Below are 72089 nucleotides of genomic sequence, written 5' to 3' on the forward strand. Positions count from 1 at the left end.
CGGGCACATTCACACATTCATCGACAGGGGGCACATCACATACTCTGTAAAATTGTAGATAATCCTTGGTTAGTGAGCACAGTCGTTCACTGATTCAACTGCTGCCGATGTGATGATCCTTGGGCGACAACGAGCCTTCTGCCCTGTCTGCCCGCAGCTCCTCATCGTACTCGCCGTTCCATTAACAAATCATCTGCGAACAACTGTGTTTTTTTTTCCGTTATTCATAGAACGATAATAACAACAGAAACAACACAAGTACGAGAAACTGTTGTAGCTTCCTCAGTCCGAAGTGGGTGCATCTCACAGAGTTTCCTTTGTTTTGAATCTGCTGCTATCGACGTTGTTCCCATTAATAATTCCGTACGGCCTGACACCCTCGGTGCGTGCTATACTCCAATATCAACTGATATCCTCATTAACTACCTGTGTACTGATCGTAAGCATAGTCTCATTCCATCCGGACGAAGATCTCTACATTTGTCACACCCCAATGCACGTATACGTCTGCGCGTTTCCAGGGAGTTCTGTATTCTCCGTGATTGCCGTTGTGTTGACAGTTGTTTCCAGTAATCCAGAAAGGGTACACTTAGAAACCAGGGATGATCCAACTAGTAGCTGCAACTGTAGCAAAATACAACGCAGTACACAGATAGACTCGTATTGCTACACAACAAACGACTAATGACAACTTGTGCGAACGACGACGACGACGACGACGACGACAAAAACAACAACGTTGCTGAAGAACTTCAGGAAGAGAATGAATCGATGAGAGAATACAACTACATTCTGTTTGTTTGTTTGTTCTTCAGTATTTCCTTGCGCCTCATTACGGTCTTCTTATCGATTGGTATTCCTTCACAGGCATTCACTAATATCCTTGTGCAGGGAACAACATAGCACTTCGTTAATAGAGACAACCACAGTCAAATAGCCAATAATAGCGGTAGTAGATGCAGGTACAATTTTCGCTATTGACGTCTTCGCCTCGCTCCTCTGCCACCCACTGCTGCTATGGGTAACAAGACAGTAGTGATAATACGAAAACGAGTAGCGACGTGCAGTGGCCTCCTCGTTCGGCGACGCTTCCATCTAAACTGAACGAAACCAACACGCTGCACACTGAGTCGGCGACAACCACAGCCAGGCAGCAGGCGCCCACCGCACAGCGGGTCCAGTCAGCAGCGGAGGCTACGCCAGCGGCAGCGGCAGCGGCAGCAGCAGCAGCAGCAGCAGCAGCACCAGCACCGGCCACGGCAGAGCCGAACGGCTGTACGAACCAACAAAGCGAGCTGGAGGCGCGGCAGCGCTTAGCCCTTTGCTGTGTTCGCAAAGTCTTCTCTAGTAGTAGCAGCAGCAGCAGCAGCAGCAGAGGCAAGCGATGGCCACCAAACCAGCAGCAGCGCGCCAGCGAGAGCCCTTTCCATTTCTCCATTGCTACGATGCGCTACTGCCACGCCGTGGAGAGGGTCGAAATGGTGACGTAGCCATCGTATCGCGAATAGGGACCCTCTCCGCTGCAAGCCCCCTTTCCCGTTGTTCGTAGCAAGCTCGTACTATCGCTACCGGCCGGAGTAGATGGTCGGAGTAGAGAGTCATGGGACGATATTGTTCGATCGACGAACGAGTCGTTTCTCTGGATCGACTTACTGCGTTGCCAGTATTGTGTCAACCACTGGACAGGAGGGACGCATCGTGCGTGCACGAGACGGGAACAGAGTTCGGAACGCGAATAAAGCCAAGGTTGCTCTAAGCTGGCGCAGGTCAGGAAAAAGCTTGACGGCCGGTTTTTCAGCAGTGTTTCCGTTAAAAGCATATCGCTATAGGCTTTTTTAGCAAGCGGAAACGATGGCCAGATTTGAAGGGGAGCTTCAATTTGCTTCGCTACAAATCGACTCTTTCAGTTGCTCCCCTTAATACAGTTGTCGTCTAAAACATGAACCTACTTTCCGTTTAAACGGCATACATCACTGGGAGGTGATGAAGCTGAAATGAGCTGAACTTTAGCTCAACTGCCTCGACTGCGACACCATCAGGCGATGCTGTATTGTTGCACTATCGGCACTACTCACAAAAGCTACCACCGCGAACTTACTTAGGAGCAGAAGTGGTACCCAGTTATACGAGGCCTGTTCGCTTGCTCCTTAGCTAGCATATGAATACGTAATTTTGTAACTGTATGCTATTGTTATTGACATTTTCGTTTAACAAAGTACCAGATTGGATTTCTGGTCGGCTCAGAGCGTAGCCCCTCGACTTCTGAGCCCCCCCCCCCCCTCGCTCTGTGTCTGTGTCTGTCGAACAACGGCGTTCGAGACTATGACACCCTGAACGAAAGAAGAGAGGAGCGCGCACGGTTGTGGGGAACTCTGCTAGAATGTGGGACCTGGGAGCGTCTGACTGTGACGCTATCTGTACCTATTTGTCTGTCTGTGTGTTAGAATTCATATAGACTATTCCTTGTCCGAACCTTAAGCTGGTCAGAGGCTGCTGCCGAGGCGATTGCACGTTTGCTTGATTATTCCCAGTCTCCGTCTATGTTCTTATACAGCATTGGCCCTTAGTGAGCATGGGCCTAACATCGTTCTTAAGGCGGGACGATGCGCACTCTTCGGCTGCGAGAGGAAGACAGAGAGTGAACATATCTTTGTGTCGTAGATGTCATAGAGTGGCATGCTCACTCCCAGACGAGGGAGGCTGGTCTGATGTTGTACCCAACCACCTCGAAGGGTACTGCTTCGCTCTTTCTGGAGGCTTTCGACCCGACCGAAGCAGAAATCCAGAACAGGATTGGCTTGCTCCTCTGAATTGAATTCGTTTAGTAAGCTAATCAGTGTCTACTCAGATGCGAACAGAGCAGCGGGACACAATAGAACGAAGCGACAAAACAGTAGAGGCTCGTGCAGTTTCACCGATTGAAAACTTACACTCCCCTAGCCAATAGCCCTATGTTACCCGTACCGACTAACCGAGTTCTTAGACGATTGCAGTTGCAGAGAATCACCAGCGACTCGTTGCTTGTCGGTGAGGACACTCTCCTCGTCGTTACTCCTTCTGGCGTTAGCTTGTTTCTGCTCCTTCTCTAGTTCGGATTGCTATACATGAAGAGAACAACGACAACGACGACTACAATACGCCAACCAATACAATGACAACATCAGTAACCCAAAAATAGCGCGGAAGAGAATGATCGCAAAAGAGTGCACAGAAGACGCATACGTCATTGTATGTATACCATGCTTTCTAGTTCCCCTACTAAGACCACGACAACTACATACATACATACATACCATCGGTGAGAAGCACAAACCATAATATAATAATAAAGCCAATAACTAACTCGTTTAACACAGAGCTAGCCTGGTTGTCTGTCTACCTGACAACCATCCTCGTGGAAGCTAAACTGTACGGCAGACGCTGTCGTTCTGTCTTGTAGCTAATTGTTATCATTTTCAGGAAGCAGAGGAACTCGTGTAGAAAAAAAGCCGAGGAGACAGCTGAGGGTGAGCTTGCGTTTGGAACGAGAGTGGAGCGAAGTATAGAGCGCCAAATAAGAAACTGACTGCCATTCGAGAAGTCTATTGACAACGTACGAGGATGAGTAGGAGAGAAGAACGCAACGAAGCTAGCAAACTAAAAATTAACTGCACTTGCGAGTTCCTGCCCACCACGTTCGTTGCGGTACGACGGCAGACGGCGTGCTCTAGCCGCTGTTGCCAGCGATGCTGAGGCTGTTAACACTTCGCGCAGAAGAGCAACGCTTGTGGGGTTTGTAGCGAACTACATTTTTTTGTTATAGTGTTCCGGTACTGCAATGGTCGTTGGTTAGGAAACCTTGAAGAGTCAACAAGATAACTTGTTATGTTCTTGGATAGGTAGCAGGAGCCGCTGCTATCTTTGTTGGCGTCTAAAGGGGGTGGTAGCACATCGGTAGAATCGGGTCGTCGGTTCGTCCCCGTGACTGACTGCCTGTGTTTGTATGTGTGCGTGTACAACGACGATTGGTTATGAGATATAACGTCTGGAGAGAGTTCACGCAATCTTTGATGGTTACAAACAGATAAGAAGATTTAGGCATCACGAGGCGTACCATCACAGAAAAGATGGTGAGGTAGTACGATGTTATCTAGCAGCAATGATACCGATACAAGGGGGAAGATCAGAGAGCCGCCGCGCAAACAGGCCACACAATGGACTTGATAGGAAAAAAGTCGCTGTACGACCAGGGTGGTTCCTGCGACAGCGTTCGTTGCAGCGGAGACATTCCTCATGTTGTTGTTGTTGTTGTTGGCGGTGCGATAGATTCTCGATGGGATGCGGACCTCTGTGGCGTTTTAGCGACAAATTAAAACTCTCTAGTAAACTAAATGCCAACATGTACTGCTTGTACAATTTTGGACGATGGCTCGTAAGAAGCCGATGTTTCACATGATACACAATAATATGAGTGAGTGTAGTAAATCGGCGCCATAGAACTGTGTGTATATATATATATACAATCATACATGAACTTGATTTGTAAGAACCCAGTAAGCTAATTGCCGGCCATTTATTTGTTGATTACATGTTAACTTTTTTGTTTTGAAATCTATTGCGAAATGTATTTTGCAACATTCGCTGCAGTCAGGGTCTATGATCGTTCCTTGGCTTTGGGGGACAGGTGGCGTCATTGCTTGTGCTAGTTGTCCCCTTCCATTGTCGTAGGGAAGTAGCACCATACTCGAAGCCTAAGAGCACCCGTGAAACTCCTTGCAAGGGACCAGCTCCATCGGTTTGAGCTCCGAAGCGTTACTGTTGGAGAATTATGTATACAGGAATCTATAAAGTACACAGCCTATAATTTACAGCCAGTTTCTATTTATCAGATACGTTACGTAAATACGATGAGAGACATTTACCGGATTGCTATGTTTCACTACTAATCACAGCAATGACACTACGTAATTTGTGCAGAAGGTCGCCGATACGCAAAACCGACGCAAGCTTCGCTTGGCAGCGGTCATCCAGTTCCTCTCGTTTGTGAATAGCATGTCTAGCCAAGCATGACGGGAACACGTCTGGATCACGTGTTCCATGCTAGTCGTGGTGGCCTTGTGCTACGCCGAAACCACGACACTGGTATTAAGTAGCGTGCACATGTACCACAAAGGGTCCGCGTTCTAGATTCTGTCGACACGCTGCCGTAAGGAAGGCAACCTGTGCGTAGTAATGTGTGTATGGTCTAAGTATGGGACGAGCTGTCGTTGCCTACTGTGTGTTGGCAGGCACAAAGGGGATGGACTATGGTTCTTTCAGTATCCAGCTGGATTCTGCGAGGTATACGCGTAGAGCACTATATGTACACATATTCTGTATGACAGTCTTGTTCTCGTTCCTATGGGGGCCAGACGAGTCAGGCGAACATGGACCTCAGCGGATTTATATACAGGCTGTAACCGACCAAGTCATTTGTGGATGAACTTAAAATGCATTTAACCGCGTAACTACTAGTGTATGCATGTTCTGTTTTGGTTCACTCAGTTGGAGAGAGAGAGACATCGGAAAGTAACTACTGACAAAAAAAATTACGTACAAATTATGAACGATGGTATCCAGAATTCACATGCGCTTTTGTTGTACGAGATGTAGCCAAAACCCAATACCTTATAAGGTTAACTAGATTTAATAGTCTCTGTTTTGTACGCCTTGATTACTCGTTCTTGCCTTTGTAGACCCTCCATAGGTAGGATGCACTTGGAAGATACTTTCGGGTGTACCTAGTTGGCTTACGTACTAACGAGCGGGCATTATGTTTGTAAACTATCTGTCGGCAAGGGTGGCGGAGGCGTCGTCTGCTAGCTCTGTTCTCTGATCCGATAATAGTTTCAGGTTTGTTTGCGCACGTCCCACCAGCTAAAATTGTGTCAGTACAAGTGGCCTTGCAAAAGAAGCGGGACGAGAAGGCGATATAGGCATGCGATATTCCCCCTATGCTTGCATCCTTTTAGCCGACTAACGACAGAATATATATTTGGCCTAAGCCATTAAAGAATTACTAATTTGGGTGTACATATATTTTGAGAGAAGAGCAGTTGGAAAAACGAGCTGGGGCCAGATCAGAGATATTAACGAGAACGCTTGCACAGTTTGCTGAAAAGCTACACCGATAACCCGTTCGGCCGAACACGTATCTATGATATGTCTTTGTTTACATAATTATATCCGTGGCAGCGAGCATATAACATCGACGACTCTACACTTTCTCATGCGTTACGATTCATGATCATGACTATGCGATTGAAAACAATGGACGTTGTAGGAAAATGTTACGTCGTTCTCGCTAATCATTATGGTACTGATTTGAATGTTAAGTAGCTATCGACAAAGGCGGCTTATATAGGCTATTTTGATCGTCGCTGACTGTTTACCGCCCAGTTCCCATGAGCTGACACCGTCTATCATTCATGAAATGACGGTTTTTGATAGGTGCGTCGGTGAGCTTGTCTGCTAAAGAGCGCCGACGCATCGAAAAACGCAAACACGGTCGCAACCTGAACGAGAAGTTCTGCTATTGCTACTGCCGCCCTATCCAGCAACTGGAAACCGCATCGTTTGCAATTTGCCGAAGTCACACATGTTCGGGGGAAACCGCAATATTTGCACACGACATTGATGGCTCGTTTGGACCAACTGGAAAATCGAAAACCGCACGATATGAGTGAGGCCAACCATACGCTAAATGGACGAAACCATCTATCAGCGATAAAGATTAAATGACCATAGTACTTTTGCCTGGACCGTCTGCTTTCTATCGGACGGCTTTCAATCGATGAAGACCTGCCGGCCGCAAAGATGCAGCTCGAGATACCAGCATGTAAGATTTGAAGATTTCATGCAAGATTTGAAGATTTCATGCAAGATTTGAAGATTTCATGCAAGATTCAATTAGATGTGAGATCTAGGGACGAATGAATAGACGCAACCTATTGGAGTTCGTTATCTGTTTGAGGTGCGCTCCTTGTGTGACCTACGCTATCGGGTTCCCAGAACCCACTGCGAACCAGTTATACGCTCAGTAAATCCTACTAGTAAGGCCAATTATGCGGTTTTCCGAAGGTGCTCCCTAAAAGGAACCCCACTGATCTGAGAAACTGCATGAACAGTAGCATGCTCTTGTATTGTTGCAGTGATTGTCGCCGAGCAAGCTCTCTGCGCCGTTGAGTAAGCTGCCAAAGCTAAAGAAAAGTGGCCTGAAGCACGACTGAATATCGGCTCGTTGAAGGCGCTGGATATCAGCCAGTTGACGATGTCTACTCGTTCTATCGTCATTGTGCGAGGCTGTGTTTGCTAAATCGTCATATTGAATGCTTCTATGTCAAGTGGCTAATTGCAAAAAAAATTGCTTTGACTACCCACTGTCACTTAGCTATAAGTAGTTACAATGATGTTATGTCATCTTGAAGGGATGCCTAAGCGAGTCGGCAAGGAACGTTTTTAAGCTGTGCAATAACACAAACACTACTAGTAGACCCCAAAATGGGTTGGAGTGGTAGTGAGCCACTTTCGAAGCGTGTTTTGTTGCACTAGTCAAGTGCATGCCTCCATGCTGCTGTCGAAAACTGTATACTGTGTAGAACATGAACACGTACGTCTTCGAAGAAAGCAAAAATAAGTGACAAAGACTCATAGTATGTTAAACATTCATGGCTGAAATAGGGTAAAAAAAGAAGTGAAACGCCAATACGAGATGGGGACAGGAAAGCGACAAGATATATGTCTTCACCCTCCTTGATATCGGAGGGTAAATATTACAATTTTACTTCTGCGGAGGGAAATTAAGATCAGGCTAATCAGACCTCCATGTTTTGTTTCTGGTGTGTGCTCATCTTAGTTTGAATTAATTGAACATCTCGCCCTTTCGGATGCCGCACACGGTACGGTGCCTACGACAAAACAGTGAACATCGACCACGTTCGTATCTTCTATTATAGGTTATATCGTGAGAACGGAGTTTAACGGCACTGTGAATCTTTGTCATTTCCTTATTCCTCGATTCGGGCTTGCTGCGACAGAGGTGTAATGGACGGGTATCGCTGCCGTACCGCTGTCTGAACACCCCCTCTGAGGTAGCGAAACAACAGTGAGTCTTCGTATACAGGCATTTAGGGCAAAGGAATGACAGGAGGGGTTAACGATAGTCACCAGATGCGAAACTGCAACAGCAGCTCGCTTTCTGCGACTGAGGTCGTTACACGCCTCTGCTGTCTCTAGATTAGTTGCCGCTTTCTGGGTTTCCGAATTGAAGCCTGCTTCAAGCCCTTCAAAACCTCTCGAAGGTTGTGCGATCACTTCGGCATCAAGTAAGCACAACCGTGTTAGTAACCTTCTGTATCGTTTTTCTGCTGAGTATTGTTCGTTGAAACAGATCAACGAAGCCCGCCGTCATAAAACGACAACACTGATTTCAGCCTATGTGCATCAGCGGGTCACGGAAGCGCCGGCCTCAACCGGTTACGCCAATGAGCACGCACGGTTCGGTTTGCAAACAAGAGTAGTGGACCTACTAATATATCGACCACGAGTAGATGCGTCGACCTCTTTAGTGCTGCATCGATCTATTGACTCTCAATCTCGATGGCGGATATTGTACAACCATAACGTGCTACCTTGACCGGCATCCATGTTGCGGCCACTTGATGTTGGCACATGCGCCTTCAGATACTGGCAAGATGTGCTACGCCAGCGTCGGTCTTACAGGTGTCTAATGTGCAGCAAAAATGCCTTCATCTTTGTCCGAGCACTCTTAGTCTCTTACATCAGTCTAAGGCAATAAGTGTTCAACGGCACGCCTCCGAAACACAAAAAGAGACGAACTTCTTTCTTTCTTTCAAAGAGCTTATAGTCAACGATTTGGCCACGTGTTGGAGCGACGCCAGGTGAATGTGATTCCAACATCTACCCATTTATTATACCACCCATTCAAACATGGTCGACTCAGAAAATTGTTCGGTGCCGCATTATAGCAATAACATAGAAACGGTAACTTTGTTTAACAGAAGATAATCACGTGACGTCGTCCTCGCTCAGCGCTACGTATTCAGTCAATCGAATTATTATGTGGTAGGAAGTCATTTATTCTTCATTGTTGTTCATCATTATTACCCCACTGATAGTGACTTTCGGGTCAATAATTCCGATTCGGTTCCAAAGGTCGATATCATTAGGTGGGTAAGCTCTGTGCTGGACAATGGTGTCTCTCGCAGTCGCGTTTTTCCATGGGCGCGACCGTTCAAACTATAGTAAACTGTTATCCCCATGCTACTAAAATACGCTGCTAGTGAGAATATAATATCGTTCATATAACCAGGAGCAGCGCGGCAGCTGAATTGGACTCCCGCTAACTAAAATACCTAACCCAGCTAACTAACTAACTAACGACTCTGTTTGTTATATAATGCAATGTTGTTTATGGACAATTCACTAGGCCTATGAACTAGCGGAGGATACGTAGATAGACTTTTTACGAGTCTTCAAATAATAATCTTTAAATAACATGGATAAGACGTTCATATTAGAAATACGATAAGCGAAATACAACCTGGTCTGGGTGGCATATATGTCAAACAAAAAGGAAAGAACCAAACAGACTGCTGTATTTGTAGATAAACTAATCTCACACGTCGTTGATTCTTATGCACGCACGACGTGTGTATGTGCTACCTTTTACTGCTCACTAACCATAGTATCTCCAAGTATAACAAACAGTCGACAAGCTCTTAATTTCTGTAACGCTGTTCTGCGACACGATAGTAGCTGACACACATCACACGCGTGCATGTACATGCAGTTGAATTTCACATTTTACAAAAAAAAAAAACACGTTCATCACATGTAAGCCTGATCTCCTTCGCTTTCTTCGAAAATTAACGCCACAAAAATAATCCAAATGACACTTATTAACTTAAACGTGTGATTTCGTCATACAGCAGTAGATTTCTCTGTTACGTACACACGTTTTCGTACACAAATATCTCACTCAATAGTGCAGTGTCGCTATCCTGCTAATAGTAAAAGGTTGGCTAGCATTTTCGCCTTATCGCCTTCCCTTCGCAAACTGTAAGGCAAGCGAAGTCGTTGGTCGACCAAGAAACCAGCCTACAATGTATTACGACATCAGGCGAGGTTAGATCGTCATGGAGCTTTCTCTCGCATCATCACAGAGTCACCGCTATGAAAAAGTGATACATTTGTGAACGTGTATGTCTGTGTGTGAAGATGTAGTATTTAATTACATACTAGAATGTAATTGTACGGATGCTGCTGATAGGGGCGGTGGGAAAAACAAGCGATTAGCCGTGTCGCTGTGGGCTAGCTATAGCCTATGGGATTATTCTTTCTTTGATTGTTCGTCGGTCCGTCATTTCATGTAGAAGTCCATTTCTGCTCTCGCCGTGTTATAAATGTATTTGGCAAATGGCTAACAGTAGGAGCAAATAGATCCTGGTTTTTAATTACGGCCTGATCAACTGACATAGTGGCAGGCTACACTGCAAGACCGAAAGCTGAAAAAAAGGACAGGGGGTGGCCAAATGGAGAAATGAGCGGTACAGCCTGTTTTACTGGTACACTGCCTGATTGACTAGTATAATAACAGATCACCGAACTAGTGGCAGCCACTTTGTGGATTCGGTCACACCGATCTAGTACGCCTACGAGTCGCCATATGTCGATGGATATTTTCGCGCAGAACAATTCGAATTTTGCTAACATGCTCTCCCTGTTAGTTCGTATGGGTGCATTTACTGATCTAGGCGTCGAAATGCTTAAATACATATAAAGTCCAACCCAACAATTTCCGATAACTTGATGATGGAATGGTTCTCGAATATACTATCTGCTGGACTGGCTTGTCGTCGTCGAAATAGGAAAGACCTGCACCGCTATTACGGAACTCGGAAGTCTGTATATAGCAGGGCCCTGCAATAGTTATTGTTGTCATATGGTCCCATCAATAGGACGCCACTCATCATCGTTCGCACTCGCTACGAAAGACACAGTTAAATGAGTAGATTGAGTCGAGGTGGTATATTCAACAACTTCCAGCCAGCGCCTCAGCAGTCTAGAAGCTCCTTTCGATATTATAAAAGCAGTAGATGTTTGTATCCACGCAGAATCCGTTTTTCGGAAAACAGCACTGCAAGACCATCTCTGGCCTTTCCTAAGTAACGTTTAGTGGTAGGATTTTATCATAAAAATCGGCGTTGTCTAGGGTCAGCTTGAAAAGATACACTTTAGCGTAAGTGTTCTTGGACGGATTGCAATGACAACGAAGAACGCACACGAGTGCCAGAGCGATTCTCTCGCTTTCTCAGAAAGTCGCCTTCATCAGGCATAAGTTTGAACGTCCACCTAGTGTAGCAGCCCTCTCAGGCACGGCCAACACTGGGCCGTTCAACTCCTGAGACAGCGAAATTTGCATGCCGGCGGCCTTGTCCGCGTAGGGCGAAAGTGCAAAACGTTAGAGCCTTTATTTTACCTTGCTAACGCAGGGTCGACAAATGGATGGCGACATTGTTTCGGCCTGATCCTTAGTAAAACTCTGCTGTTAAGGAATTTTAGGAGGGTCAACGCGGACGGCATATGTAATATAATAAATAGGTGGAAGCCTATATCAACATGGTCTATTATTTATATCGTGTTTGTACTTTTGATAATAGTTTTTATTGATTTAGATTTCAACTCCATTGATATATGATTTCTCAACTAGGGCCGAGAAGCTGGCACTCATTAGTAGTGTTTACTTATCTTTCTATTTTTACTTATATATTGCTGAAATCTAAGTTATGCGTTAGTAAGGAATGTCATAGGATCGTTTACTACAGTCGAAGACATTTAGATTAAATGTAATCTATTACATAATAAACAAAAATTCCTACATCAAAAGTAATCCTTCATTTGTACGCAGAGGAACCAGCATGACACAAATCGAACGGCTAAACTTAGCCGTTTCGACATAGTTATTCTTGATGCTAACATGGTTTTAGTTAGGCAGCTTTGTGCGTCAGCGACTACCCAATTAATGGCCTTCTTTCTTAGATATCGATATTAGCTGATAACAACAGACTTACAGACCCGCTATGTTCCAACGGTTTCAAGGGCGCTTTAGTAGTTTAGCTCACGTGAGATCTTCATCAACAGCAAGCAGCAAGATTAAAACTGAATTCGTGTGGTATACTCACTCATACCGATGATCTATTTGCGGGCTCGACACCCAACTAAGAATAGACGGCTGACACAACTGTTGGTTTCGAACTATCTATTGGCAAGGCAGAAAACTAACTCCTTTTTTGAGCCTTCTTTACTAGCCAATTGATCTAGACTGCTTCCTGAAGTGCGGGGCTCTGGTAATTCTCTACAATGGCGGGGAACCTTCAAACTTCGTCCGGAATAAATCCGAGGCATGCTCAGCTCAAACGGCTAAAATTTGTCTTTGATCTGCTCGGAGAATTATTCAACCTTTCTCATATAACCGAGTTGTCTGTTGAGGTCAGCTCAGTCTTCTGCTGCTGCCGGCCAGAGATTAGTCAGTCGTGTCGTGTCGTTGAAGATTTACCCGCTCGTGTTCTCGATCCGTTAGGCCACGTTACCCTACGCAGCCGTCGATTACTCGGCCGACTTCTCCATGGCCGACAACGGCGTTGTGACTGACGCTTATCTTCTGTCTTCCTTTTGCTTTCTCTTTTCTCGTCTCTCTGCCATTCTGTCAGTCTTTGAGATGCTGGTGGAAAAATACTTGCGTTTCTACTAGACCAAACTCCCAACTCCATTTGGAGATTCTTTGCTCCTTTTGTTACGACCGTTCTGACGCCGTTACTGAAATGGCTTGATGATGATAGACAGTGGGCACTGACAAACTGCTCTCGCTCCAATGGCTAGCTGTCGAGGTTCATTTTTCGCCTTCGCGGCAAGTTGTTCCTGTGTGGCCATGTTTGTATCGCGCACTTGAAACGCACGAAAGTGTACGGCCCGAGTGGTCGACTAGGACTTGAGAAAATGTATGTGGGAACAACCTATATATATATATATATATATATATGTATGTGTGAGAATCACATTTGGAGCTTCTAGCGGAAATAGCATCCGCGAGACTAAAAGGCATCAGTTCTTCTCGCATACCTTATCAGTGGTCAACCTTCATCATTTTTTCGTTAAGAAAGTGACTAGCCTAGTCGCGGGTGATATACAGTAACCCTTTGATACCCAGCCGTTATAGTGCATTGGGGTTGGGATATAATTCCTATGTAAGTTATAATATAGCAAAACACGTAAAGGTGCGTAGGACATATCACGGTGCCCTTTGAAAATGATGAGCAGAGACAGCCGGCGTCCTAGATACACACTCGCGTCACTATAGCAAAGGCCTTTGTAAGACGTAGGCTGCCGGATCAAGCGAAAGTAGGCTCCCGTTGCCCAATTTCATTCGCTCTTCCTTTACGAAAAAGAGGAAAGGCTGGTTGGCCTGCACGCGATAGTGGTAGCCAGCAATGACACGCACGGGAAGCCCAGAATGGTGCCAGCAGCAGCGGCTGATAGATGCAAGCGCAGTACTCGTAGGCATGACGCTGGCACCGATGTGCGCGGAAGGGAGCCACGTGCAGGTTGTCAGCGGTTGAACAGACGCCTGCTTTGCCACGTGTCTTTTGGATGATGGCCTTGTTCGTTCAGTGCGTTCAGTACACCTTAATTGGTCGGATTAAGTTGCTTGCAGTTGAGACTTGATCTGGTTCGTTGACGGAGATAACGAAAACGGGCTATATCGCAGCCAAAGCTTTGCCGTCCTCTATATCCTACCAGGGTATAGCAACGATCCTAGTTGGACTGACACTACTCGAGACATATATAGGCTAACCTGGAGAGGATGGTGCCGATCCGCGAAAGCGAATATTCGGCAGGCGGCAGAAAGTTCTTTGAACTTTGTAGAGAAGGACAATTAATTTGGCGACTTCAATCATGCGCGAATGGCAAACGGAAGGCCTGGATTTAGAGGACACCCTGCGCTGGGGACCAAGCTCATCTCTTCATTCACTGCACGTCCGTGAGTTCACGAAGTCCACAGGATAAACACAGCAGCACTGAGTGAGCCAGTGCCTAAAACCATCTAGCTCTCTTAGGCGTCCCGGACTCGAAAGCTCCAAAGTCGTCTCTTCCCACCTACCGGCACACTTCGCACATATATACTATAACACACAACATACACGCGTACTTATTAGAGTGTGTCGTTCTATTGTGTTGCGCTCTTTCCTTCGTTGTAATAGTACTCCAGTCCGATAGTACTTTGTGCCCCCTACGTCTCATCAGAGGATTCTCAGCGGCCTCTCCAAGCCATTCGCCGCCCGGGGCCATTGCCGTCTCAGTCTTCCTAGGTCTTCCGTCGCCGCTTCCGTGCTCCAGTGCGCAGGGGCTATCATATCCTGACGACGCAACGGAATAATTTAGAGTGCCGTCATCTTCCTTGACTCTGGCAGCTTTTTCTTAACGACCCACCAACCAACCAAGCGGCATCAGCACTGCGTGAACCCTCTTCCCTGTCTTGTTGACAGGCTGGATGGAAAGCTCGAGAAGTGTATCTTCCCTCCTCGTCTAATATTAGATGCTATACGGCGCCGACTCGGTGCCGTTGTTTTGAGATTTCGGAGTCCTCTACGCGGATTATGGTGGCGCGGCACAACTGCATACCTCTGCAACTCTCCCAACAGTTGTCGAACCTCGCGGGAGCGACCGCCTGCTGTCCAGAAGACTTTCTTTCGCTCTCTCTACAGCGACTCGACTGGAGCCTCCTTCTGAGACTCACAACCGTTTTATGGCGTTGGATTGTGCGCGGTTGTTCATAGAGATGCCGAAAGGTTCGAAAGCTCGCCGGCTGTGGATGTCGCTAGACGGAGTGAGCCCCTCTTACAAAAGCTGCTTCTGCTCTCGTCGCCATTCCGCTCTCGGCGCGTCGCTGTGGCAGTCGCAATGTTTGCTGAGATGCGAGAAAACGTCGCACTGCAGTGTGGGGTCCAAACACCACAAGCACATGCGATAGAAGCCAACAAACCTACAATTCCGGCATTGAAAGCATCATGCACCATTGTGTTAGCACACCAGTGGTAATCTCCAACCCTTGAGCATTAGCTAGAGCCAACCGTTCAGCCAAAACCACCAATCGCATCGTTAACAAGCCACCTCGACCCGTAAAGGCCATATTTTTCTAAAAGATGAAACCAAAGGGACATGATAAGAGAGGAGTGAGAACATGATAGTGGAGGGACGGGCAGACGTGGTCGTAGTAGAGTGCTTGACAAGCGCATAAGTCCGTTCATGAGCTTCGCTATGGTTCGCGCACAGGCTGCAGTAGCCGGCTGAAAGAGCGAGGGGGTGCAATGTTGGTTCAGTGCGAGGGTGGCGTTAAGCACGACGGTCTGTTGGTGGCTTGCATAGCTCTTGGCCTGCGTCGGTCATATTTCAAGGGCCATTGTTCCCAGCTGTTTAAACCTTTTGTTTGTCGTCGAGAGTTCCATTTCACGACTTCATCAGCAGCAACCAGCCCAGCCGCAAATGCAAACATACAGCAACCAATATCACTGAAATACTATATGGGCTCTCTAGTAGCAGACTACCCGCGGCCTCAATTGTGTCGACGCCATTTGGCGAAGCGCGGCTTCTTCGTCTTACCGGGCAGAAACCAAGGCGAACGGAGGTGATTGAAAAAAGGGGATGCAAACGTGAACGGGGGGCAGGTTGCCGCAGAGGCCACAGAGGAAATGCTAATTTTCAGGTTGGACTAATAAATCATTATCGCCCGCCTACGTTCCGTGTTACAGTAATAGGGGGTGAGTGACTGTTACGACATTGGTGTTCACAGATTAATTTGATTAATCATATATCGTGCTCAGCATCTGTAGTACAAGCACTACAATAGGTTTATATATATACATATCACCTTTATTTTTTGTTTTTACCGCGTTCGGAGTCCAGTCTCTTCATCGTCATGATGTCTCGTTCGACTCTTTTCCTCGGCGCGATAATTTTCCGCAGTTATAATGGCTTATCTCGCAACGCTACTCGTGCGTCTTACCGCTAGAGTTTGATGCTGTGGCCAGGGTTCATAGATAGTAGTCCTAATCCGAAAGCCGTACCATGGCTGGTACAATGATGAAAGGACGCGTGGGATTTTTGTCGGCGAGAGCCAATGGGAAGCTCAGTTGAATGGAGCACCCGACGCTTTGATCGCTGCTCAATTGATCGATATTAGCGCCACGTCGTGCGAAATTTCTTCGTCGTTTGTCTGCTTGAATTACAACGGAACGGGCAAAGGCAACCGCAGCCGGTGCAGCTAACATTCATATGAAAGACAGCGGGTGGCGATGTGTTCGTCAGACTTTTTCTACTATTTTCTACCGGCGCTCCATTGGCGTAAATGAGTTGTTGGTTTGTCAGTAGCCCATGGTTATTACTTTTGGGGCTCGCTGATGTTTTTTCTTTTATGTCTTGACTGAACAACTTACCACTACCGCTACCACTGTCACTACGACGAGTACTTTCATTTTCCTGCGTTTCGCCTTTGCAATAGCAGTATCGACAATTATCACAATCGCTACATGACCCATTACCGTTGACGAAGCTGCTAGCTGTTCTTGTTTCTATTCTCAACTTTTTCCTGATTGTCCTTGTTATTCGCGAACAAACGTAGACAGATCGAACAAGAGTTCCGGCAATAGTCTGCGGCACGGGGCAAAGCAGCGCGTAACAAATAGCCACTTGGATTCTGCTTCTATTTGCTTCAAACGGCCTAATCGGACCAGAAGTAACATAGGCAAAAACAAAAGTGGAATAATTTGGCCGGGAAGCAGCTTTAGGAACAGCCGAATTTAATTTTAGTTGTGACGGCCTGTATTGGCTGTATTGATCAGTATTGGCTGTAGGCTTTACTTCTCGCACGATAGGACTGTGTGATGCTTGCACGACACACGATCAACGTGCCACCACAGGCCAGCAATACCGCTAGAGGACGCCATATTTGGAAGAGTGCGTTCCCTATATGGACGTCTTGTGGCCTTCGACCGCCCTGCGACACAGCTTTCGGACGGTGCCCTTGAATTTGGTGAGCGAAACGAATGAGCTTATTAGAGCTAACACTGGTTACGTGCCGACAGGAAATATACCGCAGGTTTGCCTGCATGTCGAAGCCATATCTAAATTATGTGACGCGATTGTAGAAATCATAAGATGCATAATAATTTCCTTGTTATCTACATTGTCACTGATTCCGTGCATTCAGAGCGTGCGACCGCAGTGTTGCAGTCGAACGAGTGTTCAGCAATGGCGCTAAATGATAGACAACATCTAGTGAAACTATATTCATACAGGTTTTTCGACGCTCGACAGGTTGGTAAAAGGACCCAAGTTTATTCTCGTTAACAGAATGCCTGCTACGGTTATACAGTACGTATAACTATTACCGTTGAATCGACCTCGACTAATACTTCATGCACGCGTTCGCGCGTGTCGTTACGTTTCGTTAACGACAATAATATTCGTGATTTTTCCCTATGGGAGAGCTTGACATTCACTAATATGCGTACATTCGTCCTTGCAGACCTATTCAATTGTTGGGTATTTCTGTTTGTCTGAAGTGATACCAGCAATGAACTCGAACATAGCACCCCCATTCACTCCAAAACGGAAGCGCTATGTCTGCTGTCGGCACATAAGCATAAATCAGCTCTTTTATATGTCTAGCATATTAGGCACATAAAAGCAGTGCAGATAGCTCAAGCATTACATTAGTTACCGAGCCAGGAACAAATTGAGCGATATGTACACACGGAAAAATGCCAACGAATCACAGGGGCACCCTTGCCGAATATTCGTAAATAGTGAAGTATTGAGTATATCGTTGGCTGCGCGTGGGACCTTCTTTCAAGCTAAGTTTTCGAGCGGAAGGTACGAATTGAGATCCTTCTTTGTGAGGTAATGAGGGCCAAAAGTATTTTGGGACCAATTACAGCGAATGCTCTGACGATAAGAAATTGACAAATTTTTATAAAATCCCGAAAAGAAGTCAATTATACAAGGTCTCGACATGAACAATGTGAGGTACCGTGCATCAATGTCTAGTTGGTTTGTGTTCTTGGAGAAGAAGCGCCGTTGCCTTTCATTGGAAACACATTGAATTTTATTATAGCTAATGATCTTGCACGCTTAGCAACTGTTTTTCTATGAGGTTCCACTCATCTTTGGTCGGTAAAATTGATCGCTTTATTTAGAGCGGATAGTTTTGGTGTCTTTGCAACGTAATTTTCTCGTAGGCGACTTCCACAACCAGGTCGCGCTCACTCGGTGCAACGCTAGCATGTCGTCGTTTGCTGGACCTCTTCGCTATACAGACATTCCCGTAAACGCCCTCACGTGTCTTATTGGTAACAGGCCTTAATCAGCATAATAAATAAACAGTAAGAGTCGTTTGTATGTTTGCAGCATACCCATCTCGTACGGACGTGCTTCTGTATTCGTCCTTAGTCCATTGTTACTATGGTGACATGTGAGCCTGTCTGACAAGTATATGCTCGATATGTGAGTTCCTCGAGTCGGCCGGTTACAATCTGCCTGTTGTTGCCGCTGCTGTACCAATCGTGCTTGTCGGTCCGTCTGTGTTTCACGGACTCTTGCTTGCCCATGCGCTAGTCACGTCGCCGGTCACCGGTGCAGTGCCTCTGAGGCTAGCACTGTTAGTACAGTAGATAGCAGTCCTGCGGAGCAAAGAAGGCACCTAGCAGGTCATCATAGGCGTGTGTCGCTGTGTCTGCGTACTCGGATGTCGATATCGCTATCCTTGTCGACTGATGTGAGCGACTGAGTCGGGGGGAGTGACGGGAAACCGAACCAAAGAACGAAAGAAAGAAGACTGATGAACTCTGGACACGCCCTCTGAGTCCACTTAAACTTGTTCTTTTCAGCTCACTTTGAGCTACCCGTTACAGGCCACAGCTATGCACCCCACAGGAATTAGCAAAGTCGAATAGAGTATGGAAAAGCTGGGAGACGGGAAAGAAGAGGCTTGGATATGTGCATAGACTGGCGTTGTTCATAAGGCGCCTTTGAAAAACTAACTGCCCAGATGGAAAAATGGATGATAACGTACATGTGCATAAACATATAGAGAAAATAAATATGTATAGAAAATGCATACTATGTATTCGTTCCGAAAACCTTATCGTCAACTCACTTGAATGAAGCTTTTTATACGCTGCTCATAACGCTTACAAACACGTCATCATACCACACCACCGCTCTTTTGTTCATACTATTTGGCGCGCCTTCTGGATGCCACCAGTTTCTCTGGTTGTCTTCGATGTTTGGGTTCTCTGACTTACGAGTCTACCGGCATTGTGTTGTTTCAAGTATTGGCGGCTTTTGTACGTGTGGATCTAGTGTGTGTAAATGGTTTTCGTGTCACTGTTCATATTGAGTGAGGTTCACAGGGATATTGCTTGACAGCGCTTCATGGATGGTCCCAAATTGGTCACCACTTTCTATAGTCAGCCTGGACAAATTATTCTTTGGACGGGCTTCAGTGCAATCCTATGGGAGGAGAGAGCGGGGCCTAAGCAGCCCTTTATTTATGGCATCGTTCTGTTGCAACTCCACTAGCGAAGCCAGTACGCCACTACTGCCACCAAGAATGAAGCCCTAGTCAGGGTATCCACTACGCCACACTCTGTGCACGACGTCGGACGAGTGTTCCTTGGAGTGAGGTTAGTTGGGCCATCTTACCGTGGCGGATCGCAGTGATGTTGGTGCGAGGGGAGTCTGAGGGAGAAAGGCCGCAAAACTGAAGCCTGTTAAAGGTGCTGGCCGCGCTGGCAGCGGCTGTTGTCTTGTCCCGGACTTTCTCTCGCTTTCTGCAATTTTGCAGACCTACTACGTGGCCAGCAAATCTGGGATGGAGTTCACGTAAGTTACTGTGGAGCCCTAGCGGTGCTACTGCTGCGTCGAATTTTGTCATCTATACGAGCTGCCGGGACGGACACGAAGCCTTAGCGTTGCTAGTTCTATGGAAGACTGAGCCCACAGCGTGCTTCCTCTCTAATTTTGTCGACTTTACTCCCCCCTCCCCCCATGCCCTTTTCATCTCGTGTTTTTACAGCCCATCTCAAATCACTAACTCTCGGTGACCTGCGAGCCTCCTTGTGTGCCTGCTTTTCTGCTGTCAGCCAATACGGCTACTGGCTGTTGTCGTGACCTTAATCATCTGTAGCAGTCAAAGGGGGCCAAAGTGAGTGGACTGGTAGCCCCCATGCAGTGAAACAGAGAAAGAAAGAAAAAAAAACTAGGGCTAGAGTTTGTCTCAGTTTCTGACACTTCGTATATGCCGTTTCAGCTACGGAAGAGAAGTTTAGCTCGACTGGACGACGATAATATAGCATCATGGTAATAATAAGGGTAATAACGTTAATACTAGCCCTGGCGACGCCAACATTTAATAGTAATGTGAAGCCACCGTAATTTCACTTTCCTATGAAGCGCGATTCGCGACTTCGAAATGGGCTCCTAGGCTTTCATATAATGACGGCAGTCGTTAAAAATCAATAACAGAAATCACTTCGTGAGTCCAATCAATCCAAATCCAAGACTCCTTCATGCGTAGAGAAACTAGTTGTAATAGTAAGCGTGAACTAACTTCCCGTTACTTACAACGCGCTGCCTTTTAAGTTGATGGATCCATTGATGGAGATTTCTGCGTGTCAGCTAAGTTATCGCTAATTTGATTTCCACAACTACAAAACAGTAGATCAACTTTAATATGAAAGGCAGCTATTTTTATACTCGATATGCATATGCACAGCGTTTATACTGTGTATGCTCCGCTGCAGCGGAGTACATACAACCGTATATACAAGCTATAATTAGCTTATTGGAGAGACCTTAATGGTAGACTTTTTAAACGTCCGCGAAGGCTGAAACGATCTCGTAGACCGTAAATTAGGTTTTTAGGGGGTCTCGTAAGACCTCGTTCCTGCCGCAGCCAGAATTTGCACGTGCATACGCCGTTAACAACAGTTAGCCACTTAGTCCTTTCGTACATGCAATATCTTTTCTACCACAGCTTTGATTGCTTTTGACCTTTTGATATTATCGTCGCTTTCAAGTAAATGATAGCTGCTTTCGTGTAGATCAATTGGGATACTATATGCTTGTTGACGCTAACAAGACAGCCCGTCATATGTGAATACCCTTGCATTTTCCGACGCCAAAACTTGATGCTAACAGGCTTTGGATGCCGGTAATGCAGGCAGCAGTTAGATAGTTTGAGAGGTGCCTGTGTGTGTATAAGAGGCACAGTTTAATGCCTTGGAAATGGACACACATTAGCATAGAATGGTGATTCACAAAACTTCCAAAGTGGTATCGTAATCGTTGTCCGTGGCCGTCAGCGAGTTCGACGCTCGTTAGTTGCTTGGTGATGGCGGTGGGCTTTTCGTCCGACTGCTATAGTTTGTCTGTCCTGGAGACGCAGGCAATGTTTGTGAGCGACGTCTGTCCCTAAGCACCTCCGTGCCCCCAGCGAGAACGCGTTGCGTTTATGACCTTCTTCTCTGTCTCACCCGTTTTCGTACAGTTGTCTCCGTGCCATTGGCTGATACCTGACTGGCTGCTATAGCCCGCCTGCCTCAAGGCCCGTTTCTGGTCCTTCGTTCTAGACCAGCCACCGTCCCTGCATTGGTGTCTTGCTCCCTGTCAGGCGCCGACCACCTCCTGTCTCTTCCAGACCCTCGTGCAGGTTCTATCACGGCCATCGCGACGAATATAGCCACCGACGCCGCTAACATAACGGCGTCCTTCACATGGTGTGCGATCCAGAGTGTATGTAACATTTCCTTTGCTTTACTCAGTCACCATTCACAAGCACAAGGTGACCGAAAAAGGTGGGATGTTTGTGGGACTACGTAATGGTGGACGAACGATTGAACGACGCGACCTCAGTGGCAATAATGCAAGCACGAGCATTTTCTATGTGCGGTTGACAGCAGCAAACAAACTCAGAGAAAATGTGCGGCGTTGTGAACACAGCTGTAGTTGCATATTTGTTCGTCTTGTGCGCGGCCTTAGCAAATGCTGAAGTTGGCCTTTACAAAGCGCTTTGTCAGCTTGCTTGACACATGAACAAATCAAACAAACCTCCAACCCCTTTTCCCTTTACTCCCCTTTCCCATAACCTTTAAAAAAGATAGTGGTGTGATGTCGAGAGGCATGCGAGGGTGCATTCCTGTGTACGTAGAAACTGAGCTCGCCTTCTGGGAAAATTCTGCGAGAAAGACGGGACAAACGGAAGCAGGAGAGGAGGGCAACTGAGGGGCAAATGTAACGGGCGCTGTGGGGCATAGAGGTCCAAGGTCCAAGCGAGTGCTCAGACAGGCGAATAAGTAGCAGCAAGAGCGTGCTCTACACGTCACTGCTTCGTATGATTACAATGGCAAGGCGAGTCTCCAACAGCCCCGGCGGCAACCGATAAAACCAACAAAGCTTCCTCCCACCATCGCCAGCATTGCTGGCGTCGAACCTACCACCACTGCTTCTTTTACGGCCGCATTTTTCCACTCTTTTAGTGTCGTGCCCGTGTGTGATTCACTATCGGCGCCATTTCAGCGTTTTCAAATAGCTGTCCACGTTTGCTGCAACTAACACTGCTCAGACCGTGCTACTCACTACCCCGTACAAAGTGTTATTATCATGTTAATTCCCATGAGATCTGTTCTTAAGCTGTAATACATTTTTATGTGTTCGTGTTCGTTGTTTGTGCTTGCGTGATGTGCCCTGCTTTGCCGTGTTCCCCGTATGTTCCATATTTCCCCTCGTTCTTCTATGGCCTCTGGCAAATAGCAGTACCAACACAGGCTTTCCCGTTCAGTTGTGTAAAACATCTGAGGAATCGAGCGAGCGGAAAGAAAAAAGTGAGTTCTAGACAGTGAGAAAGAAAGGCGAAACATACGCAACTAGCACGTTGCTATTTACGGAGCAACAGCTCATGTGATTCTCATTCTGGCGTCCTGTATTAGGTCAACTTTACGGTACTACATACGAATATACATAAGGAGCACGCACATTTCACGTGCGAAGTTGGCGCCACTCACTTCACTATGTAAGCCTGGTAAGCACAGAAAAGGTCCACTGATATGGGGTGATAAGCATGACCCGTTATAATAGCCGTTTGCAATTCCACAGTAAACCATTTGTGTCATGACTTATTCACTCTGTTCTTTCGTGCGTGGCAAGCACGATACAGAAAATGGGAAGCCCCATACGACACCAGGGAAGTGGCACCGGCCGACAGACAAATACAACGTCCTTACCTTTCCTACGCAAAAGTAACAAAAGCTTATAACGAAAGTCCCTTTTTCGTCCTACCATTACCTTCTTCTATTATTCAATTGTTTTGTCAAGCGAGAGGATTCGAAGCCATGAACCGAACTCATAACGAGGCGAGAGGTTTCCTCATTGGAATTTTGCTACTCATTGGGTGTGTTTACACCGTAATAAACAGTCCCGCTGAAGCCGAGCCGTGGTTCTTATCGCAAATGCTTTAAAAGTATTATTTTCGCGGTTTTCCATTCCCAAATAAACGTACGTTACAAACGTTTCTTGTCTGAAGGCTGCTTTGCAGAAGCGAACCACGTTAGATTTTATAGGAATAGTAAGCTATATATAGACAGACTCGCAGCAATCGAGGCTACTGGCCAACATATATACACACGGCAGTCTTACAAATAGCAGTCTATGATTATAAGAGAGAATTTTAAAGACGCAGTAGTTTTTCATATCGGTTCCGTCTGCTTTTATCGGTTGAAGTTGAACCAGGTTGGTATACTTTCTTTCCTCCAACGTATTGTATATTGCTTTCGTCATATTGACGTTTTCTGTACTAGACCACTATGTAGCGCGCATTGTTTTCCGTCTGTCAATTAAAAACGAGGGCATAGATAGTACATTTGATTTCCTCTCAACTATCCGCTCTGGTATTTACATCTGGCGTCGGCCTTGTTTCCGTAACACGTCTATATTGTCACAACTTCCATCATGGCTCTATTTCTGATCTAACACAGTACATTTATACTGTGTATGTTCAGCGGTCTAACACAGAACAGCAAAGTTAGCCAAAGGCTGAACTCTGTTAGTGCTACCGGCGACTGTTCATGCCAAATGCGGTGTAATACCTCGGATCGCGATCCTGAGCCGACACGGCACCGACTGGAGGTCGAAAGTAGGGGGCTGCGGTGAGGAAGTCATGGATGTGAGCTTGCAGCACTCCTCCCGCGGTGACGCCGGTGAGTCAGTTGCGTTACACTATATTGTAGGGATGATCGGGTGTGATGCTAAGAGTAGCTCAGCTTGGGGTCACGTCGTCACTGGATTGGGCTATTGTAGCAGGCAGGCAGACAGGCAGTGAACGGGTTGCAAATGCGAGCATGAAGGTCCCTCGGGGCCTTACTCGTTTAATCAACGCGGCCTCCGGCCGATGAGCAACGGTCGTTCTTTTCGTCTGTATTACCCTTGCGTGTGTCCCCTACGGCAATCCCAACAATACGGCTGCGTCACATCCTAAGTGACATGGTCGCGTACGCATAGAAGTTCCTGAATTTCAACAGCTGGAACTGTCACCGTATCTAGATAGGTATCTTTTATATGAGAAATACACACTTTCGATATAGGAACATTCAAGGACATGATAGCGTAACGGATCTCGACAGTGATCCGCATCGTTTGATATTTGGAGATTCATGTTGAGCTATGAAACATCACTACTTATTTTCAGCTGTTATTTTCCACAGAGCATAATCATAATGGTGATTCGATGAAATATTGATGAAGATTTAAAAACGAAAAACCCTATAGACACGGAAGGGTTTCGTGAACCTTTACAACGAAGATGCTATCAACACAATTTCGAGGTGAACTATTTTAGTCCTGTGCCAGACTGCCTGTCGCATATTAGTATTTTGTCGCAAGGTGTCCATAAACGTAGGACGTTCTGGTATAGCATTACGTATTCGTCGTGGCAGTGACGTATTGCAGTTTATACCGATTTTTTAAACATCTATTTGAACTTCATGTTTGTATGCTGTTTGTTCATACGGCGTCAACAGATTAGAGAAGAACAACTAATCAGTTGTTATAATACACCATCGATATTCAAACACCTTCATTTATGGAACCGGCAATTAATTTACGAAGGATATTGCACGTAAGAACGCTTACGTGCAATAGTTACGTGTAAAGGGCAATGCAAGTGCGTAAATTCTATTAAAGATAGCAGAAGCAGCTGCAAGTTTGACATGTTTATCTACAAAGCTAGATTTTATACTCTCTGCTAATATCAAAGAGCTATAGGTATATTCGTCCGGGGTATATATATATATATATAAATACAGACGTTTGCCAAGTTGTTTTTGCGATTTAAATTCTTAAGGCCGGTTGAAAGGGTTGTTGTGCACGAAATGTTGCATATCCCTTAACAAGAGACGCAATCATAATATTGGTTGTTCGTTGGTTAAGGTGGGTGACTGGGAGACCGGGTGTGAGATCAAAGTGGGAGGTGAGATCGGCGGATTTTCTGCCCTCTCGGTGTTCACGTATCTCACCTACTACTGAGAACGTTGCTGCCTGCGGCACTGAGGTTGAAAGCAACGAAGTTAGGTATGGCTTTATCCACGGCCACAGGGAGGCCGGGGCAGCGGACCTCAAAATAACCTTTATAAATAAAACGTTAGGGAAGTGCTGGGAGCAACGTGTCAACCGATATCAAATGGATGTTTACGTGAGATAGAATATTGCATGAACGCTGGAGCTTTCAAAAAGAAAAGGAGACCAGCTGGGGAAAACCTGTTACTGATTCGTCACAAAGGTGGGAAGACTTCAATGAAAACAGAAAATAGCGCTCTTTGTACTTTGGACTTTGCAAGAGGCTCCAGCCGCCCTGTTCTCCCTTCTTGCTTAAACGGGATGGATCGTGTTGAACCTGCCGGATCATCATTGATTTCTTTGTACTTATTGCATAACAAATACATTAAGCTTTGGCTGATGTCATTATAAAAGAATAGGAGAGATAGTTATTAGCAACTAATTGAGCTCATTAGCAAATTACAAAAAAAAGAACGATATGATTACAAGGTATTGTATCCCAAACACGTTCTTTGTGTTTTATTGTTGTACAGTATTGTTTCAAGCCTACGACTGTCAAATTTTCGCTTTTTCGCCGAACAAGATTTTCAAATAATGACTACTCACAATATTGAAGGTTCTATGGGTCTTCACTGCGAAGGAGTTAGCCTGCAGACGGCCAGTTGAACTAACTGCGGTATGCAGCAGCCCGCCGCCATTATACAATGTCGACAGGCGGTATTCCTTGATGGATAAGCCGTGCCATGCAAATGGTTCGATTGTTGAGGTCCTGGGGTTCATGTCGTGGAAATGGACTGATTCCGTGAAGAGCATCTCTCCTATCGCCACTTGCCGCCCGGCTGAAGCTGGCTTGAAGGTGAATGCCAGCCAACTGTTATGAGGGCAAGCATGAGAAAAAGGCGAGCATCTATGAGTGGGCTTCGTTATGTAATTGGTTCCGTTCGCCTTCACTCTCCATTTTCGCAGCTCGCAACGGATGCATGCAGGTCCTTGGCACGCGAGCCACACGCGGCATGAGGAACGACAGACCCGTTCTTTAGCAGCTCCAGCAAGGTGGCCTATCCGTGTTGCCAAGTTCGTGCTAGTGGTTACAGGTAGCTGATAGTACATGTCCGACAAACCCGACAAGTGCCACTATGATTATTACTAAATGCGGACCCGTGTTAGCTATGGTCCCCTATCGGCCACCCGTGGTTGGACGCCAATGGAATATATATATGCACACGTAGCTTTTATATATGGATACGTGTACATATACGATGTCTGGCGAGCGTTTGTTCACAAGTACCACCTACTACAACTACAGGTACTGCACTAGGTCTATTCCCCTATTGTCATGTGTATTTCTCGTTGCCGTAGTCGTGCTGAACCAGGGCAGACTTCCCCTTCAGCCATTGCAACATACCACTAGTAGGGAAGTTGAAATAGCCCTTACCTACCGTTCAGCACATAGTCAGTACTATGACACTAATAACACGAAGTGACTACATTACCCTCGTATACCAAGCGTGTGACCATGCACATATATAATGCATGTATGTACATACACGAATGGACAATTGTGGACAAAGCAGACACCTTTATAAATCGGATACGACGCGCACGAATGCATTTCCATATTTGCGCGAATCAGCTTTTCGCGCGCTCAAAAGAACATTCGATGATGTGCAGTGGGTTTTATGGGGTATACGCGTTTAGCTGTACGTGGATCGGTAAGGCCGAAATAGGAACACCGCCGTTGTTGTTGTTGTTGCTTTTCGACAGCAACCTGCGCTCTCTGCAGAATTCTATGCAACAAAAAAGAAGAACAGTAGTTATAAGCATTAGTATTACCATTGGGATGAATAGGATTTCGTTATGCGTGTTAATTAATGGGGAAGCCCCGGGGAAGTAGCTTGTTTCATTCGATATGTGAAAAGTTAGAGGCGTTTCATTGAGGCCGGTAGATTCATTATAGCTTCACGCTCATGGTGATTTCTTTCGTGCGTATTTGAAATCTCTTTCAATATCCACGTATCTATGCATTTCGCTTAGCCCCTTGACTCTGCGATAATAGGCTTTGGTGTCGCTGAATGAAAGCCCCGCGTTTCACCCCTTAAAGCTAGCAAGCATATCTCTTAGACGGAAGGGGTAGGACTTGCTTTGAGAAGATGTATTACTCTAACGAAGATATTTCGCTGTCTGTTACACGCTCGATACAACTAATCGTTCAACACCAAGGACCGGTTTCCTATGCAGCGAATTTCAAAAGTAGGTATCACCAAGGATGGCGTTTATTTCTAGCTCGAACGCTTGTACTGGAGATGTGTGGGTGTATTTTTTGGTTTTAGCCTCATTTTCTCGAGTTCGATTTCACACTGCTCTTCCACCCTTGATGTGCTCCTAACTAACTCTGCATGCGAGATGAACCCTGGAACTACATGTAGAGTAAATATTTTTTCACAAGCGTCAAATTCTACCGATCTATATGAAATTAGATGCGGCCCTAGAGGGGCTAATATTTCGGTGGTGTCCATTTGTTTGTTAGAAGAGCTGAAAGGCGCAAACAGCGAAGGTCGGCGCTATTCGGTTTCTGGGTTTTGCTCAGCATTCCCATTCGTTTGTACTCTTTCTCGTTAGCCGTTGATTCCTAAATCACAGTGGATTTCGACTCACTTTACGGACGTTATTTCGTCCTAAAATGTGTAAAATAGGCCGCAGTCTTTGCTCATTTTCGGAAGGCTAGGATAGAGCGAGGGAGAGAGTGGTAGGTTCTGCCAACATTTCTTGTTACTGTTGGCTTTCTAGGTAGTCGCAGTCACGGCTTTGTTATCTAGCAGTATAGACGAAATCGTGGATTGTTCGTTGTCTGATTGAAAAGTCGGATCGATGGATCAACAAAGGCATTCCCATGGGAATTTCCCGGTCAAGGATGCTTGTTTATTGTGTCAGGCATGCTTAGTTAATTTAATCCCATCCGATATGATCCTTTTCTAGGGTCAACTTTCAGACTCACATAACTATTCTATGCAACAAACAAAAGAACGGTTTACGATCGTGCTCAGATCCTTCATCGTTTTATTTTTCCTTTCCGCTTCTGTTGACTGCTTCTCTACAACGAAATAGAGGTGTCTATAATTTTTACGGAACCCATAAAACATGGTAATTACACCGAGTGTTTTTACTGGGTTAGCTCATGGCAAAATTGGGCTAGCGGGAAAGCTCTGTGTTTCTGGCTTTTGGTTCCAACCGTAACCTTCTCCGCTGCCCTAGATCTGGTTGTGCGAATCTGATTACAATGACGGTCTCCCGATCGTCCCTCTGTAATTCTCTTGCACCGATCCTAGTTATTTTCCACGGACTGGTCTTCATTTTATTTCTCCAGTGCTCGGTGTACGTTTTTCATCCTACGTGGCACAGCAGCCGCTGCTTTCCTTTGCTGGACTCCCTTGGCCGCCGGTCTATCGGTTATATCTTCGCTTGGCTTCTATAGAGAGGGATGGAATTCAAAGGGGGGTAGACGCCAAGAAAGGGGGGAGCGACAACGACCGTAGTCTTGACTCTGTTTTCGGTCGGTCTTGGTCAGCCTTGGTTTCTGCCTCCAATTCTAGCTTCTTTGGCTCCTTGCAGCGTAGAACGCAGCAGACGTATGAACGAGGCCGAAGAGCATGTCGATGGCTGTGCAGGGCCCCCACAGATTCTTCGCTGCGCAGCGTGACGCTGAGAAGAGTCGAGTTTCATTTGCTGCTAATGACTTTTGAGAGTCCGGCTCTATCTACGCCTGTATGGGGATCTGTATGGGTGTCTGTGTGTGTGTCACTGCGGATGTGCTTGTGTGAGTACGCGCACATGTAGCGTGCGCCGGCCTGCTTTTGCCTTTAGCCAGCGGTGGGTTGGTCGAGTGGGCAAGCGGGCGATGGAATGCTTGCTTTCACATGGTGAGACACCGAAAAGAGATTCAGGTCCAATGAAGGCTGACTTTCTTGATTGCAGCAGCGATTCATGCAGCAGGAACGTTCAGTGAATATATATCGGATTCCACATTTACATTGTGAGTAGCGCAACGTACAGGCGTACCAGGCCAGCTGAGTCGAGTCTAGCAGACAACATGTACGTAATCTTCGAGGGCACAATGCCGTGAAAGCAAGTCCTTCACCGCAATGATCCGATTTGTGAGCTAAGACGAATTAAACTGTATGCAGAAACACCACTATAATAATTATTAAAGTTGACTACACTGAACGTTTTAGATGCCAACATTTAGAAATGGCGTATTAAGTAAAGTAATTATTGGTACCGGTGTATACAGTAATTACGTTAGATTAGAGCTTTGTATCTTGTTCGCCGTTTTTTTTTCCAAATCTGCAGTTTGTTGACGCCGAAGGGAGGATTATTTACTTACCTTGCAGAGCTGGTATACTGTTATGTTTAAATTATAAAATTTTACTTTGAACTTTGAGCTGCAAAAATAGGTCCTTCGGATGACAAAAAGTAGCGCTTATTGTTCGCCTTATACTAAGGCATCATTACGTACACGACGATGATAATATGGCGAGAAGTACTTCTCAAAAATAGATCTATGGTAACTAATGGCACTCCGCTTCGCTTTTCACATCGGGAAAAACAAGAAATAAATAAAAATTGACATTTTAAAATAAAAATTGGCGAAATCTAAAAAAACACACAATTATTAGACGAAAGGGTTATCTTTTGTAAAACTATTTTTCAATTCTATTATATTTCTAATATTAATACTCAGTCACATTTTTCAGCTATTTATATAAATAGATTAAGTTATCACGTGTAGATAGTTTCTTCGCAGATTTTTTACGTATTAATGTATTTTATGAAGAACAAGTAGAAATCGAATTGTACGCAGCATAATCTGCACTTATTGGGCCAAAGGCTTCACCCTGAAAACCAAATTATAAAACTATTAGCCACAAGGCCCAAGAGGTTTATGCTTATTTAAAATTTAACGAAGGTCGATTGACTCTGCCAGGGGATTCTAACAAAGTGATAAGTGAACTTTGAAGATTTGCAACATTTACGAGAAGAGCTAAGTAAGCCTTTTCCAACTGTCAATGCCGCTATTGCTTGTAAGCTTTGCCGTTGTCCGCCGGAGTGCGTACGAAGTTGGACAACGGTCCAGTGTAGGAAAACAAATCAAAATCCGATCTACAGCGCATGCTCTCACGAACGTTCTTTGCTATCACGCCATTGACTTTTGTTCTGAGAGCCCAACATAAGCACTAAATAATGCGAAACAGCGTCCTAGAGAACAACCGGCATGTAAGTTGCAAGTTCAATAATTTCTAAATCGGTAAGCTCCTGCTCGATAATTCCTTATAGTATATCGGTTCCACTCTGATATCATCACCAGACACTGCAGCGTAGAGAGGTGCGACGAATGGGTCTCAAGGAATTGGTCCGTGTGCGTGGCTTCTTGTAGTTGCCTAATGGCACGAAGGTCCGTCTAAGCCTACCCTTTGCCAGCACTGGCGTATAAAGCGACGATCATAGCTCTTTCGTTCGTGCCACGAATAATCTTCTGTCGCTTATGCAGCCCTGCCAAGAGCTGACGACTGGGAAGTACACATACGTTCACCGCAAACATACGGGCCGTGATGGGCAAACCTAAGAGGAAGGGGGGGGGGGGGGTAAGGGCAGACATTACGGCAACCATACGCACGAACTCACAGCAGTGAACCAGTAGCTCAGTAATACTGTTGGGAGGCAGTGTTACTGTGACGTCCGATGACAAGCAAATATCTATATGAGCAAATGGATAAAGTAAACGCAAACGAGCTATCATCGTAGCGTCGGCTAACGTAGATCATCGAAATTAGTTTTCACAATTTTTGCTACGAAACGTTTAACTGCGGTTCCAACGATAGCGTTTCTGTATCTTAAATTCATTTGATTAAACTCGCACGTCTTCAGGTCTTGGGTAGCGGTAACAGAGTGGGCTGTTGTGTTCAGGTTGAGTGAAATGCGCGAAGTAGGACTAATGCTGAACAGTACCGAAGGATTTTTACACCCAGATTTTTCTTTTATTTAGGTTTTCAGCATCTTCACTCATTTCTGTCTTACGAGAGACCTCCTCATGATTTCGGAGCCTGTGTCCTCTTTGTCGCTCCCCACCTCCCCATTTTCCTTTTTACCTTTCCACGCATGTGCTTGTTAGTCTGCGGCTCTGCAGTGTAGCATTCGTGTTTCTCAGGGCTTTCCAGCTCTTCCTAGTCGCTGTTCAATGCATGTACTCTTCGTTTTTGTAGGTTTGCATGTTTCTATATGTTTGTTCGAGTGTACCCTGGGTTTCAGGCAGAAGCGCGAATCAGACGAGACGACAAGCCGAAAATTAGAACAGGCCACGAGAAAAAGCAGACGACTGAGCAGCCAACGAAATAGGGAACGAAAACAAGGAGCGACAACGTCAGGTGGAAAAAAAAACTTAAAAAAGGTAGCGTCAGCAGCAGCAGCAGGAATAGCAGCAAAAGCGTAAACATAAGAAACACCATTTTCAGACTGTTTTCCTCTGTCAGAGACACTCAGATAGAGCACACTGACGGCCTTGCTGATGCCGAGGCCAATTGGTAACCAGATAGTACACTGGCCGAGACAATTCTTTCCGTTTCTTCAATGATAGGGGGCAGCTGAGCTGAGCGGGGGGCAGGTGAGATCTTTCTGCTTGGCAGTGGACAGTTACAGGCGAGGTAGTAAAATGTTCCCATCATTTTGCCGTCTGCGGTGGAGTACCTGGAGCTGCTGAACTCGATGAGTTTTCCACGGAGAGAGAACACGAAGAATATGATAAAAAAGGATTGAGAGTAGGAACAAATACAGCCAAGCACTAGCAACGTGACAAAGACAAAGAGACGGACACAAGGATAACCGTCAAAGAGCAAAACATAGCGGAAAAGCGGACGTGCCGGCGAGACTAGGCGAACTAGGCACAGGCCGGCGAAGCAGTGAAAAGTTAGAGAAAGAAGGAAAGAAAGTGAGTTAAGGAACCAGACGAGGAACGGACGGAAGAATAGAAAGCAACCACAATGACATCTGGGGTCGCCATGCAACTTCGACGCGGAGGTAAGGGATCCAAGAAGCGTGGTACAGAGGTTGGGGAAAAACATTGGTAGCAAGCGGCCGCAATAGCACTGGCGCCGGCGCTCGTCTTTGCAGCGGCGATGTCGACTGGTGAAACGTGCGGGAATAAGTAATGAGGCTTCCGCGTTCTGAGACAGCCACAGCCAGCTTCTCTTCTACGTAACACCAGGAGCGACGCTCGTTGCCGTCACAGCCACTGTCGAAGCAAAAGTACGAGATCTGGCAGCGACGGAACAGCATAAGAACAAACGAGATGGCCTCAGTTCGGATGGCTTGAGACAGCAAACAGTAGAAGAAGTGACTCTGATGCTTTTGTGCAAACGGTGGTGCAGATGGTGGAACGTCCTAAAAGCGATAAAACGTTTTCAGGGTTCGAGAAAGAAAGGAGCAGAAGGGGAGGATCAAAGTCGTCGCCACTGACACTGCCGCAACGCATAGATGTGCGAGACTAGGACATACGAGCCTTGGTCAGGAGGAGGCTGCGCCTCAATCTAAAAGGAGAAAGAGCAAAACGCAAAGGTGGCATCGGCAGCATCAGCAGTCAACTAACCAGGGCGCGGCAAGACAAACAGAAACCGCCGGGGGACAGAGCGCTATAAGAAAACGAAGACCTTGCAAGGAGTGAGAAGTCGCAAGGGCAAAGAAAGAACGGGATGGGTCTCTCTGTGAGTCTCCGGAGGATCGTTGTTGGTTGGCGTATCAGGCCTGTTGGTTGCGATGGTGACTAAAGCTGTTTCAGCACGCTTTGTTCTCCTCAAGGTACCGTGTGATTGTTGTATCCGTTTTACATCCGCATGGGGAGCGCTCGTAGGCAAAGTAATGGTAAACTGTGAAAGGGCTTTGGTGAAAGCAGCAGTTATGCTGGCGGAATATATGACTGAAGTAAAATAAGTGCTGTTTGAAGTAGTTGTAGCAACACCACTGGAGATCGACAAAAGAACTGGTGCATTTTATTTAGAGTTTTCAAACGATCGATGGGTGTACATCCAGTTTTTAACCTACTGAAATGTGATCGAGTAAGGCGGTGATAGACTTGGCATTGGTGGAAAAGAACCCTGGTATTTACTTATTGTCAATTGACAACAATCTTGGTGGTTAATATATTCGAGAAATATAGTCATATTCATATGAGGAAAGTATTGTCGTAACAGCCGATCGTAGTTATGCAAAACCGTTAATGCACATATCTGCCATTCAGTTAAATTTCGGCAGTCGAATCTGTATTGGGCTATATGGAAATATAAGCAGGCACACACACGAGCGACAAGTAGCGTCATGGATGGCTACGGTTGTTTTCAACCCTAACGTTCCTCACAACGCTTAGGTAACGTTCACCGTTACCTGCTTCCGGTAGGTAACGGCTTCTTCTTTTTCTTTTATCTGTTGTTTTGTTCAACGTGCGCACGACACTTTTTAGGTAGGGCTGTCATCGATGGATAGAACCGGTAAGCTTCTTCTAGTATCATTGTAATCAATACTGGAACAAAGGGTAAACGAGAAAATTGAAGGAAAGATCTTCAGTACTGACGAATTTAGGTCTTGTTGCTAGTTCCATTGTCCGTTCATTCACCACATGTATTTCAGTGGTAGCCTGTGCAGAACATGTTCCCATCGAAGTGTCAATCATCATTTAGTAGCAAGGCTGTTCCTGTGCTGATAATATTATTTAATCGAACCGTTCGTAGCTGATCGCGGAATGAAACAGGTGCCGTAGGCCAACTCTACGACCACCTCGAGTCGCAAGGCAAAACCTTCCTGTCCGCCTATTATACAGTGTCGTGCAGTGTACAGCTTCTAGACCATTTATTTGATGACTGTTTGCAAGTATCTACGACTGCTCATAAATATCCTGGACCAAAGGCCCAATTGTTATTTCGATCAACAAAGAAATGGAAAAAAGCGACCTCCACACAAGTGGCAGCGGCCAAAAGTGATCGACAGATCCGACAGTTCGCAAACGGCGCCTCTTAGACTCGCTCACTAGAAAAGACCGCAATAAGCGGCCGTGTACCGTGGCAGGTAGATACATGAATTGTTGTACGTTCGATCCGGCTGCGCTGTTTTAGCTTTTACGTCCTTGAAGTCCTTATTCGTCATGTAGCACCGATGCATTCAGGCCCTGATCAACATTAGTCCTAATAACGCCGAATATTTAATCGACCGAAACATCGTATCGAACGGAGAATTTAGTTGTCATACCTCGACCAAAACAAACGTACAGAAACAAGAAAAAGGCATTTCCATATTCAGCAGAATGGGGCGACTTCTGTTGATCCGTAACTATAAGCAGTGAACTCTGTTATACAATAACTAATATCAGACAAGTGGAATTTACTTGATCTATACTGGACATTCATGGTAAGCGGAATTCTCCAGATAAACGGTTACCTTCTAATGTACGTTTACGTAATAATGAATTGGCTTCAAGAAGAACCTAACCAAATAGGCCTAATCGATTTCAAACCTAAAGGGACTTGTACGTGGTGAGGTCAAAGCAGCGGCAGCAAAGGCGACGGAAATCGCTGAATACGGGTGGCGGGATCCAGAAGGCTAGGTGGCTGATATTGCCAAAATGCAATTGGAATAAATGAAGCTTGAACGGAGCCCATACTCCTCCGATAGGATACTAGCATGGGAGCGCCTGGTTGACTGGTTTGCTCCCTGGTGAACCTCTACAGCGATCGAAAAGTCTATACTATATGTGGGCCGACTCGATGTGTGGACACTTACTAAGCAGCAGCTGCAGTAGCAAACGCAGCAAGAGTGTGTGTGGAGGACATGGCCTGTGGGCCTGGTTGGTCGACCGCTTCGGAGACCGACAGGGGCAGTCAAACGTCGACTTTGAGTTGAATGAGGACGCGGAGCAATGAAAGGGGTTGGTCTGAGTAGCAGGCAAGCTACACAAGAGCAATTGTTGCGGGGTAGCTCGCCGTTTTCCCGTTGGCCGCTGTGGCGGTCAACGGAGCGTTGCCGACCCGCGGGCGCCACAGCTGCTTCTTACTTGGCGTTCTTGCTTCTTCTTTTTCTACTAGTGCGGCCATAGCCCCTGTGTCGCTTGCCGCGGTCGCTCTATTTTAGGAGTCTTGTGGGCAGACAGCGAGGTGAGTGGCATCGGCTGTGGAGGCGGCGGTAGGTCGCCAGCAACCCGCCTCTAAAGCAGCGAATGCCCATCGTCTAAAGGAGAAAGCGTCGCACAACGTTTCGCGGGAGACGGGAAAGCAAAACTCACATTCAGGGGGAACTAGTAATAGGACCAGGAGAGAAAAAGAAAGAGCACGCGGGAGGGGGGAAGGGCGAGGAACAGGCAAGAAGAAAGAACAGCATTCGAGCGGATAATGGCGCGTGACGGAAAGCGCAGGCTGCAAGGCTCCGAGGTAGCTGCGAACAGATAGACACCAGTACGACGAGCTGCGTTAGGTCTTGGTGCTAGCTCTACCTCGAGAACGAATCAGGGCCCGAAAACCTCCACCGTACACTCTTTCGATGAAACGGCGAAGTAGAAGAATCTTGAGGTTGGCAAACGGAACAGGCCATCTCTTTTGCTGTCTTCTAAAAACAGCTTCCTGCTTTTCTATCTCTCCCGTTTTACTCTCCGTATTTCTCTTTTTGCAAGGACATCCTGCTCAACTTCACTATTATAGTATATGCGAGATAAATGCCCCCCCTAAACCGTAAATACCGGCGCAATGTTTGTAAACGAAATAAGTTATAGGGCTGAAGATCACGTCTCTCGTAAGATGTTACGAATAGTTGGGTCTCGTACGTAAGTAGCAGCCTCGATCATTACTTTCTCAATCGGATAAAATGCTGGCATGTGAGTGGCTAGAGGACGGTAAAGGACCCTGAAGAAACCTTGGAAATCTATGTTGGTAACAACTTTATAGTGCAACGCTGCTGGATCCACAAGCGTTTGTGTGAGAAGCTTGAAAACGTCGTTTGCGACAGAGACTGAAGTAGTGAACAGCGTACATTAAGTTTTGTTCTTGTAACACTTTATGGATTACAGCATCAACTGCAGATTAAGTTAGGTTTTTTATAGATCTCTTATTTAAGATGCTTTTTCGGAGCACAAAATAGGCTAATACGGTTTATAAATATATTAAAAAAGATTGTGATGTTTTTCCATAATAAATGTCCGAATACGAACTAATATCCCATGCTAAGTAATTGATATCCCGTGCTAAATACCTTCAACCGGGTGGAAGAACAACGACCTGCTTATGCGATGCGTCCGAATCGTTTTCGTTCTTAAAATAGCGTAAAGACGGCGTTATGCTTCAGCGCGTATCACGAACAACGGGTGACTGTACGTTACATCTACACCTTGATGCGCAAGTCGCAATAGGTCGAAGAACGTTGAATCCAGTCACTTTCGGAGTTATGTACGTTTAGGATGAGAGGAAAATCCACCTGATTAGAGTAGGTCCGGTCAAGGCCGAAGCCAGCGAGGCACAAAAAACAAGTGTCGAAGGGTTCGCCCCACTCCAATCGTTACTAGAATGGTCCTGTTACGCTAAAGCTGGTGTCTCTTTAGCAATGACTCGTTTTCGTCCCTTCCCATTCTACTTCTCGACATTTTGCGGCGGTAGAGCCACTTGGGTTGGAATAAAACAGTTCGCGATCGCGTGATGGAACAATCCGAAAAGGGCACGACCGGGTAGGTAGTGTGGTACCGATGGAGGTAAGACAAACGAGGGCGCAGAATGGAAGAAAATTATGGTAGTGGTGATGTTGCTGATATTATATATATATATATATATATATATACTGAGATTATTATATACCGATCATGAATGGAGTCTTCTGCTTGTTGAGATGAGCTCCGCGCTGATGGGGAAAGGGCCAAGATCTAGAAGACCGTGTGGGGAAAACTGGCAAAAATCTTACGTTTAGCTCTTGCATTATGGCTGATCGAAAACCCGAAGGAGCCACTTTAAATACGAACGTTGGAATCAAACCTTCAACCAGTAGTATTCTTCCATCCGAGCTAGGTTCCTTTCATGTGTGTGCCTCTGGCTGTCTTTGTGTATCGTTTAGATCGAATTCTCTGGAAAATAACAGCGCAAACCAGCTAAAGAAGGTTTGTACCAAAAGGGAGCGGACGAAAAAGGCAGAAGAGGCTGGACGCCGACAACGATACCGTTCGCAGACGCGCCGCGGATCTGGGCTTTAGTTTCTCGATTTTGGAAACCTGAGAGACCGGGTCGCGAGGTTCGCCTCGTAACTCGTTGGTTTTCTGCTGGTTCGCGTGATATCGCGTGATGACAGGAAAGCAGGTCACATGCGAATAACTAAATGGTAACCGAAGCTGGTTGTTCTAGGGAGGTTGAACATTACCACTGCCAGATAAGTAAGGCCATGTCCCAAATAGGCACGCGGTCTTTGAAGGTCAGCCTGAGAGAGGTGGTACGATTCGTGGCTCTGTGGCACCCCTTCTTCTCCCGCGGGTGCTTCTCATCCCTTGTGATTATCCCCGTACCCTCTATGCCCCTTTCTTGTAGGAAAACGACAAGGACCTAGCAATCGACAACGGACAGACGAGAATGATCGGGCAAAGGCGGGGCCGGTTGTGGCGCTGGCAGGCCCAGCAATGGCTGCGACATGTTTGACAAATGGCTGAGAAAACCAAGCAAACCTCGAATCCCATCCAATTGACGATCGAACTTTGCACCGATCCAGTGCCACGCTTAGAACTGAAAGGGTCGCAGATTGAGCAGGAAGGCAGGACAGGCCGCCGATCCTCTGTTTAGGACAGCCCCACTTGGCTCAGCAATCGAATGATGAAATGAACTGAACAAGGTTTTAGAATGTGGTGAGGGCAACCACCAACATGGATAGTTCTTATTTGGAATTGTCATTGGCACCGATACGAAACTATCTGCGCGTTTGTCGATGGTTAGCCTCATACTGCATTAACAGCAGATACGTGTTGTTAATCCAAAGTTCAGTTAAGAGCTACGTTTTAGTTTTTGATTTTTTGTCAGTATATCACCATTTATGTTGTTTTTCCGAACTTTTCCATAACGGCGTTCACATCAACCGGATCTTTTTATCGGGCAAGCAAAGGTGTCGTAAATTCAGGATAACAGTGAAAACATTAAGTTTAATAGGGCACACTAAGAAAAAACACATGTTTTTATCAGTATTTTTCTCGAGCAGCCGTTACGGTGCCTAATTTATTTCGAATGGCAAACAATTTGTCTCATTACAAATATGAGCCAAAAATGTTTTTGCAATCGCCTCTACTGCATTGCATTTTGTTAATATATTCCTTAGCGTTTCAATGTTATGTCCACGCCCTATACATCTTTAACTATGCTACACTTTATGGTAGTTATGCGCTTGCTCAATAAGTTCAAAATTTTCCTTTCAGCTAATTTCTTTCTTTTTCCGCGCTATGAGGTTTCTTCTACCGTTCTCGAGTTCGTGCGTTTCACGGCGGTCAGTCAGCATTTTGCCTGCTTTCTTGCGGTGCCGGGCAGGGGGATTTCTATCCGTGATGCAATGAAGCGCCGTCAGGTAACGCGATAACAGCATCTATTACGTCGCGCACACGCACGTCGTTTGCAAACGAACCTCTTTAACAATCGCCATACTTACTTTTCATAATTCTATTCGCTTCTTTCTTTCCAATCGTCGCACGGTCGGACGTAAATCTTTGTACCACAATTTCTCTACTTGTCTTGATCCTCGCTTCCCCCTTTAAACCAGTCCGCAGCGTCGCCCTTTCGCTTCTGTCTCTTTTTTTTTTTTCATTTTTATCGTTACCGTCAATTTGCTTATGTGTAATTTGCTTGCTTGCGTTTTCCTAACTTTACTCATCCCTTTCGTTTTGTTGTATGTGCCTGATCGCTGAGGTGGGCAAAATATCGCACGGGGTAGTCAAAATGGCGCAAGCCACAGAAAGAGCGCCACCGGCAACGACAACGAAGTTAACCGCTAACAGGAACGAGTCTGCGATAGTAGTAAGCGCAGCTCCTCCTTGCGCCCGCAGCATAGATACTAGCATTTGTTCGTGCGTTGATCTTTTCGATTTTTTTTTCGTTATACAGTCTACTAGAACCAATGATGGTAGTGGTGCTGATCGTGCTTAACATTGCGTTTACTAGCGTAGACGAGCGTCTGGCTCTGTCGACTTGTGTCGGGCTATTTAACGTTCGTTATTCGAACCCAATAGTTGCTGGATCTGTTGCGTATGCTTACAGCAGGGGCGTCGAAAGCTATGGAACTAACGGCGGAATTGTTGGCCACTGCCGGCGCACCTTTCTCCATATCGTGACGAGCGATCGGTGATTCGAATGTTTTAAAGGATTCCCTGTTTCACACTCTCTCTTCAATTTTGTATATTCCGGTTTTCTTTCAAATATTTTTTCGGGCGGTCGGACGGGAAACGAGGACTACGATGCGGTATTTTCGACTGTGGCTAATTTTGCCAGTTCACGAAAATGATACGTTTGTTGCCTGTTATAACTGTTGCAGCTTTGGCAATGCTATTGCTCATAATGCTGTTTCGTTACGACTTGGCTGGCACTCCGTTCATCTATGACAACAATGAGGTATAATTGAAAATCATCTGGAAGCACGAACGAAGAGCGGTAGAGGAAAAAGGAAAATCAGACGAACAAAAAACATAAAACGATCAAACCAATGGACAAAAATGACGACGATGTTCAAGAGATCGACCCCAACGACCAATGTTAGGTTGCTCTGTCAGTGGCGCTACAGCTGGTCCAAACGAGAGCAGTAAGAAAAGCTTTGAAAACGTTATTGGGGGAAGGCGACATCACGCGGGTCATTGAAATCATCGATGAGCAGAGACTGGGCTCCAAAGGAGCGGAATGGATTGAGAGAAACTTCATCTTCATCTTCAATCAACAACTTTATGAAGACAGTTGTGGTTCGTTGCAGCTCTTACGCTATCCTCGGCGCCCACTGATTGTTATATAGGTGCTTGCAAAGTATAAAACGAGAATTATGTTTACTCGTCACTGACTTTTTTCTTTGTTTGACCGAAAGAGATGGTTTGCGTCAACGCCAACTCCTACCGCTTGCGCTAGATCATTGAAACAGCAAAAGCGCCACCACAAGTACTCAGTAACGCCCGTCCAATTATGACGACAGGAATCACACAATCCGCTTCATGAACCAAAGAATCAATCCAATAAAAAGAGTTGATAGGATAATTGGACTTGTAGTATATAGGGTCTCGTGCATCTATCAATTGTTCCTTGTTCAGGTAAATTAGGCCACAACTGGAATATGTGAGCTGCGTTTTCATGTTGTATAATTACTTTCAATGAGGATGAGTATGGAGCTTAGTGCTGTTAAAATTGGCGTCTACAAATTTTCTGTGGCAATTATGATTACCATACAGGGAGTAGATAGCATGCGAGATAGAAAACGCTTTTTCGTTAACCGCCTCAATATAGACTTCAATACAGCCTAAATAAGCATGCACTAAATTTTGCATGGGCTGTATGAGCACCTTGAAGGCCAGCGGCCCGTAAATCATGCAGTTGCATTGAGATCTTCGGAAAATCTGCAATCAGAGTAGTAGGCTGACTCCACTAACTTCAATGAGAATGTTGAAACGCAAAGTGCTTCTGCCTTCTCGGATTCACATTGCTCTCGCCACCATTTGCCGCTACTTCTGCTCTTTTATCTTTGCCCTTTTCTGTCTCCGCCTCCTGGCCTCTAAGTAGATTCATGGTGATGTCACTGCCTGTTTAGCCGTAGCTGTTCTTTCAATCAAACCATTTCGTCCTAAATACCGCGAATTTATCGCTGGCTGAGAAAAGCTACCGTGTAATAGAACAATGCAGGATGGCCCTCGATTTAGCAGCAGTTTATTTCGGGAACGAGGAGCGACCCGCTGAAACTCGTATAGTGAAGCGAGACTAGAAAAACAAGCGAGAGAAAACAAGTGATAGAGACAGAGAACAAGATCTCACGAACAGCATGGACGTTAACGTCGTAAGTGTACTAGGCGAATTGGGGGGCTTCCCCGCCCCACACGTGCAGGGGCACAGCGAACAGGCGATCAATTGTTACGAAAATGTTGTAGAGGCTGAGCAGAGGATCTGAGAAGGGGTGAACTAGCATTTATATGGACTGACATTCTTCCTACAAATACCTGCGGGGCTCGATCGCAATTATGGCGAAGAAGACTGTGGTCTTGTTGATGATGAAAAAATATAGAGGACTACTATAATAAATTAGAATTAACTGAATCGTTGGAATAAAGTGATGAACCTGGGTTCCTGGCAAACGCTAGCCGTCCATCAGTTGCTGAAGAAAATGTGTCCTGGCAGGATGTGGTAGTTTGTTTGTTCACCCCAAAGGAAACAATAGTACTTATTAGAAGTATTTAGCAGCATCTACTTACTAGAACTATAATTAAGTATCCGTTTCATTCAAAGGGTAGGGCTCTCTGTAAGTATGCTGTAAAGTTTCTTGAACATCTAGTAGTGCGTGTTTCCGCCGGACGGATGCGTTTAAGTAATTAGAAAGGTGTGACGGAACTGTACACTAGAGCCACGTACGGAAGCTAAACAACAGGAAATATTAATGAGTTGATTGAAACCCATATACGCAATCAGTTTGCTAGTAGCATTGGACAGTATATTCAAATTGAGCCTCGCTTTATTTGAGAAATCTAGCTACTACTAAACATAGGAAATAAATGTATTTCAAACCTATCCAATTATTTAATACACATAGACAACTTAGTCTAAGTAGGTAGGACGCATTTTTTGAGTGTATTGCCACAACAACCATGAACAACATGTCGGCCACCGCTAGTTTAAATCCCAACTTTGACAAATAATGGCTAAAGGTAGGTGAACGGTAATAGCTAACGTTGCTGATATAATTAGCTTGCCACTTCATAGGACCGTTTGGAAAACATTAGATGAGCCCTCCTGGAAACTTCTAAAGCGAAAAGCGATCTATCCAGATAGCTGGATTACTAAAAATCACTCCTCAAAAGTTGCTAGACATTCAGTCCATGTTGGGCTTTTAGCAATTAAGGGCTTACGTTTCCACTTACGTTTCAAATCAGCAAACGAAGCGACACGTAATATCTTACCGTGTTCTTGTGAGATCTTTACAAATATCCGTCCTCTTTCACGAAACTCCTCGTACAAAGATATCAGGCCGTGCGTTCTGTGGTGCGGTATGCTGGCCTTGGGAGAATTCGTCCCCGTCGAAAATGCGCTCGCTGCGCGCACTCCGAGAAATAAGATTGAGGTCGTACATTTTGGAGAATTTTGTGGCCTACGATTTTTCTCGTTCTTGAACTGCTTTTTTGCCACTTTGCTACCTAGCTAGCCCACAAACATAGCAGCAGTAGCTTGGCATAGGGCAAGTCAAAAAAGGCCAAGGATCGTTTCATTATTTGGGGCCTGGTAGAGGGTTCAATTTACTCAATGTCTTCTCAGCCAAACAATGTTTGGTAATTGGATTTTAGTATTTGAACGAGCTAACGTAGAGCCAGATGTTGAGTTTCTATGCTCTAGAGCAGGCTGTTCTCTGGATGGCATTTTAGACTGGTCGTTTTAAACCACGGAGACGTCGCACATTTTACGAGAATAGGCGTCTAGCGACCCCGCAGGGCCAACCCGTTCAATGCATTCCTCGAGAAAGTGAGGGAGATACGCAAGGGGCAGTCAGGGCCTGTGAGTCGTTGGAAGGTGCTGCGGAGCCACCATGGGGTGAGTACGCAAGAAACACGAGGCAACAAACGTAGATAACATATGGTCGTGCACCTTTTTCTCATTTAGTTTGCTCATTGCCCAGAATATTTGTAACTATAAATGCAGATGTAATATATACATTTTTTGTTCTGTGTCGCCAATGACCATCACTACATGAATCGTATCCTATTGCAAACAATACGTGACAACGATCAAAACGATAATTAAAAGTTCAAACGCCGTCTTTAATCGCACTACGTCGCAATAGCAGTGAATCGATACCCCTGTAGTATAGGCAGTTACGTTTCTAGCTAATATCTTTGAAATTATTCCTGTTATTAGGCCCGGGTGTTTCAGTTAATAATCGCATATTACCTCATTAAGAATACCCGATAACCGGACGGATTATGTAAATGGTCTTCAACTACGCCTAGCAGGTTCGAAACATTCAGCTTACCTCAACTGCTTGCGCACTTTCCTACCAACATTCGCTATACACACGCACACACCGAACACAGCATAAATCGCATTGAGGCTAGCTTATTTCACCCGCTAATTGAAAAAAAAAACTCTTTTGGTCGCTTCTCTAAAGCATATTGCCCGCTCTCCTAAATATTGCTGTCGCTGTGAAAAGTGGGCTATCAGAAAGACCGATCGACGCCTGGTGCTATCCGATACGGTAGTTGCTTTGGTAGTCATCAAATCGTCAGTAGAAATCTGCCTGTTCCTTCACATCGTAGGCGTAATATATTCCTAACTTCCAGTCGACAAGCATCGTTCGCTACGGTTGGTGTTTCGATCTCAATGACCTATCGACGGCGTTTGTTAAAGTTTCTCAAAGTTGGCGAGGGCTAACTAACGATCAGACATCGAGGTAGAGCCGGCCGACATGTTCTGAATTCTTGGTTACATACTCAGTGTCACATTTCGCTGAACTTCAACCCACAAATAGCCTACATCTCTTATGTTAGAACGTAATGTTGAAGTTTAGCCTCCGAAAAATGAATCCCAGAGACGAGACCAGATCCGAACAGTCGAACATGCGAGAAATCCACTGAAACTAAAGTTCTACTCATTTAGCGTGCTAAAAATTTGATGGTCCACGTTCATCCCGAGACGGTTCGTAGCGGGCAGACGGGTAAAGTATTTTTTCATACTGATTCTTCTGCGTGGCACGCCTCCACCATTCGGAATGTTGACTGTTACCTCAGCGTTGAATAGCCTGAGAAATGGGACAGGACGATTCGAAGTTTTCAGTGGAATTAAGGAGCGGAGTAGATATTTATAAATCGATTAACTTTTTATCATTGTCTTCCAAGGGGTGCGTCAGGTAGACAGTTGAAACGCAAGGAGAACAGATGAAAAATCAATATAGTTCGATTACCGCTCAGTTGCTCAAGGGTAAAAAGACATGTGGCAAGGCTGCAATCGAATTCACATTGAAACAACTCTTTGCAAAGCAGGACGACGATACGACGACAGCTTTTGTGATGCAAACGACCGTGTTGTAAGGAAGGCACAACCATACAAGGTAATTTGCTCGACCTTTTGTATGAAAATCATATTTGTTTACATCACACATGTAGTAAGGTCCGTTCAAGCTTGCGATGCATGCCCTACTAACAGAACATCCAGCATAATTATTATATATATTTTTATGTACATTTTGTCTATCAAAACAGGTGTAAAGAGGCTCATTTCAACGAATATAACTATCACATAATTCGAGACATTGGAAACCACTAGTTTTGGAAGTATATGAAGCTGAAAGGGTAGATGTTTAGTTACAGTAATAACTCCGAAAAGAAAAATCGGTTCAATTTTCACTGATTTTTTTTGCTTTGCTGTTAATTAAGCTAATCTTACGGCTAGACACGCATTGTTTCAAAAGCAGAAAACAGAAGTTGATCAGAACTTTTCTTCTGGTTTATCAAAGCAGCCCCAGACAAAAGTCTAAGATCTATAGGATGCTCGGCTCCTCGCGAGGCAACAGTGTATATCAGGCTGATTTGGATGAACAGTTCCGCTCGACACCAGATTTACTTTGCTTCTGTTGAGTACCAAAAGGAATAGCAGCAAAAAAAAAGAAGAATATATACGAGTCACATGGACGATAGGCAAACTGGCTTGTTTACCTAGGTTGAATACCCGTATCACATTCAGAATTATTTTTGAAGTTTATAATAATAATAATAAAGGCAGCAGTGGTCAGGCTTTTCACGCGTCGTTGGCTTCAAGCCCTTCGTGGGGTCAACATTTCAAAAATGCTGACACAGTTAATAGGTAATTGTATTTTACAAACAACTTAAAGCTTGCTCCTGAAATGGTGCGTTCTATTATTCTGCTACCATGTCACTAAAATGACAAAAACTTTTTCGGCTGATTTGCATGAAGTTACATCAATTGGCTGCCTATGCACGCAGATCTTTGAGTTCCAGCTCGCTCTAGAGATCGATGTTTGGGTTTAGCTTACACTTATTGTGGGCGTCTTCAGTAAAGCTCAAGCAGGGGTACACAAATGATGCGCAGATATGCATGGCAATTTCCACCCATCCGTGTTTATTTCTATGTAGAATGCTGTTTGTCGTAACGTCCGTCCGTACATTGTTATCTAGTAAATTGGTGAAACTTTAGATGGCCATTTAGACTACGTTTATACGTATAATGTGGTAATGAAAAAGAAACGTTGTGTAGTATATTTATCATTAAACGTAGAGTCACTCCACCGCAACGTAGAGTGATCTCATACGATCAAAGGAAAGTTGTTGGGAAAGTGCCTTAGCAGTAATTGCTTTTCCATCTCTGGGAGGCCGAACGTGCTGTGAACCGGTCTCGATAAAGGTGAGCTTGCATCATGCCGAACACTTACATCGTGCATTAAATCTTCACGGTAAATTGCAAGACGAATGCTCAACTAAGCACAGTTTTTTCTTTTGACAAAGTATCGTGTGGTACAGTTTAGGCCATTCTGTGTCCTTATGTTCCTTTGATAGTCAGCAGCAACAGCCGCTGGTTCCCTTGATATTCAATGTACCTCAAATTGTTTATATGGCGACCAGCTGTTAAAGATTCATCTAGGCGGTTCTGCCACTCGAATCTTTGTTACTAAGAATGCAACTGCTTTGCAGCGAAAGATTACCGTTTTCCATATCAGTTGTCAGCCAATTCAGCTACTATTTAGGCTGCACTTCACAGGCAATATTTAGGTAGGGAGATAGGTACAGTCGAATACCGTAAAAGACTTCTCCAATACAATGGCATATTCTATAAACGAGTGCAAGCAACGAATGTTCGCCTATGTCAAATACCTTTGGTCTGTTTTTTCCTGAAGAATGGCCAAAGAAAGTTGTTCTATTCGTAGTCGAAAGTGATCCACTAAGGGTCCTCATTTGCATTTGGCTATTGTTCGTTCCAAAAATGATTGTGCTTCACAAATGTTTGTCTTTACCTCGGTTTCTCTCATTTAGCGCCATTGGAGGAAGCAACAGAATGAAGAACAGTCTGCGGCGACTTGTCATTGCTATAGGGCGTCAAAAATTTTATAATGCCCAACGAAGCCAAGGGATAGCAAAACTGGCGCTTGTCTATGTGGCGATCGACGCCTGGTCCGGTCTAGGCCGTGTGCTGGAGCGCAGAACTTCAGGCTAAGCGCGTAAAGCTTAAGGTTGGAAAGTTAAGAAAACTGGAATGTTTATGTCACTATTGTTTTGGAACGGACAAATTGTTTCGGCGTTCGCCACCAAGGCGAACTACTGCTTGCCTGCTGTTTTTACTGCTTGTGGCAAGGGACTTCGAAGTTTGAAGATTAAAACGTTTTCGACATCTTTTTGGCGCCGGGAAGGTAAACGCGGAGATCCGTTTACGTAGTAGAACGTCGATAACGTTATCGCCAAGTTAGCTAACAAATAACATAGCTGTTAGGGATAGGATCATATTATGATTGAACAAATTAATGGGCCAACGTCAGTAATTAAAAGTGTTTTTTTTTTATAGTACGAATTAAACTGCTAACTAATTCATCTATAACGGCGCCCGAAATAGCATTTTATATATACCTTCATCGTTTTAAATATTCGGCGACGTAATCGTAACGATGAGCATTAATGAATCCTGGACAAGCACACGTGGAGAGCACACCGAGCGTTTTTATTAAAAATATTGTTTAAATATAGCTTATTATAATAATTAATTGTCGATTGTGTTACGTTTTTATCTAACCCCAGTATTAAGCCATTAGGTATATTCTCTTGCGCATCCTATAACTCCTTTCTTTAAATAAAAACAACCTTCGTCTAAGAGGAATGATTAATGAATTGATTGAGTGCATTCGCCATGTTACTTTCTACAAGTTTTCTATTTTAATATAGTACCTTTACAGTAAAACGGAAGTAAACCTTAGGATCGGCTTTTGGGTCATTATAACTTCAAATGTTAGAAAAATTGTTTCGAGTGTGACGTCCAAACATGAGACGGCTGGGCCTTAACGCGAACACATTATCTACTTCCCGGCAAATGAACGCTTAGTCCTCGCAAGGAAGCGCACTATCACAGGCCCATTATGGAAGATTCCTTTCTTGCGTGTCAGTATCGGTGTGAAGCTAATCATTACCGACATTTCGAGTCTGTTTCCGCTGGGAAAAACGGCAGATTCTCGAGCAGACCGTTGATTGAGTCAAAGGTGCATGGCAAGATGAAGTTTTCTTTTGCCAGATTCGAACCCACTAGCCGAGTTCTGTCTTAAACTTCCGCACAACTGCTTTGCCTTTGTAGTACACGACTACCATTAAAGTGAAGCAGTCCGTATCTGCACATTTCGCTATTTGTGTAGAAAACTATCTCACTACCTCAGGCCCATTCGTTTACTGCTGTGGTCAGTTGTCACCGATACAACAGCCGTTATTAGCATATGTACGTATGCAACTGTGCACGTAACCGACAACAGAGATCGCTGAAACAAGTATTCGCCCATTCCCACAACTTCCTGTTCCTGGTTTCCCATTTCCACATCCTCACTGCACCGTCGTAGTGCAAAGTTTACACTATTGACCGTTCGTCCAATCTATTTCTCATTCTTTTTCGTGTTTTTCCGTTCGTTAGCCTGTCGTGTCGGCGTTTTTCGTTCGGTCTGAATTTTCATGTTTAATGAGCAAGACCGCTGGTTTGCTATTCCTTCAGTTGCTGCTGGGTTTGCTGCTTCCCGTTACTACCCCCCGGTTTAAACCGTTGTGGCTGGAGGTCCGGCGCCATTCTTCTCCCATATTCCTGCAGCTCCCGTCTACCGTAGTAAGCTTCGAGTACCAAAACCGAGCGCTATCCTGTTTCGGGCCTTGCCAGCCTGAAGCATGACCGAACAGTCTTACGACTAGTACCACTGGAATTGCCTCTATAACCACCGAGCCCAGCATCATTATTGTTTGAATATTATTGTTATTATTGGCAGTAAGATTAATTGGTTGATCCATTATCTAGCCCCCATTTAAGTTTGCCTCGCCGTTTTCACAGACTGTATTTCGCTCCTCGGCTGGGGGCAAAGGTTCCCATCTGAGCAGGCAGAACTTACCAATCTATGGTGCTACGTTACTATCACTTTAAATACAATTACAACTGTTCGTTTGTATTCGCCAGAATCCACTACGAATGGAACAAAGGTGGAATACAAGTCATGCAACGTATGAATCTTCTGAACATCTCAGGTAAAAATTTCGAATAGAAACGACACTTATGCATCCAAAGGAAATAACAACGCTGTCTTCGAGATTGAGCGTTAACTCCACAAGCAAAGGTCTAGCCTATCTACAATCAATAAAATTCTAACTAGAGGTGCAATAAATCCTTGAAGATAAGTGTATTTCGCCCTCTAGTACCTTCTAACGTGCGCAGCGTCTTTAACACCGTGCAATTTATTGCAAAGATCGGCGGTACAGAAGAAGTTCTACTTGCTTCCAGAGAATCGTCGGCTAACAATTATCAGACGGAAAGGTCGTGCACGGCGAAAGAGGCTAAGACATGCCAGGGAGAATAACTCGAGAATCAATCGTGAGTTCGTCTCTATGAAACTTTGCGTACGACGGCGTATAAAAACTGAGCAACTTTCTCTACGGCGTAATATGTGGATCTGGCCACGGAAAGATCTTTAGGGAGATCGAAAGATAGACGAAAACAGGGATCGGGTGATCCATTGATAGACGGAATCGAAGGATACTAGTTTATTGCCGCAGAGGTGTGACGCGGTGTCATCCGCAAGATGTTGAAACACACGAAGAAAATGCGGACAAATATAGGTTGTGCTCAGCACAATCTCTGTGAGCTATTCTGAATAGAAGCTTCATCAGTTCACCGCACCTGACGCTGCCGGAAGAGCAGTGACCATTGGTCGACAAACTAGGCGGATTGATTATTAGAAGAAGACTATCACTCCCAGCAAAGGAGCTCTTTGTACAATTAGCTAAATTAATTCTATATGTAGCGCTTATCTGAGTTAGAGTTAGAGTTAATCGACGCAACCTGGAAAGGGTATAGAGTAGCAGTTGTCAGGTTTAGCAATCCGTGCAGTACCACGCCAACCAAAGACTTCCATTGTCGTTGGCTCAGCCATCCGATGAGAACTATTAGTTCAAGGATGGACTTTAAGATACAGAGATTTCACAACCAAAAGAATCTATTACGACCTTTATGCAATTGTGTTGTAAAACATGGATAAATCAATTGACGAAAGGTTCAATTCACTCGTGGACGCACTTTGTTTGCTGCGTCTCGCTAAATTCTCCATTCTCGGGTTCTTTACGCTAAGTAAATTCCGGCGCGAAACCTCCTCATTGTGGCAAGTCTTTCGACTTGCTGAAGCGCAGAGTTCTGTCTGCTTGAAGCTTTACATGCGTTGTCTTTCTTCCTGATCATCTAGCCATTTCCCTTTTTCGCCTGCAATGTTTTCAGATAACCTGGTAGTCTCTGCGTCGTAGGCTCAAACGCTGCTGTCGTGGCGGCAGGAATTAGCACTCAACGTGGTCGCTCAAGTGATCTATAAGCGGCGTCACGGACAGATTTTTACGTTGAAGCGTATGATTCTGCCTGTATGTGCTGTTTTTTTTAGACACGACATCAAGTTAAAAAAAAAATACAGTGAAAAACATTAAAATACAAATCATTTGCCCATATTTACTCCTTTCGCTCGATATCGCGTACTGGCTCACAATTGTTACCACTAAATGTAAATTTACCTCTCGCTATCCTTACGACGTAGTTTATCTTTCTCGCAGGAATAGCTTGCCACATTAGGATGTTATTCTACATTGGGGTTGTTTCGTCCAGATCAATTGTACTTTGTCCCGATGTGTTTGTTCTAAGTAAAGTAACGATCGCTCTAATAACTAACGTGTAATGAATGACTAAGAGCTGTTAAAGCCGCCAACGGGGCGGCATGCAGGTGGCTACATGTATTAGAACAAATGAATGTACGCACACTGCACGACTGGGTAGAATCGGGTTCGTATGTGAACTCGTGTGTGTGTATGTTAGGAACGTTGCAGTGATAAGGCGTCTTTATTCGCTGCCTAGTTTAGGCTTGATAATGAGGATGGAACTCAATGCCGAACGAGCCGAAGTATTTTAACGCTTTATAGCAGGAACCGTAATAGCTCTTCGCTAATGAAAGGGACTCTGTTGGGATACGACAAGCAATTTCCGTGCACAGCATTCAAGTCCTTCCCTCTTCTTGTCGTATTCGTTAGCAGAGACAACTGTCAAAGTAGAAATATTATATTAACGTGCTACAAGTAGAAGTCTATGAACAATAACTTTCTTGAAGAAAAGAGGGACGTGTTATTGAAGGTGATGCAACAGGCTTGCATCGTACAAAGGGGTGTAGCAAGGGCGGCATTCAGGACGATTCCACTTTTTTTGTCTTGGTTGGCTATTAGCCTTCAGGTGTTAGCAAAGAAGCTAACTATTTAATATAAGGATCGAGACACGAAAAGCCCGTTACAAGCCCACGCGTACGAATTATACTATTTCAAACAGGCATCTTCCTAAAAAGGCCCGGGCTACCATCATCAATTCGAGCAAAAACCCATCGATACACCTGATCTAAATAATTTTTAATTCAAAACTGCTGCTTTTGATACTTGTTTATGCAGAGCCTCAAAGGAAGCATTTGTTGTTTTGAGTCCTCCACTATGCTTTGATTGATCAAATAATTGACGTGGCCACTGGCTTGATCAGATGAGCATTAGGTCAAGTCTCTGAAAAATGAACCGTGTGTCGCCTACTGAAACGTTTAAATCTATAAATGCGAGTAGTTTGGCATTTTAATGTCTGCAGCATGCAATATCGCCCGAGCATACCTAGAAAATGCTCAGATTGCGTTCGCTTTAAGGCATGCAGGTTCATCTTAAGACGACCATAAATTCTCTCGTCGCACCAAACTGCTTGTTCTCACCCTCTGGCATCTTTTTCGCACTATAAGGACACGTCTGAACGGGCCTTGTGCGGTTGCAAGTAGACGGCTTTTCAGATGCTGTGGAAAACTAAGAATCTGCTGCCATACCGTCGTTGTTTCATAAAACCCGCTTTCGACATTGCCACTAATTCGCAATTGGGTAGCAGCCGCAACCTGTAAGTCCAGTAACGTGACCTATGGCCTGAAACGTAGATTGGTCCGCAGGTTAAAATGTTATGCCTGCTAAACTACGTCCACCTAGGCGCTCATCTCCGCCACAGCTACCATAGCAGGTAATAATATACCTGCATACATTGTCAGGTCTCTCCAAGAGGCAAGAATCGTCTGTCTTTCATTGCCATCGGTTTGAATTGCGCTGTCCGGGGTAGCCAAACTTTCAAACAACCGGTTTCAACGCTGACGATCTCACCCCTAATCACCGTCAGCAGGCCAGCAAGACTAAAATTTTCGCCACAAATTCGACCCCTATATTCCTCTCTACCTACTTATTAAGCTACGACGAACTAGGTTGTATGATACATATCATATGTACGCCATTATTTTCATGGAGGAGATACACGTAGAAAGAACGAGAGTAAAGGAAGGTCCTTATATGGTACATGTGCAGCCAGAACATGCGCGTATGTATGTAAATAGAACAGGTGCTTGTTAGCACCCACGCTAGAAGGACAAAAGCCCTTGATTCTTTTGTCGCATGTGGTGAAAGATTTTCCGTTGTTTTCGGTGAGCGACAATGTTTCATACAATATGGTTACCCTATTAGGTATATCTCGCGAGGATAGCCTCGAAAATACTTGAAATATCTTCGGAAGCTTGTGTAGCTTTTTTCGTCGGTATGAACCAAATGTTATGGAGACGGGCCACTGTCTCGACCATTTGCTGTGATGTTAATAAATGGCACAGCTGAAATCCCGACAACTTCTTGAACTCCGCTCAGCCATTTGATTGCGTTAAATAAATGTAACGTTATTACCCTCCGGAGCTGCAGCTGGTTCCAGGATTTCTCCGTTGTTACGTGAGTTGCTCCAACTAAAAGTGTAAGGTATTAATTTTACCTTTTGGAAAAGGCTTTTGGACGGTTTTGGAAAGTTCAAAAGTCAGTATCAAAGCAAAAACAAGCATGATGGGTTGAAGCGGTTCATTCTTTGACCAACGGCTATTAGTTACATTTATTTAACTGACCTATCATGGCCTTTAGGCTAAAGAAGCAGATATCATAAATCTGTCATGATATCTGCAAGCTCACTTCATTAAAGCTCCTATAGGTGGAATAAGGATTGGCGCCGCACATCCCCATTGAAGAAAATTATTTACGAAGCTCTACTACCTCTTAACAGGTTAACTTGAAACATCGTGCGTACTGTACCTCACTTTGTGTATATGCATGTAGGCATGCACTACGTGCTGCATCAGTTTTTAATCCAATAGAACACGGCGAATAATTGGACCTGGTTCATGCTGCTAGCCTAAAGCTCGTCCCCTTTAAGGTTAACAAATATATATATAATACGATGCTTCATCGCACCTGTAACATTTCACTGGTAGTACTATCGGAATGGCGAGGATCGACGCAGCAGTTAAAAATTCTTGGTTTAGTTCAGCGATTTCTCTCCGTTTTTACTCGCCGGGCGACGGTTGGACTGAACGATGAACCAGACAGCTCAGTAACCGATGAACCTGTGACGTCAATTACTAGCTACGAGAGCTTCATGAGAAAACCAGGAAGAAAAAGGCAGAGAGAATTTTCTCAACTTCGAGAAGCCCAGCTAAGCAAACGATGCTGTTATGCTTCGTTGGAATACGTATGAAGGTGTTCTCGACAGGTTCCTTGAAGGATCTATGTACCTGACTGGCATGGGGGCGTATGACTTGTAATTTGCGCCCCGCCTGCCATGTCCACCAGTTTTCGTCCGAACCACCGTCTGACACCGGCTGGTTTACCGAAATCGAATTTCGGTATTGATGAGAGAGGCTCAATGAGAGAAAGCGACGTCGCACGACACTTTAGCTACGTTCGGTATTTAGGGTTGGGTTGCCTAACCAATGAGGCGAACCTGTACACGCAACTCGACGACTCGAGGTGACTTCACCACACCGATGTCTATCCAAACCGCGTACATGCTACACTATTAGTCGTATCGCTGTCATATGATCAACTTTCAAACGGCTCAATGACGATACTTGAGCCGAATTCGGGCAACCGGCCGAGTCGGCAACCTATTTAATTGCCGGTGCTGTCGTTAGCAGTGCGTCAGGTGAACGACAAACTACAGGGTGGTGTGAGGTGGCCTATGCGAAGTTGAAGTTTTAGGCGTGAGCACCTGATGACCGAGAGATTTCTTGTTTGGCCGGCCTAACAGATCACGAAGATTGCAGGCGACATTCAAAAAGCCTTCTATGTACTTACTTATTTATACAGTCTAGACCACGCCATATTTATTGTGAGCTCCGCTGTCTTAGATTACGTGACATGATTCGTTCGCTGTTTTTCCGTTGGTGCTGCGCCTTTCGAACCGAACGCGTTGTTTTCTTTGCCTTTCGTTCATCTTTTCTGCCGAGACGAGATTGCGGTTGGTTGCTATAAACGAGTGTCTTTAGTTCTTGTATATGCGTATTTGCGTCTCTGTGTGTTGTTTCGCTCCTACGAAATTACGAGTTGAAACGAAATCATGTAAAGGAAAAGACGTGTAATGACACTTCGGCCATACATTAGTACTGGCATAATGTTTAAATGAAGACTGTGATGATGCTGATGACCATGGTCGTGATGATAATAGGGCCAGGAGACGAAAAGACCATGTACACACACGATCAGACAAATTTTGTCTCGGATACTTTTGCCCAGAAGCGTATAGGCTAATGCCCAACTGCAGATACTATTACAACATATCTTGTACGCATCGCACGAATAAGATGGTACTATTCGTATTTTTTAATAATAACCCAACCTAGCAATAAATATAGCATCCTAAAACTACAGGGGAAATAGGCAGTATTACGTTGAGGAAAATGTCAAACACAAATTACATTGCCTAAGACGATAGTACTATAAGATAAAGACATGAGTGACAAAATCGCTTCTGCAGATACAACCTAATACAACTAGATGCCAATTACAATTTCTAGAAACGGTGTAAACTTAAAAAATAGGATCTGAAGCGGTACGGTAATAGCTATTAGGATATTTAGATGATTATGTATTGGCTGAATACCGAGCGCTCTAGAAGGTCGAGAAGCAGGGGGTAAATGCTACTTACGATATAACAGCCTAAAACGTTCTTATGTTACGTCAATGTCATAGAATAGTAGGTATTTTGGAGTCCGCATGCATATATGACTCAATAACAAGAAAAAAGCTTCCTTCGTGATAGAGCCTTTTGCTCGTTATGCTGCTCGTTATGAGCAGTTATGCTGCTCTGAACTCGGTTCAGAATCAACGTATCTGTCAATCAAACAACAAAGGAGTTAGCAAGAAACATTTATTGTCATTTAAAAAAAAGGACTTGTCTTCAACCCTGTCCAGGAAAATGAACTTAAGTTAGATTGGACAAATCTAAATATTGTAGACACACGGCGTATTCAAGTACCATCACTTGACCAACTTGCGCCGCATAAGTTTCAGTGTGGCCATGTGTCGACGTCAAGCACTGAAGCGAGACGGCTAGCCGCTGTCATTTCAGGGCTAATAAGATAAAACGCTTACAGCCAGTTACAGGCTCGACTACGAGTCTAACAGCAACGCTTACGCCGGTAATATGGTAAACATACGTACAAACGTGACAACAATAAAGGACAGTGCTGGATCCCATAAAAATGGATAAAATGATGGAAACGTAAATTAGCCTAGTAATGTGCCGTTATGGTCGTAGACGTCTAGAATGTACTATGCCGTCCTGCCGAATTTTTTGTCTGTAAAAATAATAAACAAAATGACAATTATACAGCGACAAAGATGACCGTTATATATATATTAGGAGTCGTACCTAAGCAACGAGTAGCGATGCAAAAAAATAGACAGGGTTTTCAGGTTTGTTTTCTACTATATACATATATACCTATGGGCTTAATTGGCTTTGAAGTCAAATCAGAAAGTTGGTAAAATTAAGTGCCCAAGGTAATTGAGGAGGTAAGGCAAAATGTCATACGTACAGTTCGAATTTGGTTCCCAATACCGATTGAGTTTATTACAAACAAATGCTAGCGTGACCCAATTTTTATCTTCACAGCGCTTTACCTTTTCTGTTGGTTGTTTATGGTGATATAGCCAATAACTAGTGCGACTATTGCTGCTTGGCTATTTTGGCTTCGCATCAGGCTGAACAAAGGGGACTTAAATTGTATTTCAGGTCGAGCTACGTTGTATTCGTAGTCGCGTGCTCCTCGGCCTACCGGCGTGCTCCTCGGCCTACCGGCGTGCTTCTCGGCCCACCGGCGTGCTTCGCTACCTGGCTGGTATTGTAGTTGATTTATGGACGTACTACCGGAGCGCTAGGATGTGTCTGAAAGTCTTGCTTGCCACTAGTGCTAGGCTTTTTAGGATTGGAATATACCTCAACCGAGATAGCCGGAACGTCCTTAACTGTTGGTCCTATAGTTACACCTATTGTGAACGGTAGAAGGGTTCGTTGTTCTTTTTCCTTGGGGCTTTGCGGTAGTCTACTTTCTTGGAGCTTCATTTATCCTCAATTGAGCCCCGAAAAGGATCGTCCTAATCCACCTTTCGAATAGCAGGCAAAGACGGCAAAAGGGCTTGCTATCCTTGAGACTTTGAAGGCTTCTACCCTACAACAAAAAGCTCGCGAGCTCCACATGGGGATTGCGGTTTTCTTCGATGAAGGATTGCAGTATGTGCCGGAAGGGAAAAAGTTAAAAATGGTTAGAAATCGTTGCTGAATGCAGTATAATCCAACATCCGGCAATGTAAATACAATTAAACAAGCAGGTAGAAGTTTAGCACCACCGAATATAAGGGTTGCATTCAGAAGCAAAGAGTATCCGCTTGCGTGGGTCGAGACAAGATTTTATGCTTACGTCCTCAGCAGTACATGCTTTACCTTCCTGCTGCAGTTTTTCAGAGTGACATCGTTGTTTCCTAGTACGTACAATGCAGTTTTAAAGGGGAAGAAAACTTCAAAATTCAGTTTTGAAGTAATATCGATTTTTAATGTGAGTGCGCTAGATTTAAACAGAAAAAAACTCATAACCAGCTCTATTTATCTAGGATGTTTCAGATATCATATAACTTCATTTTACATGACAATATTATCGAAAAGTTACAACTTTATTTGCAGCAGGTGTGTGTGGCCGTTCGCACTTTCAGGACTTTTTGAACGTACAAATGCTCTTCTCACGGCTAACTGTTAGTAGAGTTGAATGAGACGATGCGCAGTTGTACACCTGTTACACGTAATAAGTTGTTAACCGTCATCTATTCACGTGACAGGCTAAGTCTCAAATCCGACTGACCTTCTTAAAGTTCGCTGGCCGTAGTACCGACTGACGAGAACTACACCGCGTGTTCCGTACTGATATGAAAAAATCCTATACAAAAATACAAAAACACTATATAAAAAAAAGTAGTACGACGGATAAACAAGAATGCATTTTCATAGACCTTCAGAAAAAGCGTAGTCCGAATTGAGAGCGTCTGTATTTGCAATCATCCTTTACTCTCTGTGATACTTAAAGTAGCACTAAGCGTAATTTTCTTTGCTACCTGCCCACTTAACATTGTCCGTAAATGAAAGGGCCTTATGAGTCCAAATATGTACGTGATTGAAGACGTGGTTTCGCCATTGGCTCAATTGTGCACCGTGTTTAGCCTTTCTCCATTTTGCTTCCTCATTTATAGACAATCGATCGAACCAAGGCATCCATAATAATACTATACGGCAAACAAGCCACTTCGGTCATTGCTGCTAAACCCAAACTGTCTTCACGTTAATATTACCACGCCGCCGAGGGGCTAAGAAATTGAAGGGTCGTGTTTTGGCTAGCCATGCTCAGCCATTGTTGAACAGGCGATCCTTCTTCAAAAGGGCAACAATCATTGCCGGACTCAACCAGACTGACTGATTCGGTGAGTGACGTCTCGTTTGAAGATTGTTGTCGTTCGGTCTATGCTCTGTTAGCATTGATGTCATAAAAAGTTTAGTTCACAAAAAGCGCCCGTTCCGAACAATTTCACAGTTTTTCTTTTCTACATACACGAGTAAATGCGATGCTGCTTAGTGAAGGGCAAACTGCAACACACAGAGGCAAAGAAAAAATTATGAACGAACGAAAGCGGCTATCAAGCTTCTTTGATACAACGCCAACATTTGGATTTTACGGCGTCCACATCTACGCTGAAGACTAAATGGGACGAGACGCTGGTTAAAGACGTCGCCGCGTACAGGTTGAGCAGGGCGACTGATCGCCCTATCTACGACGGTACGAAGCACTAAGTCCGCTGTAGAATTGAGTATATGGTTTTAGCTGTAGAGCTGTTTCGGCGGTTGGCGCGCGTCGGTTCCAGTTCGGAACCGGGATTGCTTTTCGCACTTTACCAAATGCCTGTGAAGGATAAGGTTGAACGGAACAAGATAGATCCATGCCCCCGATAACCGGTGCGACGTGCATCGCACACAAGGCCACACTGCCGCGAACCAAGGCATCACATCGCATACAAACACGAAGTTTGGGGGAACGATGCCCCCCAAAGAAAATAATAGCGGAATGATGGCCATGCCATCAAATAACAAGAACGACGCGATCGGCCCCCTCTTCGTTCTTTTTGCCGAAAGAAAAAAAACGACGAGCTTAAGTTGGCGTAGACAACAGTGGCTTAATGTTTGGGATGCTATCGATTTGCGTAAATGCTCTACTTGTACACAAGGAATCTCAGTTGAAGTTTGCCTGGTAGAAGAAGCCCGTAGAGATGCCGCGCCACAAGGTGACCACGATGCCCACGAACTCACACACAGGAGTAATACAGCTTTAGAAATTCGCGTACGCGCTAGTTATCTTTAACGTGTAGAAATACGTTGCGATTTGAAGCATTGTTTACCTTGAACCAAGCTTATCATCAAGGGAACCTAAGGCAATTCATGCATTTTGTGACTGAGCTTACGTAGATCAACGCAGGTTGCTACCTAAAGGATTCTTTGAATGCATGTGTGCTTGTGCATACTTCAGTTTGCCAAACGCTGGCTGACGACTCATCATTAAGTCGTGCCATCGGTCCATCAGTGGGATAAGAGTGTTGCGAAGGCTCCCACAGTGTGCTGAAACGAGGTTAAATGTAAAGCGTCATAGTAATAGTAGTAGCACATTTTTGAGTGCACTACACGCGGAGTGGTAGTGGGGGGTGGGGTAATGATGACGGTGAAGGTGTACAATTTGATGATGAAGCTTTGCCTGCTCACATAACTCAGAACTGACCGTCTGACGTACATTTGATGTTTTGTTCCTGCGGATTTTTAGCGATAAAAATAGGCTAACACTGAATTGGTATGTCAAATTGTGGCCCCAGTTAACACTAGTCATGAGGTCACCGAAGTGGTCCACAATCAATATTTATTACTGAAAACAACGAATTCTCTGTTTTTCTCTGTTCAGGTATTACTTTTAGCTATTTTTTAGTAAAAAATTGGATTTCGTGTATTTATCATGTACAATTACATGTACATATTTAGCAGTACATTTGTAACAACTATATATCGCTACTTGCATCAGGGATTTACGTGACTATTTTTTTATATTGAACTTAAATATCATCGTTTAGCAGAAGAAAGATTGTGCATTAATTCATCATACATCTAACATGCAGGTCGACGTTGCCGTTGGCGAATTGGTTAAAAATGGTAGGTTATGATATAGCCATAGCGAGGCTCATGTAGGCGGTGGAATCAAGAAAAAAAAACTTATACTGAACAAAATTTTACTAAATAAATATTAAGTTAAAATATTAGTATTATGATGCCAAGTGTGTTGACAACATTCAGCTTTTTAAACATTGTCAACGACAGTGATTGGGTGCCCTATACAACTGAAGTAAGCACAGTAACCCAAGAAAGAGCGGTACCATTTGAATCCTTTTGGGCAAACAAAGCAGCAATATTTAATCGCTGCCGACACGGTAAGTCCCACCCGGTTCTAAACTCAGATTTCTAGACTGCAGCGAAAATGACGTTTTCTCCCGATGACTGTTGTCGAAAATTTGCGCTTCTCACGGCCCTTTGCCACGAACATTCAACTGTGCCCGCTCATGACCTGCTAAAATCGTTTGGGCTAATAGCATCTTCACCATTCACTCTCTATACATCGTAGGAGTCGCGGCGACGCCATTGATTATTAGCTGTGGCAGCCATTTTGGTAGGTCACAGTCGGTTGTTATCTCGTCCGTTCCTTTATTCATCTGCAGTTCCGCAGGGGGCGGCGCGATGTTCTGGCTTCTGAGCTACTGCCGTGTAGTACACTACTATATGCTGCCTGTTAGCAGCTCGCGCTGGCTAACTCTTTCTATATAGCAGTTAGTAATGTAGTCTCAGTCGTTGAACCGCCAGCCATCGCTTACATCGACGATGTGATTACTTGACGGCGAACAAGATACAGCCAGCAGGAGAGATCAAGGCACGGGTCGAAGAGAATTGAGTTTTTGAGCGAATTAACAACGTGTCCCCAACGTTAAGCTGAACCAATGGGCGGATGGAAGCTCGGTAGGGCCTCGCTTGCCTTCTAGACCGGCAGTCGTACAAGTCAGTTCACCATCAAAGCTGCCAGCGACGTCAGCAGCACTCCCTTAAATCCCTTGACTCTATTGGTTCGCCTGCAGCTCCCCCTCTCAATGCTGCCCAGCCTCAGCGACGACACGAGATGTGATGAGGGACCCGGGTCGACGGTTCATAGCTTACATTGCAGACGACCGAGGACACCAGTGTGAGCTGCCCGAACGTTGTTGTCGACGTTCGGCATAGCTAATATGCGGCAGGCGGTCCTATGGGCTTGGCTGTTAACCTTTCTGTCGGTACTAGACTGCCAGGCGCTTCGGCTGCGAGTTCAACGCTTCAGTTCTCGGTGGGGCTGACGAGGGCCCTAGAGAAAGGTGGCGGATAGGGAACAGAGATCGTCAGACGGTTTTTATATGAATTACTGCTGCATGCTCACTCGCCACGCCACTCATAGCCGGTGGACCGGTCGACACCGCGGCCCCCTAGGCGAAAGCGAACTCAGGTGCATATGCAGAGAGGCAGCGATAGGAACTACAAGCAGAAGCTCCAAACGAACGGACCCACGAACGAAGTGATCTATCCTGCACCCCGCTATCCTGCATGACCGTGTTTCTTATACCCACAGTGTGCCACGATCCGTCCCCCTTGGCCGCAAGCGTGCCTGCCGGCTCGCATGTAGGTGGACAACAACATAGAAAGAGAGAAACAGACATTGAGGCACATTCAGACGCTTCCCTAGTCGTAACAAATGTTTTCTCGTAGCCTGTAGTGTAGCTAGACTCGGTAATCAGCGACCAGCATTGCCGAGAGACGTACGACGAAGCTGACTTGTACCACGCACTTGTTCGATTCAGGCATGCAGAATCAGCTATTGTCATCGGCTTTGCTTTTCGTAAAGGCTAAAAAAGTAGCATGCAACGGAGGAGGACGCCTGAACAAGGACTACAGTACGAAGGTAGGGCACGGAAATGAATACCACTATATGTGTATATACATATACGTGTACACAAGCGGCAAGGGAAACGACGCTATCTCTTACCTCACGAGTCAGAGCTATGAGTAACAACAGCAATAATATGAAACTGTTGAGTCAGGAATTCGAGGAAGTACTTTTGTCGTCGTATGTGCTTTTCATTCACCACCGCCCCTGTCCAGTAAACACATGTTACACACAAGTTTTACGTGTGATGGTCTTATTTTATGCGCATGGGTACGTTGCGATACGTTCTTATTCGCTCGCGATTTAAACCATAGAAGATTACCGGCCGAAACCAAAAGGACACGAAAATACCATGCACCATTCCGAGGCTATGCACAAAAGAATAATCATATTAATACTAGAGTAGCGTCATGTTAACTTCTAGAAAAATCAGTAATTCTATCATGGCTTTTACTTCTTTACCCTCATTCAAACGTAGCGCGAAGCTGTTATTTGGTAATTTCCTAGTCCGGCGCTATCAGAAATTCGGTTTAATTAAATTAGATCATGGCAGTGAGATCAAGAAACGCTGGCAACCGCAAGGACTCGAGCGCATATCAAAACAAGTGTGGCAAGGAGGGAGGGCTGAACATTTCGCCCTTTACTTGCCCTGGTGCTGAGGCTGGTTTATGCACTGTATAGATGTTAATGATTACACAGCGATTTAGACAGGGTACGAAGGGGTTATTTCTGGCGTGTCTCGGCAGCGGAATGTTTACTCTCTAAGTATTTCACCATCGGATTTGAAACTTCACTTATGTCGTCACTTATAGACTTAACGCAGGTCCATGTCATCCGTACTTAGGGACAACTGGCACCAAACTAACTTATCCTAAGTAATTTTTTTTTTGTTGAAATGGCCTTTACTGCTAAGAAAAATGAGAATCTATCTTTAAGGAAATGTTATGCAAATTCTGTTATTGCCGACCAACTGCTACCAACTCGGGTCTCATATCTGAATAAGAGGATGATACCGTGACCTCTATGTACTAAAGCCCTTGACGATATTCGCTTAATAATTACTATGAACGTTATTGGTTCGACATAAAGAAGTGAGTTGTTCAGCATCATATTACCTCTAGCCCATGTCTGGGATCAGAGCCGCTGACAGCAGTTATATAGCTATTGTTCAATTCACTGTAAATGTAGTCAGAGATAAAGCAGAAAAATCCGCCCTTTTGCTATTTACTAAAGCATTTCATACTTGCTTTAGTCTTAATAATAGGATTTTGTGAGCAACGATTTCCGACAAAAAAAAAACTTGCCACCGTATGCCCAGCGGAACTAATGCCTAAACACTGAATAGTGAGTGCATTATTCAGTGTTTTCAGGTGAGCTGCAGTTGTGCATCAACTGGGGTGATGTTGCAAGCCAACCGGGGCAAAAGGTGGCCCTTGAGAATAGGAAAACCCCTCTGCATAAAGACAAATAACTAGATTTGTTGACAATCTGCCCGCATCATGGGAATCTAGCGGGTAAAAAGAAGTTTAACTCAACAGCATGGTGCGCCTTGTTGTCTGCTACTACCATAATGGCTTTTCCGAGCGCTGACATCGTCTAGATAACTAATTCCCTTCGAAAAGTCAGACGTGTATGTGTCTGTTGACTACGATATAGACGACGAGCACTTACGAACAGAATTAAGGTCTAGTACCATCAGTTTATGGTACCATAAATATGGTCTGCACGTTTGCGGATGAAAACGTGTGTATATTGGAACTTGAATGACATAAGTCACTAACGATGTCAGCGCGATGTTGGGATATGGATTCCTAACTCTTTAATTCCATGCATTATGCTGATAGCTAAGCTTCGACGACAGTATAGAACAAAGCTGACGCCGCTATATTTTGGGCGAACCTCCAAGTACGTCAATGTCACGTTCGCATTATGACATTATAGCGCGAAAATTCAAATATCCGCATAATGTGCAGCTCGTGTCTGGATGGAGTGAATCACAGTTAGCATGACTACCATCGTCGTCGGTGGCAACATCAGCTGTGTCCGTCCAATGGATGCGCCAATTCATGTTGTGGTCATATGAAATATGGTTATTAGGTAATAATTTAATGAAAATGGAGCAAAGGCATACCTCGACGGTGCCGTTGGCGTCTGGAGTCGACGGAGAACGACGTGGTCGTTGCATTAAGATAAAATCAAGTTTCGCTGTCGTGACCATAAGTAAAAATGCCACGATTTATCGCAGTGTGGGTGTCATCGAATCTGTAGCTGAATATGGCGTCGAGATTGTATCTATGCTAATCATGTCTGAGTTTCATCCAGTGGGCTAAAGGGGGGAAAGATATATCAACCGATAAATAGAGGGAGGGCGCGCACCCATCAGTAGTGGATGATGATACGCTGAAGTCGATTGGGAGTCAGGGTTATCATTCTACAGCTTCACAGAACCACGTTGGCATATTTTACTGATACACTGATTAACACAGATCAATGAAAACAGTCGACCCAAATCATAAGATTAACTGAGCCTGAACCGTTCAAAATTTCTGGTTTAGAAGTTCTCATTGAGAAGTTCAGACGAATTTTATAAGTGCAACCTCTAATAAGTGACTAACACCTTTGGTGGATTCTTAAATAGCTTGCCTAATGCGACTGTCGACAGAAAGGCTATCAGACATGCGCTAACTACGTCACTTACTAACTCTATTTATAAAAGGCATGCATCGGTCGCGAAATTCTCTTTGAGCTTATTTACAAAAAAAAAAGGACAATATTATAATTGATAGATATAATTGATAAATCATGCATAGTAATATACAAGAACGCGGAACTAATTGAAAACCGCTGCCAGTCTCATCTAAGGCTGTGTTTACTTCGCAACCCAATTCACGTTTCAGTTCTATTGTATGTACAGCAACAAAAAACACGGTTCTGTTAGGTTAACTCGATTCTGCTCTACGCTGGGCATTTACTGAACCTGAGCACACATCTGGGGTCTTCTAAGCATATGCTCGGATCTCCTCATTCGATCTGGTTTCGGATGCCATGTATCTTCGAATTTCTTTGTGGCTCATTTACGATCTGACATCGTGGCCATACCGCCATGTCATCATCAGCTACCGTTGCTATTTTCGTTTTCTATTATCGTTTGATCTGTCGTAGTTGAACTTCTCTTATCGTTCGTGTGTAACTTTAATTAAAAAAAAAAGAACTAGCTGCATGCTAACTTCTCGTAGCTGTTAGATCACGGCGAAAAGTTATCGATGATATTATCATAGTCTGGTAAACAGGTGGTTCGACACTGGCAAATACCGAGAGGGAATTTCAAACGATGGTTGTTAACGTAGATCGTCTGTATCTGCCGTAATCCATTGGCAGCATCTCTGCTGCTGTATGCTTCACCTTCAGAAGTGCTATCGATATATTAACGAAATGAGGATACTGTTTAGAATAGATATAGACGTCTATTGTTGCCGATGGTTGTGCACGTGTGGTACTCTTGCTGCCCCGCGCCCCCTCCCTTTCTCCCTGTTGGCTCCCTTTTTGCATCGCATGGTCTTTTCTAATCATCTACATGTTCGTTTCGACCAAGGTTGTTAAGGGCGGAGCACCGTTGCTTACAATGCCACAACGATATAGTGAAATCTATATTAGCTTGACGCAATGGTAGGGCGATACGCTGATGTGTATTCATGATCGTTATAACAGTTGCGATGATTATCTTCAGAAGTAGCATGAAACGTAGCAGTGAAGCAGCTACAAGGGTTGGCCGATTTTGAAGAACCTGAACACTCACTGTGTCTTATCTGTTTTACAGCAGACGTGATTTGATGTATGACGGCTTTTGCCGCTGCTAACTGTGGGACCATTGGCATACCAATATGGCACGTGCCGATACAAAACACGCTACGACAAAAATCGCAGCGACCAACGTCGAATGTCTCTTAGTATCACTTCGATCTATTTATCTCACCCATTACTGAATTTATGTACTATAGCTAAGTACACTTCAAGCAAAATTTTCAGTAACAAATCGGCTCGTAATGAACACTTCGAAGTAATAACATTTTGTGCTTGCTGCCAGTGTACGAATGACGAGAATAACAATGGCAGGGTATACCTACTATGCTTGAGTGGAAGTGCCATCTTTGCAACCTTCGGGTCATTTCTCAAATAAAACCTATTCTAGGCTACTCTGCACCTGCTTGGTGTGGGGGACCGACATCACGCGGTCAACATCTAATGTAACGCAGTAAGCTTGCACATTTTCTAGCCAATTAAAAAGCCACGAGCCTAATACTAATGCGCCGCTGGTGGAACTGTCCCTCGTTGAATATTGGCGTTCTGTGCGATACATTTCGTTGTCTGGAGAACTTCCCAAAATACATTCGATTCAGCCTATTCATCGTCGTCGTAAAAGTTGTTCTTGTTACCGTCAATATTCAATGTTTCTCCGCGTCGCCACCGTTGTTTTTATCAGACCGCTCTTGGTCGCTTCGTTTCGTTATTGTCATCGTTAGGGATGCTGTGGCGTAATTATAAATGAAGGTTTCTTCTTCTTATTTTGACTCGTCGCTTTTTTTTTGTTAAAAAAATTGTAGACCCTCGGTGTGAGGATGTAGTCTGGATAACAAAACGTTCTCCTAACATAACTGCCGACCGGAAAAAGAGCGTCTGTGTCTACAAAAGACACCTTTATATCCCTTCTCCTATTTGATCAGTGTCTGTTTGTGATGATCGGCAGTTGTTGTGCTTCTGTGCTGTGAATTTATGCGACGCCAGCGACTACTTCGCGGACGAAGCTGAAGGAGTAGCCCGGTCGCCCGTGGCAGTTCTACCGTCGCTATATACGATCCCACAGTCAAAATAGTACTTCTGCGAATCTTCATGAACGAGTCTGGCAGTGGAGGACGAAGATCATGCTGACCAAAAAGTGCCCCTCGTCGGTGTTGTAGTTATTACTGCTGCCTCGAATCAGTTATTATTTATACCCTTTTGACCTGTTTGTTTTCCTAAATATTATCACGTTTTAGGTTAGAGTGAAATCACAAAAGGCAGTCGCTACCCAGATAACATCGTTTGTATTAATAATGAATGAACCTAGCTTGTTGCCGGTGCTCGACCGACTATTTAACGGCTAGATAACTTCGTGCAAGTTTTAGCTTTGCAAGCGGTAACGAGAATGATATGGGTACATAATACTTGGCCGTTATGAAATGCTACTGATTGTGATTCGGTCTTGTAGTGATCACGACTATTTTTCCCTTGGGGATTGAGTCGGTGCACCCACATCGTAGAATGTGTCTCGTATACACGGTGTTCTATTGATAGATATATATTTCGTATATAGATAGTTATATACTCTAGTTAGCCAAATTTTACCAGGCTGAAAATTCCAGCAGATACTGCCATTATTGAGAAAAGGAAAACGCAACATAGTGAAATGAGCGTTGCCACGTAGTATTCTGCCATTTGTTAGTACGTCGTACGTAATGTATAGTAGTAATTTTTTAAAGCTGCAAGTTGGAATAGATCAGACACATATATATCACGTAAGGAGACATATGCAGAAACGTATCCTGTAATATCAACCAGAGTTCGTCAAACTCACATATGTAGCTTAGACGCCCACGCGCATATATATTAATATAACATTCTTAGATAAATTATTGTTTTTATTACTAAGATGAACTGAAAATTACAAATGAGTTACGAAATCTCTATAAATCACACAATACCGTTAGATCTCACCCACAGTGTGAAAAAAAAAAGTCACCTATAAGCAACTTATTACTGCTAGTCTGTTACTTTTCGAAATTGATTGTCAACCTAATAAATTGCACACTCGAGTAAAACGTATGGAATAGATACATTGTTTTGCGATATACGAATCGACGATGAATAAATACGTGACGCCAAAAACGTCCGCGGATTCGATAGGATATTTGCATAGTACTTAATCTTGCGTGATCTTCGTACGACTAGACACACCCACGAACTTCAGTCATCAGACCATCGGAAACAGAAAGCAGTCGCTCTGCTGCTAGAATATGGACACACCTCAGAGGCACACGAGATTTGTTAGCGCAAACTACAGCTGCTGCCACAGTTTCAGCGGTACCGAAATTTCGCCCGAAAGCTCGATAATCCCCTTCTGCAATACGTACTGTATATATAACAAGTAACATGTAGACACGTACAATAGATACTTGTGTATAGATGCAGTGTCACATGAATATATATACATTGCTACACGATGTTTGTGCTTCCAGATCGCTTGCGAGTGGTTAGTAGCGTTGACTGAGCTGGTAAAGGATGGAACTGCTCTGTTGGCTGCTAATGGCAGATGTTGGCGCTCACACATATGGTTATGGTATATATTCGTGCATATATACCATAACCGTACTGATTATATACAAGCGCGTGCTTTACCAGGACGTGTGAATACATAGTTGATTAGTAGAGAGGTGGCTGCGCTGTTGTTATCATTCCGAGGCAAAATGGCTTCGTTTTCCCTAGTCATTCGCCTTTGTCAGTTGATAATTTTGGCCTATATATCAACAGAAAAACATAATATAACGTGGTGCCATTAATAACAGCGCGCTAACCGACAATATCGGGATCGACAGAGCACAACAACCACCAAAAAGAAACACAACGGGCGCTAGAATGATAGCGAGGCGTTCACAAAAAAGGGGCTCGAACAGGACGGTTAAGGAATAGAAGGCAGATAATGAGAGATCATCGCAAATGCGCGCCTGTCGCGGTATCTGTTGTTTTCGCTGTCGCCGCTCCCGTTGTAATGGTGTATTAGCTTTTTAGAAAAAGAAAATCGGACAACTTCTGTGTTTTCCTGTTGTTGATCGTCTTAAGTGATTTTGCTGTTGACTGGGTTCATTTTGACTGCCTGATGGATGTGTGTTTCATACTGAATGTAAACGAGGAGAAGACACAACACACAGGCTCCTAGCCGCTCCGTATAGCGTTTCCCACTGGACAACGGTACGTTTCTTTACCCAAAAAAATTATTGGCGGCCGGACACAGGATTATTCGTAAGACGATGAGGATATATGTGCGTCATCAGACTATGAAACCACTAGACCTCTTACGGTCGTTGACGCTTTTTTCGTAGCGTAAAGCACTAAAACAGCGGGGGTGGACATCGTCAACTTATCTAAAAATCGTCTAAGCTTTTGGATCAATGGCATACTTTTTAAATACGACTTAACCCGCCATCACTGCACAGCGTTAATTGGTTCAAAGACCCAAAAAAGATCCTATGCTACAGCAGCCTTGTAGTTATTTTATGTTTTGTTAGTGTCTTAATAGAATTCAGACGGTGTTCGAAAACGTGACGACGCACCATATGGCGTCGACAGAGATTTGATAGAAATTTTACTAAAAAATAAAGAGGTACTGTGCCGTGTTGGGGTATGTGCAGGTGATACGATAACGAGAACAACCGTTGGCAAAACAAATTGACGAGTAGGTACACATTTTAACGACCGAGCAGTGTATGTAATTCCTGCCGAAATGGATAGATTAGTTATAGAAGACGGAATGTTTGGTCCATCCTTAATCGGCTAACCAATACAATATTGTAGGTGCGAAAAGTTTTAGATGGGTTATTGTGATTTATTAAGGATGTGCTACACAGTTGTTTATTTACTGATGTATGCTTGTACGTAAGTGGGTACAATGATTGAGTTTGAATGGCGTGTGTATTGAGACCTGAGACTACATATATACTACACATGTCCGCATACGCTACAAACAATTAGTAGCCAATTTCCCAGACACGACCTAATTAACTCGATGTATCGTACATTGGATTCAACGACCATTGTAATTAAGACTAATCAAGTGTATTACGAAAGGCGGCACGTGTTAAGTTCATTTTTACTGAACGTCAATTGTGTTAGCCATCATCTCATCGCACTAACCACGCCGACTGTCAATGGTACGGTTCGAGGCCGACCCACATCTCAAACTGACGGCAACGAAAATGACTCCACTCGCTTTTGTCAAAAAGGACCAAACCAAGAAAATACGCGAGATCGAGAGCTTGAGCGAATTCAAGAGCCCACTAGAAACACAATTGCGACGACAGAGTGAAATAACTCAATTTTTCCAAGTACAGCTCTAACACGATGAGCTACGCAGCTCAGGCAAAGGCCGAGGTGCCCATTGCGAACTCACCTAACATCCGGCTCTCGCCCATTCCCCCAGACAACTCCTGTCGCATCAGTCTCGAGTGGCGGTGATCATAGTACCTAGTAACTGGCAGCGACACTTTACAGCCATGAAAGCTAGGCTGAAAAAGTTGCCACAAGCTAGTACTGTTTAAAGGAAGCCGCTTGCCATTAGCCTGTGTCTAGCTAACTCTCCTTTTCCCCTCCATCGTTGTTGTCATCATCGTCGGTAGACGGTTTTTGGTGGATATATTCCTAGCTACACGACTACATCTCATTATTAAGCGTTGTCGCATTATAGCGCGCACGCGGGTATGCGCCCCACCCACATACTGGGCGGACTCTAGTTTGAGGTACAACATGTGGACATTGCAACCATTTACCTCATGACGACTCTATGCCGAGCCAACTCTATCTTCTTAAGTGAATAGAAATGAATGAATCTACTGAAATTGCTTCAGCGTCACACCTAGTGGCATGCACCCAACGATTTGGTGCCCTCTGTTCACTTCATGAGATATCGTGCCTTTATTGCGTAATAATAGGTGGCAGCAAAATGATGTGCTTCCGGCTCTGTTTCTATTATATTCACATATCTATATTCCTCAAATACGCATCTAACATTAAGCTTTTAATATTTTGTAAATTGTCAAAGGTTTCATTTTTTTTCTTTTTTTTTTTTCTAATTATTTCTAACGAAGAACTGGTTCTGATCCGCTCAATTGAGTAATATTATCTTTCACGTTCATTATTCAATGGCTGCTCCTATCCAGATTGCAAAAGCTCTCGTTCATCCTTGTACCAATGATGTCCACAAACTATAGTAGAAACGTCATTTTGTCCACTGCTAACAGCAGTAACAGTCATAAGTGTGCTCAATGCTCATACGATGTATACATATATGACAGGTTATAGCATCACGTACTGGCCAGGAGCAATCGGCATGGATCTATGTACCGCTACAGCATATTCAAGGTGTACGACGATATGGCGAACAGCGCAATTTATTTCTCCGACCCTTTACTACAGATCAGCCATATCTCCAGCCGGGTTCCTCTGCACCCCCTGAATTTCCCGTACCTTTATTGTTTCGCCTGTTCGTCTATTGTGTCGAGTGATGATTTGATTGGTGTTGATCTGCCGAAGCATTGTGTCCTTAGCCAACTCACAACGATACGAAGTTCGATGCATGTACGTACTTCTAATGCTTGGACACTATTCCGTACATAGGCGTCTATGGTAGTAAGGTAAGCAGGGGGAAGCTAGATGTGTGTGCTTGATGAGTGAGGCGAGAAGTTGTTGGACATAGAGTGGCAGCAAGTTCCGTTGTGTACGAGTGCGGCGGCCATATATCGTCCGATGTAAACCCAGTAAACCCAAAAAAAAGGCCTGTTCCAGCGGGATAGCCGTGCACACATTCACACCCTCGCGTGCTGCTGCTGCTTCTTCTTCTTCAACTCCGACTTCTTTCTTTCAGCCTCTTCGTCTGTCTGGGTTTCTTCATCTTTCTGGGTCCAATACTGGGTCCATATGTAGTGTATATAGGCGGAACTATCAGTACCTACCGGTACCGCCAATACTGCATCGTTCTCCGATCGCCTATTTCTTCCTTTTCCTTAGGCTGCTGTTCGTAACATGATGATCACATGTATGCGGCGTGTGTAGCTATGTACCCACAAAGGAGCCATGGAAGCGATGAAACTGAGTAAACTGACGAAGAGAGCCGTTTGTGCCTGGGCTGGCTGGTGTTTGGCCTATGCTTGACGCAGTGGTGCAGAGTAAGCCATAGGGAGTATGCCAACAAGGAAGGAACTAGTTCCTTCCGATCGCGTGGCGTCAGAACCGTGGCCCGCACGTCTTCCGTGCCTTGTCTACAAGCGCCTTAGTCCTTCATAGTGGTTCAGTCGAGTAGCGGATGATGAACAAAAACATCAGAAGGATTTTAATAGGGTATTTTCTTAATTCTACAATAGCGTTTCGGGTGTACCGTTATGGATGTATGTGCAAACATATAAACGGACGCTTGAGATCTTAAGAATCGTTTCGATATGTATGTCGTACAACACAATCGCTGGATTTCGTTAACGATAACCCTTAACGACGATGGTACCAGTTCTGCAATGACGATGCATATTTGATGATCTGATGAAGTATCTAGAATATCATCGCTAGCATTCTTTGCCGCCGTTGCGCTGGCCTCGACGGCCAAGTGTCTGCTTGGAAAAAATTAAGGCTTGCGCGGAGTGCGAGCTCCGTAACGTGAAATACGCCTTCGGTTACAGACCTGATCGAATCGAAATGTTAGGCTT

General features: G+C 44.7%; 1 protein-coding gene across 1 annotated transcript in view; it reads right to left on the bottom strand.

The window, feature by feature from the left end:
• The window catches only part of LOC111264159 (uncharacterized), a 73622-nt gene extending 72472 nt beyond the window's left edge, over positions 1-1150 (bottom strand). The window contains exon 1 of the mRNA XM_022839820.2: positions 1-1150. This exon is cut by the window's left edge and continues 318 nt beyond it. The gene's annotated coding sequence lies outside the window, so the exon portion shown is untranslated.
• Positions 1151-72089: the final 70939 nt, after the last annotated feature.

Source organism: Varroa jacobsoni, unplaced genomic scaffold (genome assembly GCF_002532875.2).
Source record: "Varroa jacobsoni isolate VJ856 unplaced genomic scaffold, vjacob_1.0 scaffold_824, whole genome shotgun sequence".
Taxonomy (NCBI): domain Eukaryota; kingdom Metazoa; phylum Arthropoda; class Arachnida; order Mesostigmata; family Varroidae; genus Varroa; species Varroa jacobsoni.